This window comes from Bos indicus x Bos taurus, chromosome 14, assembly GCF_003369695.1.
Source record: "Bos indicus x Bos taurus breed Angus x Brahman F1 hybrid chromosome 14, Bos_hybrid_MaternalHap_v2.0, whole genome shotgun sequence".
NCBI classification, from domain to species: Eukaryota; Metazoa; Chordata; class Mammalia; order Artiodactyla; family Bovidae; genus Bos; species Bos indicus x Bos taurus.
The window spans coordinates 1-61,418 of record NC_040089.1 but is presented as its reverse complement, the minus strand read 5'-3'; the positions used below and the strand labels follow the sequence as shown (position 1 = coordinate 61,418).

General features: G+C 38.5%; 5 pseudogenes; all 5 read right to left on the bottom strand.

Annotated features, from left to right (window-relative positions):
• Positions 1 to 433: 433 nt before the first annotated feature.
• LOC113904491 lies at positions 434 to 6,895 on the bottom strand (annotated as a pseudogene).
• Positions 6,896 to 18,846: 11,951 nt separating this feature from the next.
• Positions 18,847 to 19,803, bottom strand: LOC113903926 (annotated as a pseudogene).
• Positions 19,804 to 32,922: 13,119 nt separating this feature from the next.
• Positions 32,923 to 33,870, bottom strand: LOC113903925 (annotated as a pseudogene).
• A 7,241-nt stretch (positions 33,871 to 41,111) lies between these two features.
• Positions 41,112 to 54,453, bottom strand: LOC113904490 (annotated as a pseudogene).
• Positions 54,454 to 55,343: 890 nt separating this feature from the next.
• On the bottom strand, positions 55,344 to 60,888 carry LOC113904489 (annotated as a pseudogene).
• Between the last annotated feature and the right edge of the window lie 530 nt (positions 60,889 to 61,418).

Genomic DNA, 61,418 nt, shown 5'->3' with positions numbered 1-61,418 from the left:
CATTTTATGACTCTTAAAAACTTTAATTTCTCCCTACTAACTAATTTATCGAATCTAAATTTCTCTGCTCAGTTTTACCTAAACCCTTATCCTAACTATATTCTCCAGTTTTCAATCTTCTCTGCTCATGTCAGTATTCTCAGAATATAATGCCTGCAATTTCCTCTTTTTCTTACATACTGATGCAGCACTTGAACAAGATATAAAGCATTTCATGAAAATTACTATCATGAGGACACTTTTCCTTTTCACTTCAGCCATATTTTCCACACCCTTGACATACCTGAAGACATTACTGTCAGAAAAATGGAATTGTATATTATGGTATTTATTATTATTTTATGCATATTATTCTTATCTTCTTTTGACTCAATTTTGAGGTGTTGAGGAATTACCAGGCATTATAATATTCTTTTTAAAAATTTCATTGTGACTACTCTGCTAAGCACAGTCTGGATATCCTCAGAGCAAAAATCAGGATGATACCCTAGTGAAGGGGGAGGATATCAAAGCTCAGCCCTCAGGAAAATGGACTCAGGAGACATTATCACACAAAGACTGACAAAGAGTGTCCACTGCTTTACAGGTGTCAGGATCTCAGAGTTCCCCAAAGGAGAGAAAGAGACAAGATAGATCATCCCACCTGAAACCAACTCACCCCAAGATCCCATTTCTACTATTAATTGTCTCCAGGGCAGTTCCCACTCAGAATTCAAACATCATGTAAAACATTAAGGAGTTAATCAATATAGCAGGAGCCCACAAAAATTCAATGTGACTGGAATATACTTCTTTCTTAATATCCAGAAAAACTCAGAGAAAGGAAGAAACAGAGAGACAGAGAGATTTGGAAGCTGAATCTGATTCCTATGAACAAAATGTAGGACTCCCATAACCGATAGACCCAGAGAATATTTCTTGAGCTATTTATTTTTGTATCACATATCAAGAAATTAGCTTGAATGCTTTTTTTATGTGGCAACTTGCAAGAAGGTAGTTTTTTTTTTTCCTGAAGTCACTGGAAATGGCACCTCAAATAGTCTATTTCATGAATTTCTTTTAAAAATAATTATAAAAAAATACATGAGCTGAATAAGAAAGCTTGGTGACTACAGTAAAACCCAAAATGAATGATAAATAAGCTAAAATGCAGCTGTTCAGAGATATTAACTGCTATTATATATATTTACTGTGTGATTTTTCTTTCCCATTTTGTGTATGAAGTGCATGTGTTTTGAGATGTATAGCAATATAACTTGGTCTCTGGTTTTGTTGCTTAACCTAAATAAATATTATTGTCTTTAGAAACAGTGATGTTCTTTACTAAAACTAAATTGTGCTGTCTTCTAAATATAAGCAATCCACACTTCCTAGCTTATACAATTAAATAATACAGTCTCTTAAAAATAGCAAATGCATTTTGGAAACTTGTTTAAGTCTCTAAAACCTCTGAGTGTCAATCAACTGGTTCTACTACAGTGAAATATCACACAGTTAGACCACTGGCTTGCCTGGTGGCTTGGTGGTAAAAAAAAAAAAAATCAGCTGCAGTGCAGGAGACATAGGTTCTATCCCTGCCTGGAGTCGGGAATAACACTTGGTGAAGGCAATGGCCACCCACCCCAGTATTCTTGCCTGGGAAATCTGTTGGACTGAGGAGCCTGGTGGGCTGCAGTCCATGGATATGCAAAAGATTTGGACACAATTTAGTGACTAAACAGCAGCAACAAATGCTTTCCCTAGGCTCCTGACAACCTGACTAACACTTGCCAGACTCTACCAGGAAGGCATAACACCAGAGGCTGTTTCCCACCAGGCACAGAATTATTGTACATAGTATGGTCTCGATCCAAAATCCCACAAGTCTGCATGGTTATTCTCTCACTGAGACAGGCTTGAGTTCCACAGTGCATCTTCCCCCCATTGCTGACACCTCTGTACCCTGGACCAGCTTTGGAGCCAGTATCAACACCCTGGTCACCCAGAGCTAGCAACCTTGTTGGATATTAGTTCTCCAGGCTGCACAACAAATTGCCACCAACTTCGAGGCTTAAACCTGCTATCACAGTTTCTGTAGCATAATAGTCTGGGAAGCGTTAACTTCATAAGATACTGCTAAACTGTTTTCAAAGTTATTTAACCCTTATATGAAATGCATAAGCATTTAACTTGCTCCACATTTTCACCAGTATTTGAAACTCTTATCATTTTAGCTATTCTAAAGGGCAGTACAGTAGTTTCTCCTTGTGGTTTAAGTTTTAATTTTAATAAGAATGTCATTGATGACTAGCTATACTTAGTATTTTTTCATGTGTTTATTTGTGTGTTCTGTTTTGTCAAATGTGTGCTCAGATAGTTCATCAAAACTTTAAGTAGGCTTTTTTCTCATATTGAGTATAAAGACTTCCTCTGTATGTTTTACATTGAAATCATTTATCAAATACGTTTTGCAAATACTTACTCACAATCTATGGCTTGTATTTTCAAATTATTAATGGTGTCATTTATGCTTCAGAAACTCTTACCAAGCATTTTTAATGGCAATGAAGCTCTTTTTATTGTTTTTTAAAGATCCATCCTTTTTATGTTCATTCAAAGAATTATCATCCTAACTTTTGAAAGATTTTTTCTGTTTTATGCTAAATATTTTTCAGTTTTCATTTTTATGTTTACATCTATGATTCATTCATCTATGATTCCTTGGAAAGAAAGCTATGACAATCGTAGACAGTGTATTAAAATGCAGAGGCATCACTTTGTTGACAAAGGTCCATATAGTCCAAGTTATGGCTTTTCCAATAGTCATGTATAGATGTGAGTGTTGGACCATAAAGAAGGCTGAGTGCTGAATTGTTGCTTTCAAATTGTGGTGCTGGAGAAAACTCTTGAGAGTCCTGTTGAACAGCAAGGAGATCAAACCAGGTCAGTCCTACAGGAGATCAACCCTGAATTCTCATTGGAAGGACTGAGGCTGAAGCTGAAGCTCCAACATTTTGGCCACCAGTTGAGAAGAGTTAACTCATTGGAAAAGACCCTGATGCTGGGAAAGGTTGAGGGCAGGCAAACAAGTGGGCAACAGAGGATGAGATAGTTGGATAGCTTCACTGACTTGATGGACATGAGTATGAGCAAACTGTGATATAGTGAAGGACCGATTGCTGTCATGCATGCCTAAACACTTTAGTCTAAGACAATACTTGGTCATTGTATGATTGGAATAATTGTGTTGTTGATTGGTCACTCACATTTTATTGTTACTGTGTGTTTGATTGATTAGTTCTTGGAGTCCGTGTTGCCCTCCTGTCTTTTTCCCAGACTTGTGTTTTGAAGAGGATATCATAAACAGTTTATGCCTTCTTTGCAGGAGGCTTGAACTTTCTCCTTAATCATTTTTCTTATGAGGTACATGCCAACTGTCCAAAGCAGGAAAAATAGCTTATTTCATCATATACCCATAAACTTTTAATACAATTTAATTCACTCAAAAATAATTTATAAATACTACAAAAAGCAGTCATTTAAAAAAAATTTGGTTTACATATGGTTTACAGCATGGAACAACAGACTGGTTCCAAATAGGAAAAGGAGTTCGTCAAGGCTGTATATTGTCACCCTGTTTATTTAACTTATACGCAGAGTACATCATGAGAAATGCTGGACCGGAAGAAACACAAGCTGCAATCAAGACTGCCGGGAGAAATATCAATAACCTCAGATATGCAGATGACACCACCCTTATGGCAGAAAGTGAAGAGGAACTCAAAAGCCTCTTGATGAAAGTGAAAGTGGAGAGTGAAAAAGTTGGCTTAAAGCTCAACATTCAGAAAACAAAGATCATGGCATCCGGTCCCACCACTTCATGGGAAATAGATGGGGAAACAGTGGAAACAGTGTCAGACTTTATTTTTCTGGGCTCCAAAATCACTGCAGATGGTGACTGCGGCCATGAAATTAAAAGACGCTTACTCCTTAGAAGCAAAGTTATGACCAACCTAGATAGCATATTCAAAAGTAGAGACATTACTTTGCCAACAAAGGTTCGTCTAGTCAAGGCTATGGTTTTTCCTGTGGTCATGTATGGATGTGAGAGTTGGACTGTGAAGAAGGCCTGAGTGCCGAAGAATTGATGCTTTTGAACCATGGTGTTGGAGAAGACTCTTGAGAGTCCCTTGGACTGCAAGGAGATCCAACCAGTCCATTCTGAAGGAGATCAGCCCTGGGAGTTCTTTGGAAGGACTGATGCTAAAGCTGAAACTCCAGTCCTTTGGCCACCTCATGTGAAGAGTTGACTCATTGGAAAAGACTCTGATGCTGGGAGGGATTGGGGGCAGGAGGAGAAGCGGATGACAGAGGATGAGATGGCTGGATGGCATCACTGACTCAATGGATGTGAGTCTCAGTGAACTCCGGGAGCTGGTGATGGACAGGGAGGCCTGGCATGCTGCGATTCATGGGGTCGCAAAGAGTCAGACACGACTGAGCGACTGATTTGATCTGATCTGATGTATGCAAAAATCAATAATCATCAATAAAATGCTATCCTGCCATAGATATACTAACTTAAACTTTATATTTATCAAAAGATTTGAATCATCAATTACACCACAAGAACTGAACAATCTGTAGCATAGGGTATCAATTTTTTTTCAGAAATAAAATAATGAATTTAAAAATATGTGGAGTGACAAAGCGGTTTTGTGAAAACTAATCTTGTGAATGTATTTTTTACTTCTTTGTTCCTCAAGCTGTAGATCAAGGGATTCAGCATAGGAATCACTACTGTGTAAAACACAGAAGTCACTTTGACTGTGAGCCAAGAAGTTTTGGGGTTAGGAATGCAGTAAAGGAGAAGGATGGTTCCATGGAAGATGCTGATGGCTGTCAGGTGGGAAGCACAGGTGGAGAAGGTTTTCCAGCACCCACTTGCAGAAGGCATCCCCATAACAGTGATAAAAATGAATATATAGGACATCAGAATAATCACCAGGCTGCTTGCCTCATTGAACATGGCGATAACAGAACATAACATCTGACTGATATAGGGATCTGAGCAGGAGACAGAAACAATTACAGAGTGGTCACAGATAAAATTATTTATGGTGTTAGACTTGCAATAGGATAATTCAAGAAGAAAATATGTGTGTCATGGAGCACACTACACCCCATGAGTAAGAGCCAGCCACCAAGAGAGCACAGTGCTTCAGAGACATCACAGTGGTAGACAGAGCAAGGGGTTGCAGACTGCACAACGTGGTCATAGGCCATTGCTGCTAACATGAACGTTTCTGCTACACCAAATAGGCAAGTGAAACAAAATTGTGCAATGCAACCAGAGAAAGAAATGGTTCTGTCCTCCACAATCAAATTCTCCAACAGTTTGGGTGTGATCCAACCAGTCCATTCTGAAGGAGATCAGCCCTGGGATTTCTTTGGAAGGAATGATGCTAAAGCTGAAACTCCAGTCCTTTGGCCACCTCATGTGAAGAGTTGACTCATTGGAAAAGACTCTGATGCTGGGAGGGATTGGGGGCAGGAGGAGAGGGGACGACAGAGGATGAGATGGCTGGATGGCATCACTGACTCGATGGACGTGAATCTCAGTGAACTCCGGGAGTTGGTGATGGACAGGGAAGCCTGGGTACTGTGATTCATGGGGTCGCAAGAGTCGGACGTGACTGAGCGACTGAACTGACTGACTGACTGACAGTAGAAAAACAGAAATTGACAAAGGACAAGTGACTAAGTAAAAAGTACATGATCGTGTGGAGTTTTGAATTGACCTTGATGATTATGATCATGCCTAAATTCCCCACCACTGGAGAAGGCAATGGCAACCCACTCCAGTACTCCTGCCTGGAAAATCCCACGGACGGAGGAGCCTGGTAGGCTGCAGTCCATGGGGTTGCTAAGAGTCGGACATGACTGAGCGACTGACTTCACTTTCCCTTTTCACTTTCCATGCACTGGAGAAGGAAATGGCAACCCACTCCACTGTTGGTGCCTGGAGAATCCCAGGGATGGGGGAGCCTGGTGGGCTGCCATCTACAGGGTTGCACAGAGTCGGATATGACTGAAGTGACTTAGCAAATTCCCCACCACAGGTGGCTGTGTAGATAGACAGAAAACAAGGAAAAGTGGGACCCGGAGTTCTGGATATTCTGAAAAACCCAGGAGAATTAATGTAGGTATGATACTGTGATTTCCTTCTGATAGCAGGATGATTCCTGTTGAACAAAGGACCAAACATTATTCCTGAAAAATAGAAATGAATACAAAAGAGAAACAGAGAAGGCAGAAGCTTCATATGTCTCTGGGGAGCTGGTATATATTCTCCAGATATGGTCCTCAAACCAGCAGCAGCAGGGACGCCTAAGAATATGTTAGGGATGCAAATTCTCAAGCCCTGTCTCCAACTTCCTGAATCAACAACTCTGGAAAGTAGCCCACAATTTGTGATTTATCCAGCCCTCCAGGTGATTTCTGATGCATGATAAATTATGAGAACCACTAAAATACAGACTATTCATGCTATTGTTTAAAATTTAGCCCTTAGTATTTTCAATATACAACTAAAATATAAATTTGAAACACACAAAAAAGTGTAAATCTCAAAATTTTGAGATGCAAAAAGAAGCAGAGTACTTTGCTATGGTTCTAACAGTTACACTAAGGATCAAGGCGATCACATGGTGTGTAAAAGGTGCCCTATAAATCTCAGTATAATTTTTTAATATTCTAGTCATATTAAAGAATTGACTTTTAATTGACAAATTAAAAGTTTGTGAATTGGCATAAATCTTAAGTTGTAACTAGTTTATGCCTTCCATCTTGTGCTTAAATTAATTATAGAATCTTATTCATGAAATAATCATGTACCTTCCATCAAAACCTCCATTAAGGTTATACTGGCTCCTGAGATAATTTTTGGGTTTTTATATTGACATTTTGCTTAACACTGATTCATTCATTAATTTAATCTAATTAACTTATATTAATTACTTGTAAATGTGATTTTAGATCATCTATTTTAATATATAAGGCTTCCATAGTGGCTTAATGGTCAAGGATACACCTTCAATGTAGGAGACACAGGAGACACAGGTTCGATTCCTGGGTGGGGAAGATTCCCTGGAGAAAGAAATAGCAACCCACTCCTATATTGCTGTGGGCCTCTCTGGTGGCTGAGTCAGTAAGTAATCTACCTGCAATGCAGGAGATCACCTGCAACGCAGGAGACCTGAGTTCAATCCCTAGGTCGGGAAGATCCCCTGGAGAAGGAGATGGCAACCCACTCCAGTATGACTTAGCAGCTAAACCTTTTTGATATATCTAAAATTATAAGTGAGTGTTAGTTTCTTTCTCGTGTCTGACTCTGAAAAACCACGGACTGTAGCTCATCAGGTTTCTCTGTCTGTGTGATTCTCCAGGTAAGAATACTGGAGTGGATTGCCATTGCCTTCTCCAGGGGATCTTCCCAACTCAGAGATCAAACCCAGGTTTACTGAAGACAGATTCTTTACTGTCTCAGCCACCAATATATAATTAAATATATAATATAAAGTATATATAATGTTATGAGAAACAAAACGATATAATTTATATTTATAAATTATATATAATTAATTATTATATTTACCAACAATAATTTTATACAAAATGTATTCAAGATACAGTGAAAATTACAAATTTTCTCTACCAATGAGTAAACCTCTGTTATGATGAGGCAAACTTGGAGAAGATGGGGAAGCAAGAGCTGCAATGCCTTAAAATGAATGGCCCCGAGATACAGACATAAAACTTCAGTAAAATTAGATGGATGGTCTGCTTCATCTTTGTTTTGTCCAGATCAAGTGTCAGGCTACAGACTCAGCTCCATGAAGGCCTAGTTGATATCCACTACAAACAACCCTAGACATAAATAATATGTCATCAGAATATTTTTTCCAATAGCAAGAGGGACTGGGCAGATACATTGTAAATATCCATTATTATTCAGGCTATTTTAACAAATGGCTTTCCTTCAACATTTGAAAATATTAGCAACACCTTGGTATATTAGGAAGACTGGAGCCACTGTTTTAGTTTCCTGATGCAATACTCATATCAATAACCAAAGAGACTGAAAAATTGATTTGGTGTTCAACGTTAGCAATTTCAAATGATTTTGCAGAAAATCAGTGGATTAATGGTAGGTTTGTATTCAAATTGGAACTGCTGCTGCTGCCAAGTCGCTTCAGTCGTGTCCAACTCTGTGCGACCCCATAGACGGCAGCCCACCAGGGGATTTTCCAGGCAAGAGTACTGAAGTGGGGTGTCATTGCCTTCTCCGCAAACTGGAACTAGGTTTATGGAATTACAGAATTCTCTGCTCTTTTGCAATTTCCCTGTTGCTCACTGCTACCACTTTCAGTAATACAAATCTTAACTGTGAAAACCACTTCATGCCGTATTAGTGCAAATTAAAATGTTTCTGATCATAGAAAGGGATCATCTATAGTTTGTGGAATAATCTATATGAGTCGTAGCTCCATCTTTTCCACTTAATTTGCAAGATACAGAAAGAAACACGAACTGATATGAAACCAGATGTTCTTGACTAATTTACTGAGAATTTCTTTTTAGGATTAATGAACCTCCAGTATATTTCTTCTCAGTATTCAAACATTCTTTAAGATATTAAAAGACTTTAGGCTTGCAAAAATGACAGTATATTTCAATGAGCATGCCAGTAAAATGGCATTTTATTTCCAGGAACATTAGAAATATTAAAAAATACAAAGAAAAATTTAAAAGCTGAATTCACAGTCTAAATTCTGCCAAACCCTGGGTCTTATATTTCCCCCCATGACCATGAATATATGAAGTACACAGAATTGTAATTGGAGTATTACTCAGTGGACCACAAGCCATTTAATTAGGTGAAACACTGTCTCTTGTGTCATTTTAGTGGATGGATTTTCTTCTAAATCATTAAAGATAATTACACCACCACATCTATCCCATGAATTACTTTTTTGATATTGAACTTTTAAAATAATAAGTATTCATTGAATAAACATAAAAATAAACATAAAATAAAAAATAAACATAAAACTTTGAAATATGGAAAAAATATAGAAATAATTGTTATTAACTGCATTTCAAATCCAGCATTCAAGTTTAGAGTAGAGAAATTTGGCCAGCTCTGCCTTAGGCAAAAGATAAAGATGGTCTTTGCTAGTGATGTAATGTAGATATCATTCACCCTGATACAATGTCATGAGAAAAGCTTCACTTCTGTGATAAAACCATACCGAAAATCTACAATCCCAGTTTAATGTGAGAGAACCATTAGGTAAACCCATATCCGGAAACATTCTTCAGGATACCTCACCAATATTCCTTAGAATTGTCAAAGTCAAGAAAAAACAAGAAAGGAGTGAAACACTGTTTCAGACCAGAGGATACTGAGGAGATGCGAAAACGAATCCAATGCTGCACCTGGATTACATCTCAGAAAGAAAAGAGGGTTTTAGTGGGAAAAAACAAACCAGAAGGAATCAAATTAAATTTAAATTTTAGTCGTCATAATGTACCTTTAATTCTCTCTTAAATTTTATTTTACTGTGGTAAGAACACAATATGAGATCTACCCTAAGATATTTTTAAGTGTACAATACAGTACTGTTGACCACACATATAATTTTATACAGCACAGCTCTGTGTGTCTTGCTAAACTGAAACTTCTTGACCATTGATTTGTAAATTTCTGCTTCTGTCTCCACTAGCCTCTGTTAGCTATTATTCCGCTCCTTGATTCCGATATATCACATAAGTGAAATCCTGCAGTATTTGTCTTTCTATGACTGACATTTTCATTTAGCATAATGTCCTCAAGTTTCATCCATGTAGTCACATATTACACAATTTTCTTTTTTTAAAGGTCAGGTTGTATTCCACTGTTCACATATGCACCACATTCTTTTATCCAACTATCTGTCCATAGATATTTCAGTGGTTTCCACTCCCTGGCTATTGTGAATGGCTCTACAGTGAGTGTGGGAACGCTAGCATATTTTTAAAAGCTTGACCTCAGATTTTTAGGATAATACCCATAAGCAGGATTTCTGGATCATGTACAATTCAATTTTCAACTTAATAAAGAACCTGTATACCATTTTCCATAGCAGCCACAACATTTTGCATTCCTACTAACAATGTATGGTGAGGTGTGATGAAAACTGAAATATCTTTGCAACTTATTTTTTAAATTAAAAATTATATAATTTATTCTTAAAATGTCATCATTTACATTAGTAGTCCCACTTTATTGTATCTCCAATACTACAACCAGCTCTGCTTTATGCCAACATACTATCAATTCTGAACTGAAAAAGTGTAAATGTAATAAGTAGCTCTCAGTATCCCCACTTTGCATCATTTTGCTACAACATTTGCCAGACTTGGCTTTTAGTATCTGTGACTGTCAGTGTGTTGGGGCCAGGTTGAGGGGTAGTTTTTGGGAGTAGTAAGCAATATTTTTTAAACTTATTATTAACTAAATAACAACTAATTAGTGAATGCAAACTTAAAATTTCCTAATAATGTTGGGCTGGCCATGAAAGCTCATTCCAGTTTTTCCATAACATGTTACAGAAGAGCCAGAACAAACTTTTTGGCTAGCCAAATATACACATTTCACAAAGAAGTAAGCAAGACACAACAAATCTAATTTCCTGGTCCAGAAAATTGGTATGTGAAGTCAGGGTTCAAACACAATATTTTCTTTGCATAAATAGATAATAAAAATCATAATTGCTTTAGGGCCTCCTCCACTAATAGGTTCCCTGGAGGCTCAGACAGTAAAGAATCTGCAATGTGGAAGAACTGGGTCCAATCCCTGGGTTAGGAAGAGCCCATGGAAGAGGGCATTGCAAGCCACTCCAGTATTCTTGCCTGGAGAATATCATGGACAAAGGATCCTGGTGGGCCACAGTCTCTGGGGTTGCAAAGACTCAGACACCAATGAGTGACTAAGCACACCAGTAATAGCCATTACTGAAGTAATTGCTTGGAGTACAGTAATTGCTTGGAGTACAGTAACTGGCCTTGGAGTACAGAATGAAGCAGGGCAAAGGTTAATAGAGTTCTGCCAAAGAATGCACTGGTCATAGCAAACACTGACTTCAAACAACACAAGAGAAGACTCTACACATGGACATCACCAGATGGTCGACACCGAAATCAGATTGATTATATTCTTTGCAGTCAAAGATGCAGAAGCTCTATACAGTCAGGAAAAACAAGACTGGGGCTGACTGTGGCTCAGATCATGAACTCCTTATTGCCAAAATCAGACTTAAATTCAAGAAAGTAGGGAAACCACTAGACCATTCAGGTAAAACCTAAATCAAATCCCTTATGATTATACAGTGGAAGTGAGAAATAGATTTAAGGGCCTAGATCTGATAGACAGAGTGCCTGATGGATGGAGGTTCATGATATTGTACAGGAGACAGGGATCAAGACCATCCCCAAGAAAAAAATGCAAAAATGCAAAATGGCTCTCTGAGGAGGCCTTACAAATAGCTGAAAAGAAGAGAAGCGAAAAGCAAAGGAGAAAAGGAAAGATATACCCATTTGAATGCAGAGTTCCAAAGAATAGCAAGAAGAGATAAGAAAGCCTTCCTCAGTGATCAGTGCAAAGAAATAGAGGAAAACAATACAATGAGAAAGACTAGAGATCTCCTCAAGAAAATTAGAAATACAAAGGGAACATTTCATGTAAAGATGGGCTCAATAAAGGACAGAAATGGTATGGACCTAACAGCTGCAGAATATATTTAGAAGAGCTGGCAAGAATACACAGAACTGTACAAAAAAGATCTTCATGACCCAGATAATCACTATGGTGTGATCACTGACCTAGAACCAGACATTCTGGAATGCGAAGTCAAGTGGGCCTAAGGAACCATCACTACAAACAAAGCTAGTGGAGGTGATGGGATTCCAGTTGAAGCTATTTCAAATCCTGAAAGATGATGCTCAGAAACTGCTGTGATCAACATGCCAGGAAATTTGGAAAACTCAGCAGTGGCCACAGAACTGGAAAAGGTCAGTTTTCATTCCAATCCCAAAGAAAAGCAATGCCAAACAATGCTCAAACTACCACACAATTGCACTCATCTCGCACTCTAGTAAAGTAATGCTCAAAATTCTCCAAGCCAGGCTTCAGCAATACGTGAACCGCGAACTTCAAGATGTTCAAGCTGATTTTAGAAAAGGCAGAGGAACCAGAGATCAAATTGCCAACATCCCCTGGATCATCAAAAAAGTAAGAGAGTAGCAGAAAATCATCTATTTCTGCTTTATTGAATATGCCAAAGCCTTTGACTGTGTGGATTACCACAAACAGTGGAGATTCTGGAAGAGATGGGAATACCAGACCACCTGACCTGTCTTTTGAGAAATCTGTATGTAGGTCAGGAAGCAACAGTTAGAACTGGACATGGAACAACAGACTGCTTCCAAATAGGAAAAGGAGTGTGTCAAGGCTATATATTGTCACCCTGCTTATTTAACTTAAATGGAGAGTACATCATGAGAAAACCTGGCTGGATGAAGCACAAGCTGGAATCAAGACTGCTGGGAATATCAATAGCCTCAGATATGCAGATGACACCACCCTTATGGCAGAAAGTGAAGAGGAACTAAAGAGCCTCTTGATGAAAATGAAAGAGGAGAGTGAAAAAGTTGGCTTAAAGCTCAACATTCAGAAAACAAAGATCATGGCATCCAATCCCATCACTTCATGGCAAATAGATGGGGAAACAGTGGAAACAGTGGCAGACTTTTCTTTTTGTTTTTTTGGGGGGGGGGGCTCCAAAGTCACTGCAGATGGTGATTGCAGCCATGAAATTTAAAAACCCTATTTCTTGAAAGATAAGTTATGACCAACCTAGACAGTATATTGAAAAGCAGAGATGTTACTTTGTCAACAAAGGTCAGTCTAGTCAAAGCTATGGTTTTTCCAGTAGTCATGTATGGACTATAAAGAAATCTGAGCACCAAAGAATTGATGCTTTTAAACTCTGGTGTTGGAGAAGACTCTTGAGAGTCCCTTGGACTGAAAGAGATCCAACCAGTCCATCCTAAAGGAAATCAATCCTGGATATTCATTGGAAGGACTGGTGTTGGAGCTGAAACTCCAATACTTTGGCCACCTGATGTGAAGAGCTGACTCACTTGAAAAGACCCTCATGCTGGAAAGACTGAAGGTGGGAGAAGGGGATGACAGAGACTGAGATGGTTGGATGGCATCACCGACTCAATGGACAGGAGTTTGAGTAAACTCTTGGATTTGGTGATGGACAGGGATGCCTGTCGTGCTGCAGTCCATGGGGTCACAAAGAGTTGAACACGACTGAGCAACTGAACTGAACTGAATAGCAATTAACTTATAGTGTTTTTTCTTTTGATGTGATACTGTCCTTGAGTTTCTCCCAATCACATTCTCTTTTTCATTTCTACATAATATTCACTGAATTGAATAAGAAGACTCTCATCATTTTTGTTTTGAGAGAAAAATATAATCTTGATGGCAAAAACTAACAAGGACAATAAAAGAAAATTACAGAATAATCTTACTAATGATCACAGAATTTTAAATTATACATAAAATATTGACACACTAAACCAATCAACTAAAAAAAGGGTAAATATATAATGATTATAGTAATTTTCTTAGGAAAAAACACATCTTTTGATATTAGAAAATTTTAAAAATACACATTACCATATCAAAATATTAAAGGCGTTAAAATGAAGAAAATTAACTTGATAAATTCAACATTCACTCACTAAAAAACAAAATATAACAAACAGACACATACAAAACAAATATGTGAGATAACTTTGTTTAACATTTTAAGCATGAAATGTTTCCTTGTTAGATGAGGAAGTCAAGGGTACCCACTTTTACTATTATTTATTCAGAATTGTACTAATGTTTTCAGCTAGTTAACCAAGCACAGGAAAAAAATAAAAAGAATAACACTGGAAACAATATATCCAGAAAATGTTTAATTAGAGATTGTATGATATGCATTCTGAAAATCAAAAATAATCTACAAATAAATTATAAAATTATTAAAAAATATTGTTAGAGTTGCCAAAATGCATTGAATCCTAATTGAAAAACAATAAACATTTTACAAATGACATTTAAAATAGTATGAAAAATAATCACACATCCAGATTAATTTAAAAATATATGTAACAACTTTATAAAAATATGATATATCTTATATTGTAAAACATGAAGTAGATCTAAATTAACATAATAATGTAGCATGCTTATGATTTGGAGGACTTGAGGATGCAAACATCATTCTTTACAAATAGATCTACAATTCTACTGTTTTTCTACACTAAATCTAAACAAGAATAATTCTAAAGTTTGTTTTAAAAGGTAAAAATAAAGAATATCTTAAACACTCTGCAAGATAAAAAGTAACTTTTTAAGAGTTGCTCAACTTGATGTTAAAGCCTATTAGTTAAGGGTAGTTCTGATTATAAAATAGCTAGAAGCATACAGAAAGTCTAGGAACAGAAGTATAGATATACTGATATTTACTTTATGAATATTCTGGCACCACAAAGCAGTGTTAAAATGAGTGCATTTTTCAATAAGTATTTCTAGGGTAAATATACACCAATAAGTCAAAATATAAAATTAGATTATAGTCATGCCCCATCAAAATTACTTGCAGTTTGAAATAAATATAAAAATCAATGTAAAAAGAGAAAATAAAACCCTGAATTGAAAATAGAGGAAGTAGAATAGAAAATATAATACTGTATGAAATTTGTGATAACTTAGCACATAAAGTATGATAATATCTTTATTATTTTAGAGGTAAGAAGTGGATCTTAAATAAGATATTAAAAGTACTTCACTGTGTAAAGAAACAGTTTGATAAACACTAATTCATTAAACATAAGGAAATGTGTGCACCTAAATACATCACCAACCAAGTGAATAGACAAGCCACAATCTAGGAGAAAATATTCATGATACATACATCAAAGGACTTTTATTTAGAATGCATAATGAAATACATATTTCATAATAAAATATTAACAACCTAATAGAAAAATAGGTAAAAAAAAAAAAAAAACCTGAATAGGACCTTCACAAAGAAGTAAGACAAGTCAAATGACTAATAACTAAATTATAGGAATTCAACCACATTAGTAAAGTGGAATTGAATTCATAACCAAAATGAAGTACCCCTACTCATCCACCAACCTCAAAATACTAAAATGTCTGCTATGACAGTATTAAATATTGGCAAGAATGGACAATAATTAGAACCCACGTGTAATATAGTTGGAATTTAAACTAATACATCTATTTTGGAAAATTGTTTGATGGCACCTAGCAAAAGATCTTTGGCTCAGAGGTTAAAGCGTCAGCCTGGAATGCAGGATACCCAGGTTTGATCCCTGGGTTGGGAAGATCCCCTGGAGAAGGAAATGGCAATCCACTCCAGTACTCTTGCCTGGAGAATTCCATGGATGGAGGAGCCTGGTAGGCTACAGTCCATGGGGTCGCAAAGAGTCAGGACACAACTGAGCGACTTCACTTCACTTCACTTCAGCGAAAGATCAGAAACAAGCACCTTTGATCTAGAACATTCAGAGACAGGGCATACCTCACCCAGTGAGTGCTCATGGACAATGCAGCACATACTTGTGTAAAAATGTTCATGCAGCATTTCCATAAAAAAAGGTGAAATAACCAGGAGTGAAATTGCTGGCTCATATGGTAGTTCTATATTTAGCTTTTGTGTGTGTGTTTGTGTGCAAAACTCCATACTGTTTTCCATACAGTATGCAATTGGCTCTACCAATTTACATTCTCACCCACAATGCACAAGGTTTCTCTTTACTCCAATTCCCTCCAAAAATTGTTATTTGCAGACTTTATAAAGAAAGGAGGAGGGGCAATTTAGGAGTATAAAGTCTACAAAATACTCTGTATAAAATAGATGAGCTACAAGGATACCCCTGCCTAGCGCCGTGAGTTCTAGCTATTATCCTTTGTGTGCTGTACTGTGCTCAGTCACTTCAGTCATGTCCAACTCTTTGTGACCCCATGGACTGTAGCCCACCAGGCTCCTCTGCCCATGGGATTGGGTTGCCATGCCCTCCTCCAGGGGATCTTCCCCACCCAGGAATCAAACCCATATCTCTGGCATCACCTGCATTGCAGACAGGTTCTTTACCCACTGAGACACTAAGTTTTAACAGTGTATAGTCTATAAACATAATGAATCACTGTGTTGTGCATCTAAAATTATTATAACACTGTAAATAAATAATGGAGCAGGCAATGACACCCCACTCCAGTACTCTTGCCTGGAAAATCCCATGGACGGAAGAGGCTGGTAGGCTGCAGTCCATGGGGTCGCTAAGAGTCAGACACGACTGAGCGACTTCACTTTCATTTTCCACTTTCATGCATTGGAGAAGGAAATGGCAACCCACTCCAGTGTTCTTGCCTGGAGAATCCCATGGACGGAGAAGCCTGGTAGGCTGCAATCCATGGGGTTGCACAGAGTCGGACACGACTGAAGAGACGCAGCAGCAAAATAAATAATACTTCAATAAAGAAGAGGAAATAGCCAAATTCCATTTGTAGTAGAAGTATGAATAAACATATTATCATATCAATATATTTATTTTGTGGAACATTCTTCAGCAACAAAAATGGAACTATTGTTATAGTCAATCATTTAAAAATTCTTTTGAAAAAAAATGCTGAGCCAAATAAGCCAGACATAAGGGAATATACTCTAAAATTTTAATAATACAAATTTCAAAAGCAACAAAGTTAAATTTTAACTCTCATAAAAGTTATGACCAACCTAGATAGCATATTGAAAAGCAGAGACATTACTTTGCCAACAAAGGTCCATCTAGTCAATGCTATGGTTTTTCCAGTGGTCATGTATGGATGTAAGAGTTGGACTGTGAAGAAAGCTGAGCGCCAAAGAATTGATGCTTTTGAACTGTGGTGTTGGAGAAGACTCTTGAGAGTCCCTTGGACTGTAAGGAGATCCAACCAGCCCATTCTAAAGGAGATCAGCCCTGGGATTTCTTTGGAAGGAATGATGCTAAAGCTGAAATTCCAGTACTTTGGCCACCTCATGTGAAGAGTTGACTCATTGGAAAAAACCGATGCTAGGAGGGATTGGGGGCAAGAGGAGAAGGGGATGACAGAGGATGAGATGGCTGGATGGCATCACTGACTTGATGGATGTGAGTCTGAGTGAACTCCAGGGGATGGTGATGGACAGGGAGGCCTGGCGTGCTGCGATTCATGGGGTCGCAAAGAGTCGGACACAACTGAGCAACTGAACTGAACTGAAGCTATTCTCTGTTTAGAAGAAAAAGTTTTGAACACAGCAATGAAGTTTGCTCCTAGAGGCATCAGAGAGGCACAGTGACTAGAAAAATGCTTAAAGAAATGCTGTAAAGAGCTGATAATGTCTTTAATTTCTTGGAGAAAGCAACATACAGGATTATTATACAGAATTACTTGTCTATTTATCACATTTCATAATTTGAGAGTGAGAAAAAGAGAAAGGAAATGAAAGGAAGAGAAAAAAAAGAAAGTAGACATGGAACAGAAATCATTTGCAAATTCTGAGGATTTTAGGATGCAGATAGCCTTTTGCTGTGCTGTGCTTAGTCACTCAGTCTTATCCGACTCTTTGTGACCTCATGGACTATAGCCCACCAGGCTCCTCTGTCCATGGGGATTTTCCAGGCAAGAATACTGGAGTGGGTTGTCATGCCCTCCTGTAGGTGATCTTCCCTACCCAGGTAAAGAACCCAGGTCTCCCATATTGCAGGGGCATTCTTTACCATCTGAGCCACCAGGGAAGCCCATGGACAGTGTTAGATGATCATTATTTAGCCTATAACTCTCTTAAAGTGAGACATAAACATAATTTTATTTCTTTTTTTCTTTTAAACTGAAGTTGATATTTTAAAATCACATTGCAGTTTAAAAATCACATTATAAAAATCACATATATATCATATTATATATATATGTGTGTGTGTGTATATATATATATATATATATATATATATATATATATTGTATCATGGAGAAGGAAATGGCAAGCCACTCCAGTGTTCTGGCCTGGAGAATCCCAGGGACGGGGGAACCTGGTAGGCTGCCGTCTATGGGGTCGCACAGAGTCGGACACGACTGAAGCGACTTAGCAGCAGCATATTGTATCCACAGTCTATATGTATATATATATATTGTATATACATATATATACAATATATATATTGTATATATAATAATGTATAATGTATATTATACATTATATATTGTATAATATATAATGTATAATACAATATAATATATATTGTATTATATGTTATAATACAATATATATAATACATATATATTGTATATATAATAATGTATATATTGTATATATATTGTATCTACATATATATATACAATATATATATTGTATCCACAATCTATATGTATATATAGATTGTATCCCATTGTGTCTCAGTCACTAAAGAATCAACATGCACTTCAGGAGACATGAGTTCCATCCATGGCTTGGGAAGATCCCCTGGAAGAGAGCATGGCACTCTTCCCACTACAGTATTCTTCCCTGGAGATTCCCCATGGACAGAGAAGGGGTCTCAAAGATCACACTAATCAGCGAATAAGCACACATTTGAAGAAAAATGTAATAACCATCAACACACTGTGTAAAGTACATTTAAGAAAGTGCTCTCCTCTATCTCTCTTCTCATTCAAAATTACATTAGGTGAGAAAAGATTTTAGTGTTGACTAATTTTCTGATGGTCTCCTTCACATCATTATTTCTAAGGCTGTAGATAGGGGATTTAGCATGGGGATGACTACTGTGAAAAGCACAGTGACTACTTTGATGAAGAGCCATGAGCTTCTGGAGTTGGGTACCCAGTAGAGAAGAAGGATGACCGCATGGAAAATGGTGATGGCAGTCAGGTGGGAGGCACAGGTGGAGAAGGCTTTTCAGGAGTCCACCAGCTGAAGGCATCTTGATGATGTGACAATTATGAAAACATAGGAGGTGAGAATAATCAGGAGGCAACACACCTCATTGAGAGTAGAAATGATAAAACATGTCATCTGACTGAAGTAAGAGTCAGAACAAGAGGCAGAGACGATTGCAGAATGCTCACAGCCAAAGTGATGTATGACGTTAGAACCCTGGAAGGACAGCTCCAAAAGAGAACATGTGATTGTCAAGGACCACGTTCCACCCCATGTGTAAGTTCCAGTGACCAGGAGGCTGCAGAGCTTAGGAGACACAGCAACTGTGTAGAGCAGGAGGTTACAAACAGCCACAAACCGGTCATAGGCCATCACTGCTAACATGAACATCTCCGTAATCACAAGTGTGCAATCAAAGAAGAACTGCAGCATGCAACCCATGTAGGAGATAGTCCTTGTGTCCACAACCAAGATCTCTAAATTTTGGGTGTGGTTATAGAAGAGTAACAAAAATCAAGAAAGGAGAGATGGCTGAGAAAGAATTACATGGGGGTGTGAAGTTTGGGATTGATTCTGATGGTCACAGTCATACCCAGGTTCCCCACCACAGAGACTGTATAGACAGTGAAGAAGACCAAGAATAGGGGCACCTGGAGCTGTGGGTATTTTGAGAAGCCTGAGAGGATGAAGGTGATTCTGATTTCTCTCATCCATCACTATGGTTTCTGCCAGAGAAAACCAGAGTTCACCCTAAGCAACCAGACATGACAGAAATAGAGGGTATCTTTTTTTCCCCTAGCCTGGACAGGGGACTGGTCTGCAGTGGGGAAGTCTGGGATTTCCCAGGAATACGAATAAGACAGGTGGAGCCCAAATGGTATAATGTGTGTCTACAGGTGTGGAGACTGCAAGTCAGCTTCTGATGGAGAGGCAAGGAGAGGATGGACTGGGAAGATCTGAGTGTCACGGTGACTCAGAATACGTCCTTGTTTGAATTTCTCCCAGCTCTGTCTCCCTTTTCTCCACATGGAGAATTCCTTTCTTTAGCTTCATTTAATTGAACTTGTTGATTGCACTTGCAAATTCTTATGTTTGTTCAGGCCATTCTAACTGCTCAAGATGTCCTGTTTTTCTCTCACTTTTCCTTAGTGCTCTCCAATCAGAGAGAGGCTTCCCAGGTAGTGCGGTGGTAAAGAATCCTCCTGATAGTGCAGGAGATGCAAGGGACATGAGTTCAACCCCTGGGTCAGGAATATCCCCAGGAGAAAGAACTGGCAACCCACTCCAGTATCCTTGCTGGTGAAATCTGATGACAGAGGAACCTGGAGTCGCCAGTCACCAGTCACACAACTGAGAGATTCAGCACCCACCTCATCAGAGAAGCCTCAGGTTTACATTCCCTTAATGATTTCACCAACTGGCCAAACCTTGGTAAAAAGTCACATATTGTATCTCCTAGAGAATATGAATGATGTCTTGTTAACAATCTAGACTCTTTAATCAAGTCATCTTGCCTTAAAATTTAACCTCAGTCACTTATTAATATGTCTCTGACAAGTTAAGCTCTCTGAAACCTTACCTATAGAATATAATTCTAAGAATTTGCTTTTACTACACAGTTATGTATAAAATATAACTTAAATTAGTGAATTATTTTCTAAAACATTTAAGACTTTAATTTTACACATTAATAAATGCCCACCACCAAATTTAGTTTAGAATACTGGAGTGGGTAGCCATTCCCTTCTCCAGGGGATCTTCCCAACCCAGGGATTGGACCCAGGTCTTCCACATTACAGGCAGATTCTTTACCAGCTGAGTCACAAGAGAAGACCAGAAATACTTGAGTGGGTAGCCTATCCCTTCTCCAGCAGATCTTCCCGACCCAGAAATCGAACTGGGGTCCCATGCATTGCAGGCGGATTCTTTACCAGCTGAGCTATCAGGGAAGACCAACTTTAATTATTTTCTAAAACATTTAAGACTTTAATTTCACATGTAATAAATGGCCCCCACCAAATTTAGTTTCTTCTCTTGTATTTCTAATGTTGTTTTTCATGTTTACTTTTAATTTGAAATATTTGACCCCAAAATATTCTACAATGTAGCACTGCCTATAATTTTACAAAGTCTGAAATGGTGCAAATAGTGACTAAGAAGTAGAAAAAAATGCATACACAGAGGAAATCTTTTTCTTACTTACTTATTTTCTAATGTTTCCTTCTTAGCTGCACATTTCCATTAATGTCTCAAGCCATCAAGAGATAAACTTCATTTTGTCCATTTTTCCCTGTCCTTGTCTGTATCTCTATGATTTTCTTTCCATCCAAGGTTAAGGCTGTGAAAAATGTAATTAGGGCAAAATGAACATATTCTTCAAAATACACTCCCATCTTTATTGCTAGCTACCACCCATCTACTCAGCAGCTATCTTTATTTAGCCTACCTACAGCCATCCTTCAGGACTAATTTTCATTCAATTTTAGTTTAAAATCATGCTCAAATGCTTACCCATATTCAAAATCATCTCCATACAAATTACCTGCAAACTGAGCACTTCTGTCTGGATTTCTGTGATCTCTAAAAGAACTAAAGTACCAATGCAGCAGACATAAGAGACACGGGTTCTATCCCTGGGAAAATCCCCTGGAGGTGTGTATGTATTCTTGCTTGGAGAATCCCATGGACAGAGGAGCCTGGTGGGCTATAGTCCATAGGGTGGTTTATTAAGAGTCAGAAAGGACTGAAGCGACTTGGCATGCACAGTATCACTGCATTACCTAGATTGCTTGATAGCTACTTCTTTCATTTTACTCACTGCAGGAATTTTAGTTTTGTGCACAAAATACACACATTTTGATATATAAAAGCATAATTACCTTTTAATATCAAATACCAGGCAACATATTTCAGACTACTTTAGGGTTTAATTCAGAACTCAAATTTGCTGTACTGCTCCAACTTGCTTTCACCTGAATGATTTTAAACTCAAAAAAATTAATGCAAAGTCTGGCATATTCCTCTACAGTTTTATAGATCTCTTTTTAATATTTCCCTATTTTTAAAATTATTTTTAATTGAAAACAAATAACTACTACTTGAATGTCCACCAAGGACATCACTCAGCTATATAAGCAAAGTTCAAAACTAGATGCATCCCATGAATATTAAAGATATAAGAAATAAGTTCAATATCTTGTATTCTTACCCTTTAATGAATTAAATGAGTACCATTTCATTGCTACTGGGGTTGCATAGGCGCTTCTCTGCCAAAATTATGGTTAATTTCAAAGTTTCCCACATCAGAATTAAAGTAAATCACTTACACAACTCACCAGAAGCCATATAGTCTTTATAGACTGATTTACTGAAGACTTCTTTAATTTAAATAAGAATCTTGAAAAGTATTTAAAAAAATACTTACATTTAATTAAAATTGTGGTAGCTTGTAATACGAGTATTGTAACTTCTTCCAAAGTATATTTCAGTAAAGTCATCAAGAAAATTACATTTTTTTCTTATTAAAAAATAGAGACACTCTCAAGGGTAAGCAATACTTGCAAACTAAACTTAGGGACCATGCTGTATATTTACGTCTACCTGAGTGACCTGGGGATTCACACCCCAGAGAATTTTGATTGGGGTGTTTTCCATGAACTACAAACAAGACAAGTTAAAGAAAATCCTGTATTCCTGTATTTTATGGTTTAAAATATAATTTATTTAAATAATTAAATCATATAGGAAGCTTGAGCATGTTTATCTTCTCATCTTAGAAAAATAACACTAGCAATCAACCTGTTTATATTTATCATGGAAGATGTGAATTCCAAAATTCAGAAAGAGAAAATCACAATTACTGTCCCATAGACCAAGCATAGTGTTATGTTTATTTCAAGTCTTTCCTCTAAGTTTTCTTATTTGAACATCTATATTTGTAAAAAAACATATTCAATATCACACTGAATAGAAATATGATATTCTGGCATTTGCAGTTATTATTGTATCTCAATGTTTTCCTGTTTTATTAAAACTTGTTGAATATACATTTTTCGATAATGCAATTGATAGGTTTGCTGAATTGTGTGGTATATTAATTGTCTATTTCATCATAATAAACTGCTGCAGATTCAGTGGCTTGAAAAATACTCATTTATTAATTCACAATTTTGTATGCCCAAAGTTAGGCACAATACACCTGGTCCCTCTTTTCAAGTTACCACAAGGCTGAAATCAAAGTGTCATCAAGTTTCTCATCTAGAAACTGGTTCTCTTCCAAGCTCATTTCATGTTGTTGGGATAATGCAGTTCCTTGAAGTTGTAGGAATAAGGTCTTGTTTCCTTGACATCTGTTTTGGGGTTATTCACAGTTCCTAGAATCCACTCCTAGGTATCTGCTTTGTTTTCTCCTCTCAAGTCACTCTCACACTTAAAATCTCTCTTTCAACACCCTCTTATAATTCACACATCTCTTTAAAGAGGGATTCAAGTGTTTTTAACAAATCATTGGATTATATGAGACTCACCAATAAGGATAGTCTTCTTTTCTCATGATCAACTGATTTAAAACTAGTTATAATTTGAAATTATTTGCCAGCAGCTCCCAGATTAATGTGTAATTGAATGGCTAGTTGAAGATATGTGTGCACCAAGTGGTGGGGAATCTTAAGGACTAGTTTAGACTTCTACTTGTCACTCATGAGGTCAACATCTTTGTAATCTTTCCATTTATATCTCATTCTATTTAAAATAGCACCTACTTGCTTGAATGTTTTACTTACGAGAAGAAACTTGATGATTTGTGATTCCATTACAAGAAGATAAGAAAGCAAACACAGTTTTTAATCTCACAATAAATAGAAGGAGGAAAAGATGAGAACGGTGATCAAAAATAGAAAATGGACAGTGAAGTAGAAATAAGGGATTGAGCAAAACTAAAATTCTGATGTTTAAAATGATACATAAAATCAATCATCTGATAGATAAATTGATTAAAAATAACAGATCATAACACAATTGCTACTCAAGAAAAAAAATGGGACTTCATTACAGATGCTGTCAATGTAGAAAAAATAATTAGGGAGTATTATGTAGAATTTTCTTCCAAAAAATTTGACTACTTAGTTGATGTAGAAAAATCATTTGAACCATACAAATAAACATGAAATACAAAATATGAATAGCCTCTATCTTCTTATGAAATTGAATTTTCAGTTAAAAATCTTCCCACAAAGAGAACCCCAGGTCCATACTATTAAATGGTAAATTCTGTCAAGCATTTAAGTAACAAATAGCACCAAAAAAACATGCATGGATATTTGAATAAACAGAGCAATAAGAGTTATATGCAACACTTTTTCTTCATCCCATTAATATAGCTCATACTCAAACTGGAGGCATTGGGATTTGAATTCAGTCATTCTGGCCACAGAATTTGTGCTCTTAGTTAAAAAGTTATGTCTTTTGATTGCAACTGGGCCATAAAGATTCTTAAAGGATAAGCTTATGATCATGGGTTTTATAGTCTCACAATTGGGAAGGTTTTAGTTGAAAGGGGACTTGATTAAGATTTTGCTCCAGGAGGATGATTCAGACAGGAAGGGGAGGAGGGGCTAGAGGAGGAAATAAGACTGGAAATGTTATTTAAACTTGATGCTGTTACTATCTTGCCTATACCTTGTGTGAAACATGTACTTAGGATTGTGTTTATTTGTATGTGACAGCGTTCTAATTCCCAAACATCCATGTACATAAGAATATTCCAAGAGGCTTGTTTAAAATGAACATTCCTGGGTTTCTCTGCCAAATATCCGTGAGTTCAACTGATTTCGCAGGTGATTCTGACAGAGGTTCTAAGAAACCTCTATGATAGAAACCAAAGATTTCTGGATTTGATTTTCAGCTACAAATATCTAGAACCCAGCGCTGTGTAAGTACAATGATAGAATTCTTTGGCCTGCTTCCTGACCTTCAGGAGCCCAGGATTTGGTTGAAGAGGCAAAGACAATTCAATCAACAAAGTGCAAAACCTGAAAATGATTAATTAGTTTAGAATGTGTGAATCATAACTTTATTGCCGGGGTCCAGCCCTGGTGGATCCAGGGAATTCGAAGCGGGGACGGCGTCAGAGAGGATCAGGAAACAACTGCTTAATTAAACATTAATTAAGGATATAAAGAGTAATAGAATGAGGATAGCTCAGTGAGGAAATTCAGTGGAGAAAAGAGGCTGAATAATTCAGCCAGAAGGTAAGAGAAAGAACATGGGGAGACCAAGTTTTGGTGAACAAGGCCCGCACTTTATTTTCCAAAGTAGTTTTTATACCTTAAGTTATGCATAGAGGATAATGGGGGAAGGGGTAGAGTCATGCAGTAAGCCAGGCTTTCTTCCTGCAAACTTATCATATGCAAAAGTTTAGGTGATTTGCATCATCTTCTGGCCCGGAGGCCTGTTAACATTTTAAGACCCTTTCTTCAGAAAACTTATTTTTCTCTAAAGGTGATAAGTCAAGCGCCACCCTCCAAAAGCATTAGATAAAGTTGCATTCCTACAGAGCAAAGGTGTGGTGGGCTATAACAAGAAAAAGAATTAACTCAAGGGTCCCAGGTTACAAACATTAAAGCTACCATTTACACCAATTATATTAATCAATACACTGCCAGGGACACAGCAGGTAAGGGATATGGAGACTTAGCAGCAAACATTGGCCCAACAAGTGAAAATCCCTTCACCAATACAATTTCTAATCAATCTTTTAACTGCTCAAAGGAATCTGTATTTAGACAGTTTAGAACATCTCCTGCCTCTCACAGTTGGGAGGCTCTGAACAATCACATGTGGCCGGAAAAACCTATTCAGGCAGGCTAGAGGACTTCCAAAGGAGTTTGTAGGTTGAAACACTGTCACACCCAGGAATTATTAACTGGAGCTGTAAGCTAACTCTTTTTTCAGAGAGAGGTAGTGGGGACAGCCCCCCGTAAAGTCAGAGGTGTAGGTGAAAGCACAAAGCAGAAAGTAGGCAGACTCTGGTTTTGTGGGTAGATGCTCGAGAATTTCCAGGGGGACTCCTGAGGCTTGATCCCGCCTCTGCGTATGCCGAGCCTCCTTCCTCATGACCTTTGTCATGGGTGGAGCTCCTCACGCTGGCTCCCGGCAGTGATAAAATTCTAGTTGAGCTATTCCAGATCCTGAAAGATGATGCTGTGGAAGTGCTGCACTCAATATGCAATATGCACTCAATATGCAATATGCCGGCTCCCGGCACTCTAGTTTAAAAACTGATAGCTGACATGCGGGTTACTGGCAATCATCAGTATATAAATATATTTTTGTCCCCAGTAAAAAATGCATTTCTCAAGGAGGCAAAAATTGTAAATGAAGGTATGAAGTTTTTTTTTAGAGACATAGCACAAGTGGGAGAGCAGGCAGAGAAACTGTTTAGGTAAGATCGAAGCAAGGCAGAGAGGCACACCAGGAAAGAAAGGGTGTGGATGTCCCCTACAGTGAGGAGGAGCCACCACCAATATTTCTAATCATTTTCTGAGTTTTGGGACATCTCTGGTGTTTCATGGGTTTCCCTGGTGGTTCAGAGGTAAAGAATCCATCTGACAGGCAGAGGACACATGTTTTATCCCTGGATCAGGAAGATCCCCTGTAGAAGGAAATGGCAATCCACCCCAGTATTCTTGCCTGGAGGATCCATGGATAGAGGAGCTTGGCAGGCTATCATCCATGGGGTTGTAAAAGAGATATGACTTAGTAACTAACCAACAACCATCAACAACAAAACCAGACAAAGATGTTGCAAAAAAAAAAAAAAATCAAGATAACTAATGTATTTCATTACAGAAATACTGAATAAAATATTAGAAAATAAAATATTACAGTATATGATAGGAAAATAAATAATGACTTGAGGGGGGAGGGGAGGAACAAAAACAATTACCTGTATAGCAGCAAACAAGATATATAAGAAAATTGCTTCAATCTGATAAAGATCATCTACAAAAGTACCTCTAGCTAGCATTATGTTTAATGTAAAAGCAGAAAACAGAAAAGAAATCCTCAGATCAGATCAGATCAGATCAGTCGCTCAGTTTTGTCCAACTCTTTGTGACCCCATGAATTAAAGTACGCCAGGCCTCCCTGTCCATCACCAACTCCCGGAGTTCACTGAGACTCACATCCATCGAGTCAGTGATGCCATCCAGCCATCTCATCCTCTGTTGTCCCCTTCTCCTCCTGCCCCCAATCCCTCCCAGCATCAGAGTCTTTTCCAATGAGTCAACTCTTCTCATGAGGTGGCCAAAGCCTGGAGTTTCAGCTTTAGCATCATTCCTTCCAAAGAAATCCCAGGGCTGATCTCCTTCAGAATGGACTGGTTGGATCTCCTTGCAGTCCAAGGGACTCTCAAGAGTCTTCTCCAACACCACAGTTCAAAAGCCTCAATTCTTCAGTGCTCAGCCTTCTTCACAGTCCAACTCTCACATCCATACATGACCACTGGAAAAACCATAGCCTTGACTAGACAGACCTTTGTTGGCAAAGTAATGTCTCTGCTTTTCAATATGCTATCTAGGTTGTTCATAACTTGCCTTCCAAGGAGTAAGCATCTTTTAATTTCATGGCTGCACTCACCATCTGCAGTGATTTTGGAGCCCAGAAAAATAAAGTCTGACACTGTTTCCACTGTTTCCCCATCTATTTCCCATGAAGTGATGGGACCAGATGCCATGATCTTTGTTTTCTGAATGTTGAGCTTTAAGCCAACTTTTTCACTCTCCACTTTCACTTTCATCAAGAGGCTTTTGAGTTCCTTTTCACTTTCTGCCATAAGGGTGGTGTCATCTGCATATCTGAGGTTATTGATATTTCTCCTGGCAATCTTGATTCCAACTTGTGTTTCTTCCAGTCCAGTGTTTCTCATGATGTACTCTGCATATAAGTTAAATAAGAAGGGTGACAACATACAGCCTTGACGTACTCCTTTTCCTATTTGGATCTAGTCTGTTGTTCCATGTCCAGTTCTAACTGTTGCTTCCTGACCTGCATACAGATTTCTCAAGAGACAGATCAGGTGGTCTGGTAATCCCATCTCTTTCAGAATTTTCCACAGTTTATTGTGATCCACACAGTCAAAGGCTTTGGCATAGTCAATAAAGTAGAAATAGATGTTTTTCTGGAACTCTCTTGCTTTTTCCATGATCCAGCGGATGTTGGCAATTTGATCTCTGGTTCCTCTGCCCTTTCTAAAACCAGCTTGAACATCAGGAAGTTCACGGTTCACATATTGCTGAAGCCTGGCTTGGAGAATTTTGAGCATTACTTTACTAGCGTGTGAGATGAGTGCAATTGTGCGGTAGTTTGAGCATTCTTTGGCATTGCCTTTACTTGGGATTGGAATGAAAACTGGCCTTTTCCAGTCCTGTGGCCACTGCTGAGTTTTCCATATTTGCTGGCATATTGAGTGCAGCACTTTCACAGCATCATCTTTCAGGATTTGGAATAGCTCAACTGGAATTCCATCACCTCCACTAGCTTTGATCGAAGTGATGCTTTCTAAGGCCCACTTGACTTCACATTCCAGGATGTCTGGCTCTAGGTCATTAATCACACCATTGTGATTATCTGGGTTGTGAAGATCTTTTTTGTACAGTTCTTCTGTGTATTCTTGCCATCTCTTCTTAATATCTTCTGCTTCTGTTAGGTCCATACCATTTCTGTCCTTTATCGAGCTCATCTTTGCATGAAATGTTCCTTTGGTATCTCTGATTTTCATGAAGAGATCCCTAGTCTTTGCCATTCTGTTGTTTTCCTCTATTTCTTTGCATTGATCTCTGAAGAAGGCTTTCTTATCTCTTCTTGCTATTCTTTGGAACTCTGCATTCAGATGCTTATATCTTTCCTTTTCTCCTTTGCTTTTCGCTTCTCTTCTTTTCATAGCTATTTGTAAGGCCTCCCCAGACAGCCATTTTGCTTTTTTGCTTTTCTTTTCTATGGGAATGGTCTTGATCCCTGTTTCCTGTACAATGTCACGAACCTCATTCCATAGTTTATCAGGCACTCTATCTATCAGATCTAGGCCCTTAAATCTATTTCTCACTTCCACTGTATAATCATAAGGGATTTGATTTAGGTCATACCTGAATGGTCTAGTGCTTTTCCCTACTTTCTTCAATTTAAGTCTGAATTTGGCAATAAGGAGTTCATGGTCTGAGCCACAGTCAGCTCCTGGTCTTGTTTTTGCTGACTGTATAGAGCTTCTCCATCTTTGGCTGCAAAGAATATAATCAATCTGATTTCGGTGTTGACCATCTGGTGATGTCCATGTATAGAGTCTTCTCTACATAAAGTAAAATAACTTGATTTTCTCCTAACCCTGTGTATAAAAACAACCAAAAAACTAATGTCCTCAACCACTTTTATTCAACATCTTATTTTAACTTTTTGCTGAATAAGGAAAGAAAATTATAATTACTGGAAAGTAGAAAGTAAAACTGTCTTTACTTGCCAGCTAGATTCTGTATATAGAAAGTTCTAAGGAATCTGCAACCAAAATATGAAAAAATAATAACTGAATGCAGTAGTGGTGCGTAAATGAGTATATATAAAAATATCAATTGCATCATTGTATTCTAATGGTGAGCAAATAGAAATGACTTTTTAAAGTATAATTTGCAAGACTTATTCATGCACGCATGTATGTGTGTGTGTTAGTCTCTCGGTCGTGTCCAACTCTTGTGACCCCATGGGCTGTAGCCCACCAGGCTTCTCTGTCCATGGAATTCTCCAGTCAAGAATACTGAAGTGGGTCGCCATTTCCTTCTCCAGGGCATCTTCCCGGCCCAGGGATCGAACGCAGGTCTCCTGCAAGCATGAAGATTAAAAATAAACTATTGATAGCTAAGCTGTAACCCCTGAATACCTTAATTACACCAAAGGCAAGCCATTTCTAGTATTCATGGTCAGCAGGCCATATTTTTCACAATGATAGCCTATTTCTGACATTCTATACTCTAACAAGAAAGTGAAAGTGTTAACCACTCAGTCATGCCTGACTCTTTGGGACCCCATGGACTGTAGTCTGCCAGGCTCCTCTGTCCATGGAATTCTCCAGGCAAGACTGCTGTAATGGCTGACCATTCCCTTCTCCAGGGAGTCTTCCCAATCTAGGGACTGAACCCAGGTCTCCTGCCTTGAAGGTGGATTCTTTACCATTTGAGCCACGCACACTCTTATCAGGAAGAGATTAATTTCTATTCAACACATGGATACTAGAAATATTTGTCACAGCCATCAAGGAAATATGAACTCTTCAAGTAAAACTCTAGGGGACTGCCTTTGGATTTGTACATTCTTGGGGAGATGTAGGTTTAGATATATACATAGTATTACAGCCAAAGTATTTTAAAATTAATCACAGTAATTTTAGTAGTTAATATGAGGATTGCTTAAAGTTTCTTATAGCTAATAGCAATTTTATTAAATGTGAGTTGAGAAAAGTCATCCATTCAGAATGGAAGGAGTTTTGTATTTAACCAAATTATTTTTCTAGAACTGTAAATTGCAAGAATGATATATCTTCCCTTTTGCTTTAATATGTTGATTCGTGGCTATTAATTCATGACTGTTAAACCACTTTTCAGTTTCTGGAATAAAACTCAGTGTGTTAATATTCTGTCTTGAATATTCATTATCTAACCTCATGAGAAAGATTGATCTATAAATTTATTTCTTACAATAGCTTTGTTTGAATTGATTGTTAAAAACTCAATGAATATAATGCATTATTAAGTATCCTCTCAATTTATTCTCTAGACAGATTTGTGCATGATTGACAATATTTCTTAAATGTTTTGAGAAATTCACCAACATAATAAACAGGGCATAGGATTTCTTTGTTAGGAAGTTTTTGAAAACAAATTCCATTACTTTGGGCTTCCCCAGTGACTCAGTGGTAAAGAATTCACCTGCAATATAGAAGACACAGGAGATGGGGGTTCGATCCTGGGTCAGGGATATCTCTTGGAGAAGAGCATGGCCACCCACTCCAGTATTCTTGCCAGGAAAATCCCATGGACAGAGAAGCCTGGCAGGCTAAAGTCCATGGGGTCACAAAGAGTCAGACATGACCAAGTACACACAGACATTCAATACTTTAATAGATAAGACTTTACCTAGATTTTCTATTTTTATTGTATAAGATTGAATGCTATGTTTTTTCAAGGAAGGTGTTTATTTCACTAAGATTTGTAATCTCTTATTAATGATTCTTCACAATATATCTTATCTGCCATGCCTGTATAATTTTACCTATGCCCATTTTTTCCCCTAATCAGTAAAGAAAGAGATACAGTTTGGATTATTTTTAATTCAGTATGTCAAACTCAATATATAACATGGCTTTGTTGTCTCTCTTTTCCCTCAGAAACTGAATCAATCATAGTAATGACAATAAGAAATACATCAAATGGCAAAGTCACATCAATAAAAACAATGGTGGGATTTCCCTGGTGTTCCAGGGGTGAAGATTCTTTGCTTCCACTGCAGGGAGCACGGGCTTTATCCCTGGTTGGGAAGCTAAGATCTCACATGCTGGGCAGCACAGCCAAAAATAAAAATAAATAAATTAAAACAATGGTAAAATAAAAACCAGCTAATATGATCTTATCATTACGAAGGAGTGTAGATGAATGAAGCAGAGAGGGCATGGCTACCGCCAAGCATGCTTTAACACGCAGAGCTAAAGAACAGGTGATGTAAATTTTAGAGCCCCTAAGAGTCTCAGGGTTTAAAAGAATGAACAAAATAAATACTGAAGTCTGTGTGAAAATGAAACGGTCAAGGATAAACAGGATCCACTTACAGGGAAGAAAAGATGTCAGAAGTTGCTCTAATGGATAGTGAGATTTACTTCAACGTTATCATAAAGAATATGTGGTAATGGCAGGTACTTCAAAGGAATATAAGAAAGACTTATTAAACCGAATGAGGTAGATTCATGATTAGGCCCAGTTATTCAAAAACATCTCTGTTAATCTATTATAATTTTTTTCATACTTTATTATTGATAAAGAGCATTTCTTCTTCTTTGGATTATGAATGCAAACCTGAGACATGAACGAGTATATATGTCAGAAGAAGAGAAAATAGAGCAGTTCTTAACTTGGGCTTTATCACTGGGTAATCATTATATCTCCTTAGAAATACGTTTAACTTTTTCTCAGTATTCAGTATCATCTTAAACACCTTTTATTGAACTATATTATACTGGTATTCAAAAAATTAGTGATGCATACAGAGACTAGATATTATTTTCAGGATCTTCTTGCTTAAAATCAGGTAATATTTTTATAATGAAAACTCAAAAGTCCTCATTTTACCTGGAGTAAAATAAAGTTTTGTGAAAAGCTAAAAGTTGCATTTTATAGAACTGAATCAAAAGAGTTAGTTATGAGAATCTGAGTACAAATTTAACCCTAACCCTAACCTTAACCCTGACACTAAACAGAGTCATCATCTGTGTTTGCAACAGTTACAAATCACAACATAAACTGTAGCGTAAGAAATGAGTCTCTAACAATATATATCTTCTCATCACTCTGACTTCCATAATGTATTATTTCTATATTAACTCAGAAATAATTGTAGCTCATCCTGACCATCAAAAAAATGTAAAATGCAACATACAATTTATTTGAAACATAATCATATATTTATTTAAAATAAAGGTAAACTAGCATCAGAAATACATAAGAAAATTATTAGGCATAATATGAACATAAACATATTTATTTGAGTTATACACAGCTTGACTTTAATTCAAGTGATTTTTCAGTCCTATTGGACTTCTGAATTATATTGAGGGAGAAAGCAGTTTCATGGTTATCAAACTCCTGACTGTCTCTTTCACACCTTTATTCCTAAGGCTATAGATAAGGGGGTTCAGCATAGGAATCATGACAGTAAAAAACACAGTGGCTACTCTGACGAGGAGCCATGAGCTTTTGGAGTTGGGTACACAATGAAGGAACAGGACAGTCCCATGGAAAATGGTGATGGCGGTCAGGTGGGAGGCACAGGTGGAGATGGCTTTTCAGAGTCCAGCAGCTGAAGGCATCTTGATGATTGTGACAACTGTGAAAACGTAGGAGGTGAAGATAATCAGGAGGCTACACACACCTCATTGAGTGTAGAAATGAAACACGTCAGTTGACTGAAATGGGTGTCAGAACAGGAAGCAGAGATGATGGCAGAATACTCACAGCCAAAGTGATGTATGACATAGAACGGCAGAAGGACAGCTCCAAAAGAGAACATGTGATTGTCAAGGAACACATTCCACCCCACGTGTAAGTCCCAGCAACCAGGAGGCTGCAGAGCTTAGGAGACACAGCAGCTGTGTAGAGCAGGGGTTACAAACAGCCACAAACCGGTCATAGGCCGTCGCTGCTAGCATGGACATCTCTGTAATCACAAATGCACAGCCAAAGAAAAACTGTGCCATGCATCCTTTGAAAGAGATAACTCTGTCTTCCAGTACCAAGATATCTAGGAGTTTGGGTGTAAATACACTGGAAGAACAAATATCCAGAAAGGATAGATGGCTAAGAAAAAAGTACATGGGTGTGTGGAGTTTGAGACTTGTCCTTATGATCACTATTACGCCAAGGTTCTCCACCAGAGTGACTGTGTAAGTGGTCAAGAACACCAGGAAAAGGGGTGCCAGGAGGTGCGGGTATTCTGAGAAGCCCAAGAGGATGAACATGATTACAGAGCTCTGATTTCCTTCACTCAGAACCATGGATCTTGATTTAAAAGATAAAAATAAAGAAGAATTAAAATTGAGCAATGAAACACGAGAAGGTGGAGTGAAAGAAGCTCAAGATTGCTCAACCTAAGCTAGTGAAGCAGTGTGATCAGTGTACACCCAGGAATGTTCTGAAGTGTCAGCTGAAGTCTTTGCTCGACAACTTGAGTAAATTTGATTATGGGAAATTAGCTTTATCCTTTAGAACTTCAGTTTCTTTATCTGGAAAATAAGAAAGAATAGTATTTCTCAGTAGTGGTATTATATATAAATGATTCCTGAATGAGTATAATGCTTAGAGTACTAAATGTCTCCAAAATAGAATATAATTACATGAGAACACAGGCTACATAGAAAGAAATTAAAAAAAGAAAAAAAACTAAACAAATCATTGATTGGGTTATGGCAGTCATATGATAACAGCAGAATTGGCCTGGGAAAGATTAAAGATTTTTAACACATAAAGAAAAATATAATAGTAAATTTCTCTGGGGTTAAACATATAACTGCACATGCACGATGGTCCTGGGACTAATAAAAGTAGAATTTAGCCTGTATATTGCTGTTTTCAGTTCATATAGGTCTCCTCTGCCAAAAATCTTCTGGATTCCATATCCCTCAGATCAGAGTGAAAGGATGATCCTAGGTTAAATCAACTCACCAAATGCCAGATATCTTTGGAGTATTGCTATGATGGATTCCTTGCTAACACTAATATGCTGCATACACATTTTGTATCAAAATTGAAATTTTTGTTTAAGTGTTTCCAGTCCTTTAATCAGAAAGTTGATGATTCTTGCAAAATATAGTTAATAATTATAGCAAGAAATATAATCTGTTATTTTTGCAACAGTCAAGAAATTGTAGAACGAACATGTCTTTGAGCAATAGGCAGACTTAGAAATTATACTTCATGATGGTGTTTTAATTTGCTTTATATCTAACTACTTAACCCTAGGGACTCAAACCTTGAAGAATTCTTACAGAGTTTATTGTCATGAGCTATAGACAGAATAACTAAAGGAAAATTCCTCTTCTGTAGTTTACAGTATGATTTCTTTTGTCATTGACCTATTGCTGATGCTTTTAAAAATAATTCACCTCCATACGGAGGCTGTGTTTGTGCATGCTAAGTCGCTTCAGTTGTGTTGGACTCTTTGTGACCCCATGGACTGTAGCCTACCAAGTTCCTATGTCCATGGGATTCGCCAGGCAAGAATACTGGAGCAGGTTGCCATGCTCTCCTCCAGGGGATGTTCCTGACTCAGGAATTGAACCCCTGTCTCTTTATGTCTCCTGCAATGGCAGGAGGGTTATTTACCACTAGTGCCACCTAGGAAGACCATACAGAGGCTATACTTCTTAAAATCATGAAAAATTACATTAGTATATTTTCCAATGAACCTAACCCAAATTATGGCTGATACAATGTGCTTTTTAGTCTTACATATCTCTACATATATTGATATGGAAACACACTTAACGTTACACTGCACAAAACACACAACATTATACTATACATATTTTTGCATTTAGCCAGTTAGGCTTATTATTCATGCCCTGAGTATGAGTACCATCAGCTATGGGTTGTTAGAGTGGATATTGATTAGGTGTCATGATCCTAGCTTGGACAGCAAGGAGATCCAACCAGTCCATCCTAAAGGAAATCAGTCCTGAATATTCATTGGAAGGACTGATGCTGAAGCTGGAGCTCCAATATTTTGGCTAACTGATGCAAAGAACTGACTCATTGGAAAAGAGCCTGAAGTAGGGAAAGATTGAAGGCAGGAGGAGAAGGGGCCGACAGAGGATGAGGTGGTTGAATGGCATCACTGACTAGGTGGACATGAGTTTGAGTAAGCTCCGGAAGTTGGTGATGGACAGAGAAGTCTGGCATTCTGCAGCCCATGGGGTCACAAAGAGGCAGACATGACTGAGCAACTGAACTGACTGACTGATTGATGATACTGCTGATCAGTTCAGTTCAGTCGCTCAGTCATGTCCGACTCTTTGTGACCCCATGAATTGCAGCATGCCAGGCCTCCCTGTCTGTTGGGAAGCGTAGTGCAAAATAGCCGTAAAAGGAGAAAGTCCTTGGGAAAATGGCGAAGGGCCAGAAGTACGCGGCTTTGCACTACGGATAGAAAGACATCTCCTGCCTTTGGTTATGCTCGGCGCCAAGAGTTAATAATAAATAGGGATGTTACTTGTGAGAGCGGGTTGTGGGAGAAGCTCATGAGTGATTCAGAGCGCGCTGTCCTTGAAATGTTTCTACTGATAATGTGTTAACTCCGTATGCGCTCTGCTGGCCGCATACTTTGAGCTCTTTGTTCCTGCTTCTATAAAAAAGCTTGACTGCAGAAATAAACTTGTCAGTCCTTGCAAGAGACTGTCCAAGTGTCCTTCTTTCAGGTTCGTCGCTTCCAAGTCCCGGGGAGAAAAACCCCAACAAGTGGCGCCAGGAACAGGGACTTGAGAGAAAGGCTGAACAAAGCGACGAGCCCCTGCAGAAAGAGGTAAGCAGGATGGGACAACATAGCAGTAAAATTCCTTTCATTTCTATAATGCATCATTTTTTGAAACAAAACGGTGTTAATGTTTCAAGAGATCAGTTGAACTGATAGCATATGATCAGTATATGCTATCATATACTAGTGGAACATAATCCATGGTTCCTGGAGGAGGGGACTCTTGATCTTGATGTATGGAAAAGGGTTAAGAATAATGTTTTGCGAGCATATCGGCAGGGAGTTTGCATTCCGCCTCAGTGGTGGGTTACCTGGTCACTCATACGGGCTGTCATAGAACAAATTGAAGGACACAATGCATGAATATGAGCTTGATGAACAAGACATGCAAGGTGCTTTGAAATGCAAGAATGTCATGCTCAATCAAACACAACACCTGGAAAAACAACTTGAGGATGTATCTATTAAGGATGTGCCAAAACCGAAAACGCTTAAGGCGGAAGTCATTTCGTTCAGTGGACAGCCCAAATCTGAGGCTTTTCCTGCTCCATCTGTAACTGCAGTTGCTAACCTTGCTCATACTAACCGCTTCACTCCTCCGTGGGAGATGCCTGCTTGTGCTTTCACTTTCCCAATACAATTTGATCAACCCGTCCAGGGTCAAAATTCTTGGGACGGTATAGATTTTAGCATGTTGTCTAGCTTTAAGAAAGCATGTACTCTGTATGGACCTACTTCTCCTTACTGTATAGAATTTCTCAGAGGATGGGCTGACCATGGATGCCATATGATTTTTTTCAAGTGGCAAAGATGGTTTTAAATCCTCAACAATTACTGCAGTGGCAAATGTTGGTTGGTGATGAGGCCCAACAGCTGATGATTGACCAGCAATCTCGTGGTAACCCTGCCAATTTAACCTATGATATACTGACTGGAACAGGGACTATGGCTGATGTAATGGTGCAATTAGCTAATGTTACCCTTGAGATGTTACATTTCATTAAAGAAACTGCCTGCAGGGCATGGGCAAAGGTTGATAGCGCTAACTCTGATGGTTCATTTGTTAAGATTATTGAAGGACATGAGGAGGAATATTCTCAATTTATAGGAAAATTAAAGGATGCAATTGAAAAATCTATTAAGGATGTGACTTTACAAAACATTATTTTAAAACAACTTGCTTTTGAAAATGCTAATGAGTCAATCTGTGCTCAGACCAATTCGAGAGACTGGCTCTCTTATGGAATATTTGAAAGCATGTAGGGACATCGGGTCTATGTCCCATAGAGCAAAATTGGCAGCATTGGAAACCTTTAATGTACAAAAGGCTGCTAATACCAAATGTTTTAACTGTGGGAAGCCCGGCCATATGAAAAAACAATGTCACCTGCCAACACAGGCCAGAAAAAATAATACTACTTCTAATAGGAAGAGACCCCCAGGAGTATGTCCAAGATATAAAGGGGGTTTCATTGGCTGAATGAATGTCATTCTAAATTTGATAAGGATGGAAACACTTTGAACCCCGGTGCACAGCAAAAACAACAGGGAAACTGATAAAGGGGCCATCCTCTAGCCCCGCTACAAAAGGAGGACCTAGCGTTATGACGCTACAAGCAGCTACATCTAAGAGTGCTTGCATTGATACACCTAGTCCTTATGATATGGAACTAATAGAATTATACAACCCTCACAAAATTCCCACTGGATATTATGGCCCGATTCCACCCGGGACAGTGGGACTGATTTTGGGACGTAATAACTGCACAATGAGAGGTTTAGTGGTATTGACCGGTGTTGTGGACGAAGATTATGAAGGGGAAATACATGTTATGGTAAATGTTGTGAAAATGGGAAATGCATACTTACAAAAAGGGGAACATTTTGCACAATTATTACTTTTGCCATATGTTAAACCAATGAAGGCATCTGATAAAGTTCGGCAGGGAGGCTTTGGCAGTACCAACCCTACTGCTGCACTATCCACCTTATTAAAGGAACATCAGAAACCCATGCTTACTTTATGCATACGGGGAAAGAATTTCACAGGCATGTTAGATATTGGAGCTGACATTTCAGTCATTAGAGCTGCAGAGTGGTCCCTCAGTTGGGGTAAGGTTGTGGCTCCTTCTAGCCTATTAGGAGTGGGTGAAGCTGATGCCACACAAACTTTTTTCAGTGCATCCTATTTACAAGTGTATGGCCCTGATCAAATTGTAGCTTATCTTAAACCCTATATTACTGATATCCCTATCAATTTATGGGGACGGGATTTTCTTGAACAAACAAAAGCCACAATTTCTTTAAATGAACCTTTTTACTGGGGGCCATTGAGTTAACACCGCTGCCCCTCGATTGGGAATCTGATACCCCAGTATGGACACCTCAGTGGCCCCTAACTAAAGAAAAATTGGCAACTCTTATGCAATTAATTAATGAACAATTACAAAAAGCTCATATAGAACCTTCATTTTCCCTGTGGAATTCCCCTGTTTTTGTAATAAAAAAGAAGTCAGGAAAATGGCGAATGTTGATAGATTTAAGAAATGTTAATAATACCATGTCACCTATGGGGCCCTTACAACCCGGATTGCCCTCCCCTTCTATGGTACCAAAAGGATGGTCTGTAGTTATTATTGACTTACAAGACTGCTTTTTTACTATACCTTTGCACCCTAAAGATAGAAAACGTTTTGCCTTTTCAGTTCCTTCTATAAATCACATGGCTCCTGTTAAAAGATTCTGATGGAAGGTGCTACCTCAGGGAATGATGAACTCCCCTACCATTTGCCAATATCTCATATCTGTTTTATTACAACCCATTAGAGACAAGTATCCTACTGTATTTATAATTCATTATATGGATGATATACTTCTCTCTATGGAATCTGAACTCTGTTTACAACAGTTATATAAGGAAGTTACTATTACTCTTCAAAATCATGGCCTGCTTATTGCGCCAGATAAAATTCAGTGGAAAGCACCCTTTAATTATTTAGGACATGTTATGGAAGAATCTAAAATCAAACCTCAAAAAACTCAAATTTCTGTGCAATCTCTACGCACACTGAATGATTTTAAAAAATTGCTAGGAGATATTAATTGGCTGCGGCCATCTGTTGGCATCCCCACCTATGCCTTACAAAATCTATTTAAAATTTTAGAGGGATCCCCCGACCCTAATACCCCTAGGCAGCTAACAAAAGAGGCCAAAGAAGAACTGGCCTTAGTGGAGAAACGCATTCAACAATCTTTTTCAACTCGGCTAGATTATGATCAACCAGTTTCTTTATATATATTCCCTGCTGAACATTCGCCCACGGCAATTATAGCTCAGCATAGCCCAATAGAATGGGTATATTTACACACTAAACAGTCTAAAAAAATTGTATCATATATTGAGAAAATAGGGCACTTAATTGTGTCAGGAAGAAGCCATGTACAAACTTTGACTGGATTTGATCCATATGCAATACACGTTCCCTTGACAAAAAAGGAATTGCAAATTGCCTTACAGTATAACCTGACCATGCAAATGGAATTAAGCGATTTTCAGAATGTTATCTCATTTCATCTGCTGAAAAGAAAATTGTGGGACTTTCTACAATGTCCTAAATTCATTGTAACTAATATCATTGCATCCCAGCCTATTACCAATGCACCCACCTATTTCATTGATGGCAACAAGAATGGCATAGCAGGGATTGTCGGCCCTGATATCAAAGAGAAATTACCCACTACCTATTCTTCAGTACAAAGAGTTGAATTGTATGCTTTATATGCTTTTTTGTCACTTCAACCATTATCCTTCAATGTATATACTGATTCCAAATACCTTGCTTCCCTTTTTCCTGATTTTGTTACCACCTTTTTATACAACCTAGATGAAGAATTATATACTCTCTTTTCACAGACTCAAGCTTTAATTCGCTCACGTACGGAACCTTTCTTTATTGCACATATACATGCTCATTCAGGTTTACCTGGCCCTCTGGTCGCAGGAAATGATGCTGTTGACAGGCTCATAGCTCCCATTTTTACATCTGCCAATGACGAACATGCTATTCTTCATACAAATGCTAACAGATTGCACTCTAAATACCATATTCCTCTCACTGAAACATGACATATTATTAAAACCTGTGATGTCTGTGCCCCTCTGCACTTACGAACTACGATTTCAGGAGTTAATCCCCAGGGGCAACAACCTAATTCCCTTTAGCAATCTGATTTCACTCACTACTCCTTAAGAAGTTTTCTTTGCTTTTTGTCTCACTTGATACATTTTCAGGCTTTATCTGGGCAGTACCTGTCTCTTCAGAATCCAACAAACACACCATTTCTGCACTCTTACTCACCTTCCCCGTTATGGGGATTCCTTCTGTCTTGAAAACAGACAATGGACCTGCATTCGCCTCACATTCGTTTCGTTCATTTTTATCAGAATGGAACGTCACACACATTACAGGAATACCCTATAATCCTCAGGGGCAAGCCATTATCGAAAGAGCCCACCGCATCCTAAAAACTCATTTACTAAAACAGAAAGGGGGAATATGGAAGAGGAGATACACTTCTTATCCTATGAACCCTCAATTACTATTATCTTTAACTCTTTATTCCCTGAATTTTTTAAATTTAACAAAAAATAATTCTGACACTCGTGCAGATAGACATTTTGCAGAAGACAAAAACAGCAAATTAGAAATCAATACACCAATATGGTATAAACAATTTAATCAGTGGCTGCCAGGAATCTTACGACTCCTAGGCAAGGGTTATGGTCTTGTCATTGCAGATGGAGAGGAAATCAGGGTTCCCCTTTGCCATGTCCACTACCGAGAAGGACCCCAAAACCGGACTCACTCGGGAAGGGACGAAGTTGACACAAAGGGTCTCGTCAATGGCCCTGGAGGAGCCAATGAGGAAACACCATCGTCTAAATCCTTACTCGACATGGGTTCAAGTGAAAAAACATGACTCGTCAGGCTGAGCAGACATTGAAGAGTGCTGGAACTCCTATGACTCCAGATAAGCTGTTTCTGGCAATGTTAGCTGTTCTTTCCTGTTCCTCTGGGGTAAGTGCAGAGTGTGTTTATTGGGCATACATACCCAACCCACCACTTCTCTCCATAGTGGATTAGGTAGATAAAGCCCCTATGATCTTTACTAACGACAGCATGCATTTTCCAAGTCTCTGGTCCACAAAGCGACCAATCCATGAAGAAGATGAGGGAAAGCCAATCAATGTTTCCTTGGGATTCAAAACCTTGCCTATCTGTTTCGGTTCTCATCCCCTTTGCATGACTATCTTCCCACAGTGGTGGGCATACTCTGCCAACAATGGGACTGCTTCACGTCTGGGAATGTTTGCCGTGGCATCTTTCTTACTTAATGGTTCCGAGCGACATTATCCAGGCCAGATAGCCAACTATTCAAACTCGCTTTTTCAACCAGAGGAACCTACATGTCATACTGTATCTTGGAGAAGAACACAGGAGATACAACCGTTACATTGGTCTGACTGTCGAGGCCAATTTGGGAAAGTTTCTATAATTCAGCAAAATCATACCAATCATACATTTATATTTGTTGACTGGGGACCTCATGGTTTGTTTGTAAACTGTTCTGAAGAGCAGGAGGAACATCATAATTGCTCCTGGTTTAATAGATCAAGCATTGGAGGCTTTCATAAATCCAAGACAAGTTTCTGGACTGATAAGGACATATTGCTGAATTGGTATAATGGGGGCTTATCACCCTCACGACCCAGGATTGTCGTCCCCATTGTGGGGCCAGAACAATGGCACATTTGGAAAATTCCAGCAGCCTTAGAGCACTTCGCTAGTGTTTATGGGACTATGGGTGTGTTTCGTCCTTCTAATTACACCTTCCTATATAATAATACTGGCTATATTCAACCATGTGTTCACCTTCCGTACTTGTTTATTGTAGGGCATTTTGATATTGACTTATCAGCCAAGATTGTCAATTGTACTGCATGTGCATTGTATACCTGCCTTAATCACACCATTTCATATCACAATGCTAGCATTGTGCTAGTTAAACAAAGATCCGAGTTATGGCTTCCCGTAAACTTAACTGAGCCTTGGACTGATTCTGTATTTCTTTCTGTACTGTTGAAAACTGGGTTTAGGCGATCTAAGCACATCCTTGGGTGGATTATTGCAGGCATCTTAAGCCTTATCTCCATTGTGACTGTAGGAACTTTGTCTGGTATGGCTTTACATAATTCTATAGAAAGCATGATTTTATCACTGCTTGGCACAAAGACTCTCATGATCTATGGACTCGACAAGCTCAAATAGATCAGCAATTACAAACACTAATGAGTTACAAACTGCAGTTATCTGCTTAGGAGATCAAATGCAGCAACTGGCTTTCTGAACACGTATACGCTGTCACTGGAATTTTACTTCTTTTTGTCTGACTAACATGCCCTATAATAGCACTTAATATCCCTGGAATAAGATTAAGGCGCATTTGCAGGATCTCACAAGTAACTCAAGTTTAGACATCAATTTGTTGAAACAACAAGTTGCTAATTTTCAAGTTAGGGTACCTAGGGAATTGTATAGTACTCAATTCTATGATACTTTAACCAAAACCCTATTGTCTCTAGACCCTAGAGCTTGGCTTTCAGGAAGCAATATTTTCATATATGTATTAATCACCCTGCTCTTTTTGTCCTTGATTATAGGATACAGAAGTCTCTACTCAAGACTCCGTGCCTCCCACAATGGAGTCCAACTAGCCGCTGCCGTGCTTAATTTAAAAACAAAAGGAGGATATGTTGGGAAGCGTAGTGCAAAATAGCCGTAAAAGGAGAAAGTCCTTGGGAAAATGGCGAAAGGGCCAGAAGTACGCGGCTTTGCACTACGGATAGAAAGACATCTCCTGCCTTTGGTTATGCTCGGCGCCAAGAGTTAATAATAAATAGGGATGTTACTTGTGAGAGCGGGTTGTGGGAGAAGCCCATGAGTGATTCAGAGCGCGCTGTCCTTGAAATGTTTCTACTGATAATGTGTTAACTCCGTATGCGCTCTGCTGGCCGCATACTTTGAGCTCTTTGTTCCTGCTTCTATAAAAAAGCTTGACTGCAGAAATAAACTTGTCAGTCCTTGCAAGAGACTGTCCAAGTGTCCTTCTTTCAGGTTCGTCGCTTCCAAGTCCCGGGGAGAAAAACCCCAACACTGTCCATCACCAATTCCCAGAGTTCACTCAAACTCATGTCCATCGAGTCGGTGGTGCCATGCAGCCATCTCATCCTCTGTTGTCCCCTTCTCCTCCTACCCCCAATCCCTCCCAGCATCAGAGTCTTTTCCAGTGAGTCAACTCTTCGCATTAGTTGGCCAAAGTACTGGAGTTTCAGCTTTAGCATCATTCCTTCCAAAGAAATCCCAGGGCTGATCTCCTTTAGAATGGGCTGGTTGGATCTCCTTGCAATCCAAGGGACTCTCAAGAGTCTTCTCCAACACCACAGTTCAAAAGCATCACTTCTTCGGCTTTCTTCACAGTCCAACTCTCACATCCATACATGACCACTGGAAAAACCATAGCCTTGACTAGACGGACCTTTGTTGGCAAAGTAATGTCTCTGCTTTTCAATATGCTATCTAGGTTGGCCATAACTTTCCTTACCAGGAGTAAGTGTCTTTTAATTTCATGGCTGCAGTCACCATCTGCAGTGATTTTGGAGCCCCCCAAATAAATCTGACACTGTTTCTACTGTTTCCCAGAGATCCAGCTATATTTCTGTACTACAGTCACAGAGGTCATAGCACTAATATTTTTAATTCATCCATGTGATCGCTGCACCTACTCCTTTATGTCACATATCAAGAAAGAAAAAAAAAGGCCATATAAAATATTGACCCAATAAGATGATACTACATAGTTTATTTGGAGGAAGAAATTGCAACCACTCCAGTATTCTTGCCTGGACAATTCAATGGACAGAGGAGCCTGGAGGGCTACAGTCTAGGGGGTCTCAAAAAGTCAGACACAACTGAACACACACACACACACACACACACACACACAGTTTCCTGTGTCGGAAATGATATACACATATGTAGGGGTGTTGGAAAACAAAGATTACACAAATTATTCAAAGGGATTGACAATTCTGGTGCAGCTAATTTGGGAAGATTTAGCCAAATGGGCAACCTATAACTCAGCAGCTAATTGAGGTTCCCATTTATAAGTGTAAGCTATTTTTAATATAGGGCTAAGAAATAAAGAAAATATCTGCTTACTTGTTTGAGCATCTGTTGTCACCACATCAATGCAGTTGGCCTGATATTTCAACTGAAGCTTTGTCAGGGATGGAATCAACAAATATACTTATAAATCCAATCAAAGGAGCATTTTAAAAGAGAATCACTTGAAATAGAAGGTTTTTGGTATTTTACTTTTTTGCTATTTTACAGATTTCTTAGTATGCTTTTATCAGTAAATCAAATATAAATGATAAAGATAGTTGAAGTCCATGTAGACCAAAGATAATTAGTGCAACAAGTTTATTAATTCTATAGAGTATTACTTTGTAATTCTAAATTCCTTTCTTCCAAATTTTGTTCAGAATTGCATGCTAGTTTTAGTTAAAGCAAGAACTGTGTATATGATATTAACTTGTTTCTTTTAAAAAAAATTTATTTATTTATTTTTGGCTCATGGCTCCAGAACACAGGCTCGGTAGTCATGATACACAGGCTTAGTTGCCACGTGACATGTGGGATCTTCCCAGACCAGGGATCGAAACAGTGTTTTTATCCTCCAATATGTAGTTTAGTTAAAGCTTGAAGACTTAATTTCATAAGCTTTGACAGTGCTTCTAGGTAGAGAAGCCCTGATTGTGCATGCTCCCACAGAGAGGTTGGGATTGTGTTATGTAAATACATTTTAAAAAATGGATGTCTTAATTATTTGTGATATGGCATCTTTTTTGTTAAAAAAACAATTATTTCAGATTTAAAGATTTGTGAAAGTGGTAAGTGCCAAATACTCATTTAAAGAATAAATGACTAAATAGTTTTATTTACAGAATTTGTTATTTTTTAAACAACTACAACAAGTACAGTGAGAAAGAAAAACAAAATAAAAATCAGAAGAAAGACAAGTTAAACTACAGGACAATATTTGTCAGGAGAAATGTTGAGGTTCAAGAGTCTAAGCCAGAGAGATATTAAAATAAGTTGTTAATTTATTAAAGACAGATTGTTGAAAAAAGTTTTTCAAAGGGAGAAGTGTTTCATTTGTCTGATACAAAATCAGACTGTATCTTAACAGACACCAACAAGCAACTGGGGAAAATATCAAAATAGACTGGAATGCCAACAATATTGAAGAATGCCACAGATCATGTGATAAAGAAAATTATTTTATGATGTTGAGGACTATATAGTCCCTGACACACAGTTTTCCCACTGAGAAATTTAGGGAACTTTCCTAGTGGCTTAATAAAAATGAAGATTCTTTTAGGGCTACTGTAAGATATTTCAACTTCTTTCAAAGTAATATTTGCCAAAGTGTTGATGCCCAGAATTTTGTCACTTCCTTCTGCAAGCTCCCCAGGACAATCAAAAGAACCCATATCTCATTTTCTCCCATTTCCTGTGATCACCACAACTTTCATGACAGTATTCTTCATCAGTTCAGTTCAGTTCAGTTGCTCAGTCATGTTCGACTCTTTGCGACCCCATGAATTGCAGCATGCCAGGCCTCCCTGTCCATCATCAACTCCCGGAGTTCACCCAGACTCACGTCCATCGAGTCAGTGATGCCATCCAGCCATCTCATGCTCTGTCGTCCCCTTCTCCTCCTGCTCCCAATCCCTCCCAGCATCAGAATCTTTTCCAATGAGTCAACTCTTCTCATGAGGTGGCCAAAGTACTAGAGTTTCAGCTTCAGCATCATTCCCTCCAAAGAAATCCCAGGGCTGATCTCCTTCAGAATGGACTGGTTGGATCTCCTTGCAGTCCAACGGACTCTCAAGAGTCTTCTCCAATACCACAGCTCAAAAGCATCAATTCTTTGGTGCTCAGCCTTCTTCACAGTCCAACTCTCACATCCATACATGACCACAGGAAAAACCATAGCCTTGACTAGACAGACCTTTGTTGGCAAAGTAATGTCTCTGCTTTTCAATATGCTATCTAGGTTGGTCATAACTTTCCTTCCAAGGAGTAAGAATCTTTTAATTTCATGGATGCAGTCACCATCTGCAGTGATTTTGGAGCCCCCAAATAAAGTCTGACACTGTTTCCACTGTTTCTCTATCTATTTCCCATGAAGTGATGGGACCGGATGCCATGATCTTCGTTTTCTTAATGTTGAGCTTTAAGCCAACTTTTTCACTCTCCACTTTCACTTTCATCAAGAGGCTTTTGAGTTCCTCTTCACTTTCTGCCATAAGGGTGGTGTCATCTGCATATCTGAGGTTACTGATATTTCTCCTGGCAATCTTGATTCCAGCTTGTGTTTCTTCCAGTCCAGAGTTTCTCATGATGTACTCTGCATAGAAGTTAAATAAGCAGGGTGACAGTATACAGCCTTGACGTACTCCTTTTCCTATTTGGAACAAGTCTGTTGTTCCATGTTCAGTTCTAATTGTTGCTTCCTGACCTGCAAACAGATTTCTCAAGAGGCAGGTCAGGTGGTCTGGTATTCCCATCTCTTTCAGGATTGTCCACAGTTTATTGTGATCCATGCAGTCAAAGGCTTTGGCATAGTCAATAAAGCAGAAATAGATGTTTTTCTGGAATTCTCTTGCTTTTTTCCATGATCCAGCGGATGTTAGCAATTTGATCTCTGGTTCCTCCGCCCTTTCTAAAACCAGCTTGAACATCAGGAAGTTCACAGTTCACGTATTGCTGAAGCCTGGCTTGGGGAATTTTGAGCATTACTTTACTAGCATGTGAGATGAGTGCAATTGTGCGGTAGTTTGAGCATTCTTTGGCATTGCCTTTCTTTGGGATTGGAATGAAAACTGACCTTTTCCAGTCCTGTGGCCACTGCTGAGTTTTCCAAATTTGCTGGCATATTGAGTGCAGCACTTTCACAGCATCATCTTTCAGGATTTGGAATAGCTCAACTGGAATTCCATCATTTCCACTAGCTTTGTTTGTAGTGACGCTTTCTAAGGCCCACTTGACACCCAATTTTTCAAGACATTTGTTTCGGTGAACACTCTGTTACAGTCATCCACAAAGGATAATTTATAAACCATATTACTACTACAGACCATTGATTATTGGAATCCAATTTTCTATTCACATGATGCTTGGTCTATGTTTAAGGCTAAAGATGTTGTCCAAATACTCATCTTTGAAAGTCTTCCCCCAAATTACCACTTCTTGCTTGAATTTCTTTGGGAAAACATAAACCTCACTAGAACATTATAATAGGAAAATACTTCTTTTAAAGAATTGAAGAATTGATTTAAAAAATGAAAAGAAAAAAAATGAATCAAGATATTGCACAGTAATGATCACATTGGAGGAGTACCATGTTTAGGATTGGAGATGCTATGTTAGTAGAATATGCAAGAATGCAGATAGGTGTCACAGATTATGAAACTATCTTTTCATAAATGTGAATCAAAAGATCTTTTAATAATCTTAATAAATCTAGTAGATTTTATATTTTTAAACTTTTTACATTTTTTGATTCTGAATTTCCCTTATGTAAGGGCTTCCCTGGTGGCTCAGAAGGTAAAGAATTTACCTTAAATGCAGGAGATGTGGGTTTGACCCCTGGATGGGGAAAGGTCACCTGGAGAAGAGAATGGCTACCCACTCCAGTGTACTTGCCTGGAGAATCCCGTGGACAGAGGAGCCTGGCAGGCTACAGTCCATGCATGCATGCTCAGTCACTTCAGTTGTGTATGACGCTGCATACCTGTGGACCGTAGCCCACCAGGCTCCTTTGTCCATAGGATTCTCCAGGCAAGAAGACTGGAATGGGTTGCCATGTCCTCCTCCAGGGGATCTTCTCCACCCAGGGATCGAACCCAGGTCTCCTGTGTCCTCTGTGTAGCAGGGAGATTCTTTGCCACCAGGCCACCAAAGGAAGCCCAGGTTACAGTCTATGGGCTCACAAACTGTTGGACATGACTGAGCAACTAACACACTTTGACTTTAGTTATGTAAGGAAAATGTCTTGTAATAGAATAATATAGTAAGATACGTGCCCAATATCAATCAGTATATCGGCTGTTGCCTTCTTTAGTTAGTCAACATATTAATATTGGCATGTATACATCATGCACCAGATCCAGGTTTTGTAATTATTGCTCCAGAAAGAAGTGAACATTGAACTGTACAATTCTTAGCAGTATTGTATGTATCCTCAGCAACCGTTTAGTCATAGTCTTTCAAGGAAGAAAAGTTATATTTATACTTGCTACCTCCAAAAGTTTTAAAGATAAGTAGCATATAAATCCATCTATAGAAACAGTAGTCCATAAATGTTACTTAATATAACCATTAGTGAACTAACCTATGTTATCTAACATATCAATGCATTGAGCTTCGTAGTTAAAATGTTTACTTTTAGATTGAAAGTGCAACCTAAGAATTTTTGGAAAAGAGTTTGCATTGCATTTTTATAAATAAACTGCCTATTCAAGAGCATTTACCAAGCAAAAATAATCTATACTAAAAGGATTTTGCAACTATTTGATCCTTTTCTCTTTTGTTTTCTTTTCTACTTAATATAAAAATCTAATGAGAACCAAATTACAAGTTACGTAACTTCAAATTTGCTATTTAAAACAGTGTATTTTAATTGTTATCTTAAAACATTACTGAATATGTCAGACATTACATGATGCATTCTCAAATTTTCTAAATCATTTTTGTGTTAGTAACAGATCTTTATTAAACTACACACAGATACACAGCACACTATTTTTGTTTCTGATTTTTTTTTTTTAATTTTTGCAATGCTGTGTTGGTTTCTGCCATACAACAATGCTAATCAGCCATGATTATACATGCATCCCCTCCCTTCCTAGGCTCCCTCCCCTCTCCTCATTCCATTCCTCCCAGTAATCAGAGACCACCAGACTGGGCTCCCTGTACTGGATAGGAACATTTGGTTATGACCCTTGGATGACAAACAAAAGTTAAATTCCTATCTCTATTGCCATGCGTAAAGAGGGTCGGGAATTTTGCTGCATATTCCTAAACAATAAAAGACATATGATTTAGTGTAAAGCATTATGGTAAATATTTAATTTTCATAGAAAGCTCTAAATCATGGAAGGAAAGGTAATATTTAATTTGTTGAATTATAACTACAACACATAGCCCCTCCCTACTTTCTGCTTATAAACCTTAATCATGATTGAAGTGAAGTCGCTCAGTCGTGTCCGACTCTTTGCGACCCATGGACTGTAGCCCACCAGGCTCCTCTGTCCATAGAATTCTCCAGGCAAGAGTACTGGAGTGGGTTGCCATTTCTTCCTGCAGGGGATATTCCCGACTCAGGGATTGAACCCGGGGCTCCCGCAGTGGAGTCAGACACTTTACCGTCTGAGCCACCAGGGAAGCCCGTTGAGTGAAGTGAGTGAAGTTGCTCAGTCGTGTCCGACTCTTTGCGACCCCATGGACTGTAGCCCACCAGGCTCCTCCGTCCATGGGATTCTCCAGGCAAGAATACTGGAGTGGGTTGCCATTTTCTTCTCCAGGGGATCTTCCTGACCCAGGGATCGAACCCACGTCTCCCGCATTGCGGTCAGACACTTAACAGTCTGAGCCACCAGGGAAGCTAGGGAAGCCCGTTAGTAAGACACAAATAGGAAAGGCAAGACTTATTTATGTTTAATCTCAGTCATTTCCTTAAAGCAATCCAATGACCCATCAATTATTAAAACCTTTGGTAAAACCAGTCATAGTCATGGATTCTCTGCTATTTGCTATAGAATTACCTGGAATTATCAAGAAAGAATATCTTTGATGAGGTAAATGTTTTAATTAATCTTTGGTGAATATTGAGCCAGGGCTCTCCAGGTGGCGCTAGTGGTAAAGAATCTGCCTGCCAAAAAGGAGATGCCAGAGACTCTCGTTCAATCCTGAGAGGCCTGGATTAAATTCCTGTACTGGGAAGTTCCTCTAGAGGAGGAAATGGTGACCCACTCCAGTATTCTTGCCTGGAAAATTCCATGAACAGAGGAGCGTGAGGGGTTACAGTCTATGGCATCACAATGTCGGACCTGACTGAGAAGGCACGCATCACACATGCACAAATACAGAGCCAACTTCTTCATGTCACCCTATACCCCTGACCTAAAACATAACAGCTCTACAAGAAGCAAAAATTTTCAAACCTTGCCTTTGAGTTTAACCTTTTTTTTTTTTTTTATTTACTTTGACCCAAACATAGATGAGACCCAAACAGGGACTTCATTGCTTCCAACGTAAGAATGGTCCAAGGAGGATGATTTACATACAGGTCTGTAGAGTGAAGATTAGTTGGTCCATTAGCTCAGCCCTGAAGCTCAAGTGACCTGCCTCATATCAGCAGAGCTGCCTCAGTAAAGTCACTATTTCAAAAATAGCTGCTGTTGCAACCTACTGGAGTTCATAAATGTTTCTTTTTTCATGAATAAATAGCCAATGCTTTACTGAAATCTGTACACTAAGTCATAATTAATTTGTTGGTTGTTATACTATCATGGGAGAACTGGTTTAAAGATACTGTAACTTAAATTGAATCAAAAATTACCTAAGTAAAATTTCTAGTAAAAGAGATAGATAAATACATTTTAAAATGTACAACCACAATGATGTACATGGAAAAACTTAAGTGATAGGTATACACTATATCTCCAACATTTGTATCATTTTCTTGCACTACCACATAGAGAATAATTTATATCTGGTTATATTAGCAATTATATTTAAACTATACAGTATTATGAACTATTTAAGTTAGATATATTTCAAATTTGTCTTTGCCTGGGAATCTTCCAAAGCCAAAGTGTTTCTTATGGAATTAATAAAGTCTTAAGATACTTGGAGTTTTACGCTGAGCAGCTCTCAATGTACTACTTTTACATTAAGACGTAAACTTCCTTACTGTAGGCATTAACTCTTCAGATCCTTTTAAAAGTCCTGCAGTTCACATGACTTGAATTAAACTGAAATTTAACCAGGACAAATACAAGGTCAGATATTATACACACAAAAAATTACAATTCAATGTTTGTATCAAACTTTTAGTTGAAGTAGTCTTTTATTTCTATTTTTATTTGTAATTTTAAAGTTACTTTAATAAAATAAAAGAGTGAACAGAAATTGGCCTGTCAATTGCAAGGTTAAAATAGGTTCATGATTCTATTTGCTATTGAGAAACTCTTACTCTCAAAAATCTTTCTAGCTTTGCATTTTATCACAGAACAATTTATTTATTTATTTATTTTTTCTTAAAAACCCATCCCCGGCGGCCCGGGCGCCGCCGCTCGGTCTGCGCCGGCGGCCGCGGCTCGGCTCGCGCCCCCGCGCCGCCCCTCGCTCGGCCGGTGCTGCTGCCGCCGCCGCCTCCGCCGCCGCCTCAGGCCTATCACAGAACAATTTAATGTTGATTAATTTCTTCACTGACTTTTTCACATCTTTGTTCCTGAGGCTGTAGATCACTGGGTTCAGCATGGGGATGACCACTGTGTAAAAGACAGAGGCCACCTTGACCATGAGCGATGAACTTCTGGAGTTAGGAACACAATAGAGGAAAAGGATGGAGAAGGCAATGGCACCCCACTCCAGTACTCTTGCCTGGAAAATCTCAAGGACGGAGGAGCCTGGTGGGCTGCAGTCCATGGGGTCGCTAAGAGTCAGACAGGACTGAGCGACTTCACTTTCACTTTTCACTTTCATGTATTGGAGAAGGAAATGGCAACTCACTCCAGTGTTCTTGCCTGGAGAATCCCAGGGACGGCGGAGCCTGGTGGGCTGCATAGTCCAGTCTATGGGGTCGCATAGAGTCGGACACCACTGAAGCGACTTAGCAGCAGCAGCAGAGGAAAAGGATGGTCCTGTGGAAGATGGTAATGGTGGTCAGGTGAGAGGCACAGGTGGAGAAGAATTTGTGGCGCCCCCCAGTCGGAAGCGTCCTTAAGACAGTGATAAAAATGAAAACTTAGGAGGTGCAAATAATCATCAGGCTGCTTACTTCATTGAATGTGGCAGAGACTAAAATGATCTCCTGGTTAATGCAGTGTCAGAGCAGGAAACAGCAACAATGGCTGCGTGCTCACAGACAAAGTTATTTATGAACTTAGTCCCACAAAAGGATAACCTTGATAAAACATATGTGTATGTTAAGGAACAGGCTATACTCCAAGAGTATAATGCAGACAACCACAAGGAACAAAGCTTCTGGGACATCACAACAGCATAGAGAAGAGGGTTACAAATGGCCACGAATCGGTCATATGCCGTCACTGCCAACAGGAATGTCTCTGTCACCACAAATATGCAGACAAAGAATTGTATGAGGCATCCTGTGAAGGAGATGGTTCTGTCTTCCACAACCAAGTTTTCTAGTAGCTTGGGTGTAACTACTGTCGAGTAACAGGAATCAACGAAGGATAAGTGGCTGAGAAAGAAGTACCTGGGCGTGTGGAGCCTGGAACTGGACTTCATGATCAGGATCATGCCTAGGTTCCCCAGCAGAGTGACTGTGTAGATGGTCAGGAAGACCAGGAACTGGGGCAGCTGGAGCTGAGGATATTCTGAGAAGCCCAAGAGAATGAAAGTGACCTTAGCACTCTGGTTTGCTTGGTTCCTGTGGACAAAGTATCAGTGTTGATCCAGAAGAGTAAAAACTAAACTTTGAAATAGGGAGAGAATAGAAAATGTGTTGCGAAGCTCACTGGGTCTCTGTTTACAGTGTTTCTATGCTAATGTTCACTTGTATGTCAATTATACAGCCAATAATAATTTTCATTGTGTATGATCTTCAGAAACAAAGAACTAAAACAGATTAGGTCTTGCTTTATTTCAAATAATAAAACTCATTATTATCAGCTGTTTTCAGGAGACATTGTCTTTGCGTGACTCTGAGCTGTGTGAAAACACCTAATATATACAATCCAATTACATGTATTGGAGAAAAACATGTCTTTAGGTTCCACAGTTTCTTACCTGCCTCACCTCCTGAGCTATGAGACAATTAACTTATATGCTAATTTGTATAATGGTAACATCTCTGCAAAACAGTTAATATAATATTTTCTTGGTTGTTGTATCTCCTTTCAATTCCTTTCTTATTCCTAGTTATTCCAAATTCTCAACCCATTCTGGAGCTATGCTATAAGACATACTAAACTTTTTCACTTATCTTGAATTAATTTTGAAAATGTTTAAATGTATTCTTCATAGCCAATTGTATTATTCATCAGAAGTTTCAAAACAAAATATGAGCTATGCTTCTTGTGATAATAGTTGAAACAATATTGAACAGAAAACTCATTTTTTTCCATTGTAGCAGATTTTGGAGTTTGGGTGACAAAAATAAGAACTGTGAAAGTACTGGAGAAAGCTTATAGGCTTCAGAATGGATCCAATATATACTCTGCCATTTTGAATTAAGTTTTTAGTTCTTCCAAAGAAAAGTGGCTGGAAAACACCTATTTCAAATGGGACAGCAGAATATTTCTTGATTATTACTGATCACAATAATCAGTAACTTTTCCTCTATAGTAAGATAAGAATAGTAACATAAATTTTAAATCACTAGATTAGAACTAGATACTTCAATAATGAATTCAAATGCTGTAAGACATGGTAGAACAGATATTTACCTTTTTATATATCAGAATTATGAATAATTGTTATGATTTCAAACACCTGATATGTTTGTGAAAACAAGCATGGACATCTATCAACTGGTGGACACATTGGGGAAGACAATGCAGAAATCCCTTCTTCTGGAAGCCACACAATGGAAACACTGTAGAATTTCATTAGAACACTTGGTTTAAGATGCACCTTTCCTTATTTTCCTCTAGGTTTTCTCACCACACTATAGCTTTCTCTGATTCCCACCTGATGAACTTGTAAGAAAGATACCTCCCAAGGACCATGTCCACAACAGACCCTCTGTAACAATACTTTGTAAGGTCTCAGCACTGCAAAGATTGATTATGACTATTATTCCAGCCACATTCCTTCAATTTAAAATGCTCTGTGCAAGATTATGAGAATAATTTTCCATGATTGTTTAATATAACAGTGACTTTAAGATTCTAAATAAATGTTAATAGCAAATGTATAACATTAACATTATTCAGTATGACTTTTCCAAAAACTGCTTGGATCTATAAGTTCAACCTCATTATCACTTAATACATCCTTCTTAGTGAAGGTGGATTTATCAACCTCTGTTATATAGTACATGCCTATTTCTTTATAATTTATTTCCCCATTTTATTCTTTCTTATGATGTTTGCTTTATTTTGCCACCTTCTTTTATAGACATGACTCATTGTTTCATCCCCTCTGTATACAGACAAACTTGCATATTTATCACTCAATTACTGTAGGTTATGAGCACCGAAGAATTGATGCTTTTGAACTGTGGTGTTGGAGAAGACTCTTGAGAGTCCCTTGGACTGCAAGGAGATCCAACCAGTCCATTCTGAAGGAGATCGGCCCTGGGATTTCTTTGGAAGGAATGATGCTAAAGCTGAAACTCCAGTCCTTTGGCCACCTCATGCGAAGAGTTGACTCATTGGAAAAGACTCTGATGCTGGGAGGGATTGGGAGCAGGAGGAGAAGGGGACGACAGAGGATGAGATGGCTGGATGGCATCACTGACTTGATGGACGTGAGTCTGGGTGAACTCCGGGAGTTGGTGATGGACAGGGAGGCCTGGCGTGCTGAGATTCATGGGGTCGCAAAGAGTCGGACACGACTGAGCGACTGATCTGATCTTATCTGATATCCCTATTATTTATAAATATGGCTGTTACTGTCACTTTATTTCTAGAAAATTACAGGAAAATCTTGAAGACAAGGCCCACTTTGTGGGCCTTCTTTTGCCAAAAGAAGAATTCTCCATTTCTGACTTTATGGTTGATACCCAGTGAGAAAACTAGGATACAAATTATTTGAAAGAAAGAGGACATGTATACCTGTGGCGGATTCATTTTGATATAAAGAAAAAAAAAAGAATTGGAATATAACTCCATAAACCTTGTCAGCCAAAACGTGGTTCTTTGTGCACACCTTGTTCTACACATGTGTCCGTCTCCTACAAAGATTACTGGATCTTTGTATTTTCTTTTTTAAGTAAAACAAAAGAGACATGAATCAACTCACCCAAATACAGAAGAACTTGAATGAGTCATTTAGTGAAGAACTCTTTGCTAAGATTAATGAACTCCAGCAATGTTGCTGCTTAGGACTTAACAGAAACACACCTGAAAAGGGTAGTAAAAGTGCCCAGTATTTTTCATTAATTATTTCATACTTTATGATTTTCCAACCTGTTGAGAAAACTCAGAGATACCAAAGATAAGATCAAGCCTGAAAAGTAAATCCTGGCACCAAACTTTATCACAAATATATGCCATCATGACCTTAGGCATGTGAAAACTAGAGAATATAACTGAGGTACTGCCTTGATGACTGCAATTCAACTAATTACATTTTAACTCTGAACTCTGTCCCAGGTGGTGTATTGATTGTATATTATTTCCCTAAAGCCTTAGGGCATTTGTATTATCAACTTTACTCATTTAATCTTAAAAAATAAAAAAACACCATTAAAAAAATCTATGTGGATATAAAATACATAAATCCACAAGGGGAAATTATACACGAATAGATTTATCTTTTATTAATCCATATTTAATTTTTAAAATTTTCTTATGAAGGTATATATATATATATTCTTATGTTTCTAAACATATGGCTGCTAAATTATAATTATACTGTTTATACTTTACAATATTTACCATTTATACTTTACAAAATTTGTACTATAAACTTTATTTTATATTTACACTATTGATTCTATTGATAGAAAACAGATTCCATTGGCTTTTCAAATATAGAATGTTCTCAGATGTTTATATTTATTACTGAATCTAAAAAGAAATTTTGGATGATATGTTTTCTAAAAACATCTGTTTATGAAAAGGATGATATTTTCACTAATTTTGGTAACTACCCAACTTGGCTTTAAGGACACAGGTTAAAAATAATAACTTGATAGAAGGAGCTGAAGTGCAAGCAGTGAAAGATTTTACTTTCTTAGGCTCCAAAATCATTGCTTTATGGTGACTGCACCCATGAAATTAAAATGCACTTGCTCTGTGGAAGGAAAGTTATGACAAAACTAGGCAGCACATTCAAAACCAGAAACATCACTTTGCCAACAAAAGTCCATATAGTCAAAACCATGGTGTTTCCAGTAGTCAGGTATGGATGTGAGAGCTGGACCATAAAGAAGACAAAGTGCTGAAGAATTGTTCTTTCAAATTGTGGTGCTGGGGAAGACTCCTGAGAGTCCTTCGGACAGCAAGATCCAACCAGTCAGTCCGGAAGGAAATCAGCCCTGAATATTCATTGGAAGGACTGATGCTGAAGCTGAAGGTCCAGTGCTTTGGCCGCCTGACATGAAGAGCTGACTCACTGGAAAAGACCCTGATGCTGGGAATGATTGAAGGCTAGTGGAGAAGAGGGCAGCAGAGGATGAGATGGTCAGATGGCATCACCGACTCAATGGACATGAGTGTGAGCAAACTCCAGGAGTCAGTGCAGGGCAGGGAAGCCTGGCGTGCTGCAGTCCATGGGGTGGCAAAGATTCAGACACGACTTAGTGACTGAACAACAATAACAACAAGCTTATTTCTCACTAGTGGAAGATTCAAAATACATTTTGACTGGGCAGCTGTGCCCTATATGGGCTCTGATTTCTCCCAACTTGTACCGCACCATCATCATGGTGCTTCTGAGGTTATGATTCTCTTAATATTCACTGGAGAAAGAATAGATTCTCCTTCAAATAAATGATGCCAGGACAATTGGGCATTCACAAGTAAAATTACGGATTGGACACTTGCCTCATATTATATACAACAGTTAACTCAGAAAGTGAACAAGGACCTGAATGAAAGAGCATAAACTATAAAACTCTTACAAGAAAAACACAGGCCTTACATTTCATGCCCTTGAATTTGGCAGTAGATTCTTAAACAGGGAAACCAAAACATGAGTGACAATAAATAAATAAATAAATAAATAAATAAATAAATAAATTGCTATTGTACTTCCTCAAAATTTAAAATATTTGTATATTAAAAACATTATTAATAAAGTGAAAAGAAAAGGTACAGAAAAGAAACAATAAAGACAAAAAGTCAAAGCAGATACAACACAAAATTTACAAATGTCCAATAAGCATGTGAAAATACTCTCAACATATTTAGTTATTAGGAAAATGCAAATCAATGTCATGATGAGACATCAATTTATATCCACTGGATTTGCTATAATATAAGTATATAATAGCAATGATTAGCAAGGATATGAAGCAACCAGAAGAGTTATATATTATGCCTGGGAATCTAAAATGCTACAGACACTGTAGAATAAGTTTGGTGGCTCCTCTCACATGGATGAACATAGAATTACTATTAGACAAAATGCTTAGCAGGGAAAAAAAATAGTCTTTCACAAAGAGGTGTTAGGCTTTTCCCCCAATTTCTGGCAGATAATATATATCTTATGTGATAGTAGACTCTATTTAGGGAGGAGGGTCTGGGTACACCTGATACCAAGGTGGGTGCGTGCTAAGTCGCTTCAGTGGTGTTTGATTCCTTGCCACCCTATGGACTTTAGCCCACCAGGCTTCACTGTCTATGGAATTCTCCAGGCAAGAATACTGGAATGGGTTGCCATGCCCTCCTCCAGAGGATCCTCCCAATCCAGGAACTGAACCCATGTCTCCTACATCTCCTGCACTGGTAGGCAGGTTCTTACCACTAGTGCCACCTGGGAAGCACCACAGCACATAGAATTCACTCCTTAGACTGGATGTGAGTTTACTGTGAAGTGTGTTAGTTGCTCAGTCGTGTCTTAATCTTTGTAACTCCATGGACTGAAGCCCGCCAGGCTCCTCTGTCATGGGATTCTCCAGGCAAGGATACTGGAGTGGGTTGCCCTCCCTTTCTCCAGGGGATCTTCCCCACCCAGGGATAGAACCAAAGTTTCCTGCATTGCAAGTGGATTCTTTATCATCTGAGCCACCAGGGAAGTCCATGAGTTTGCTAGTTGGGCAAAATTAAATCAGGTTAACCAAGATTCTCTAATTGATATTAGCAGGGCCCCCATTCAATCCACCATTAATGTTACTTACCAATGAAGTTCTCTGTTATGTTATCATTGTACATCAATAGCTATTTTATATGTAATTTGACTGATGTGAAATACTGTTTTAGATTTAGCTGGAACTATTTCTGAAGTGTGCATTTCTTAATTTTATTTTTGATGATTTATGTACAAAAAACAAATAAATTTTATATTAACAAGTAGAATTTTACCAAATCTTATTCAGGATTCTGTGGGGACAGAGACATGACTTCTTTGCACTTATAATGTACCAGTTCTTTCTATGTGGTGTTAAATAAATATATCCTTTAAATTTAGGCTTCCCTGGTACCTTAGATGGTAAAGAATCTGCCTGCAATGCAGGAGACATACGTTTGATTACTGGTCATGCAGATACCCTGGAGAAGAGAATGGCTACCCACTCCAGTATTCTTTCCATGGACACAGGAGCCTGGCAGGCTAAAGCCCATAGAATTGTAAAGAGTCAGACATAACTGAGCAACTAAGCACAGGAATGTCTTTTAACTTTAGTGTCTTAGTGTTGAACAACTCTTAGTTACTATGATTCAACTCATGTAACTCCCTCATGGTTAACTATAAACTTTCATGACAACTCAAATCCACTCTTCGATTGACTTATAATGACTTAAAGAAAAGAAAAAAAGAAGACTCACCTGAACAGCCAAATGGTAATGTGTCTTTACTCAGAAATCTTTACATGACAAATACTTTATCTAGAGACTTCAATAGTCTAGGCTTTAATTAGGTGTTATTTATTATTGCTAAGTCTCTACAGTTTACTAAAGTGGTTGAATGATGTATCAACAAGGGAATTTCATTAAATGTGTGCACTGTTTTCCTTCCTAAAAATTGGAATTTGAAATGCTATTAAAAAATGCTACAAAACTTGGACAGTTCTCCACAGTGCTCTTGTAAATGAAAAAGCAAACCTAAGCCATTTTACATTCATTGACATAATAATTTGGTATTGACTCGCTTCCTAGCTGGAGAAGGCAATGGCAACCCACTCCAGTACTCTTGCCTGGAAAATCCCATGGATGGAGGAGCCTGGTGGACTGCAGTCCATGGGGTCGCTAAGAGTCAGACAGGACTGAGCGACTTCACTTTCACTTTTCACTTTCATGCATTGGAGAAGGAAATGGCAACCCACTCCAGTGTTCCTGCCTGGAGAATCCCAGGGATGGCGGAGCCTGGTGGGCTGCCTTCTATGGGGTCTCACAGAGTTGGACACGACTGAAGCGACTTAGCAGCAGCTTCCTAGCAGTCTGTTTCACATCTTTGTTCCCGAGGCTGTAGATCACTGGGTTCAGCATGGGGATGACCACTGTGTAAAAGACAGAGGCCACCTTGACCATGAGCCATGAACTCCTGGAGTTAGGAACACAGTAGAGGGAAAGGATGGTCCCGTGGAAGATGGTAATGGCAGTCAGGTGGGAGGCACAGGTGGAGAAGGCTTTGTGGAGCCCCCCAGTTGAAGGCATCTTCAGGACAGTGATAAAAATGAAAACATAGGAGGTGAGAATAATTATCAGGCTGCTTATTTCATTAAACATGGCAGAGACTAAAATGATCTCCTGGCTAATGTAGGGGTCAGAGCAGGAAACAGCAACAATGGCTGCGTGCTCACAAACAAAGTTATTTATGATATTATTTCCTCTAAAGGACAATTCGGATAAAAAGTGGGTAAGAGTCAGGGAACAGACTGTACCCCCAAGAGTATGATGCACCCACCAGTAAGGAACAAAGCTTCTGGAACATGACAGCTGTGTAGAGAAGAGGGTTGCAAATGGCCACAAATCAGTCATATGCCATCACTGCCAACAGGAACGTCTCTGTCACCACAAATATGCAGGCAAAGGAGAACTGCATGATGCATCCTGTGAAGGAGATGGTTCTGTCTTCCACAATCAAGTTTTCTAGTAGCTTGGATGTAACTACTGTTGAGTAACAGAGATCAACAAAGGACAAATGTCTGAGGAAGTAGTTACACAGGGGTGTGGAATTTGGGATTTATCTAGATAGTTAGGATCATGCCCAGGTTCCCCAGCACACTGACGGAGTAGATGGTTAAGAATAACAGGACAAGAGGTATCTGGAGTTCGGGATATTCTGAGAAGCCCAAGAGAATGAAAGTGACTTCAGCATTCTGGTTTTCTTGGTTCCTGTGGACAAAAATAAAAAAGTTGATTCAGAGAAATCTGCAGCAAAATTTGAAAGAAATGTAATGTTATTCCCTCAGTATTGTGGGATGTTTTGTGACTCCATGGACTGTAGCCTACCAGGTTCCTCTGTCCATGAGATTCTCTGGGCAAGAACACTGGATGGGTTGTCATGCCCTCCTCCAGGGGATCTTCCTGACCTACGCATAGAATGAGAGTACTTATGGGGAAAAAGAGTGCATTGAATTATTATTATTTTTTAAATTAGCCTCTTTCCCTCCAAAATGCCTCTACTGTCTTTTTCTGACATTAAATTCATTCTTTTCAAAGCTACTTCCTAAATTCTTACAAAACCTGAAATGGCACTCAGTATAAAGGGAAGTTCATTCCACATAGACTTCCTCCAAATATCTATATATCATTAGGAGTTTGAAAATTAAACACTCGGTTTTATTTTTCACTCAGGTTTTATAACTATGACTCCAAGAACCACCTATAACACTTCCAGATTTCCTGTACATGTATAACTATGT